General features: G+C 43.0%; 1 protein-coding gene across 1 annotated transcript; it reads right to left on the minus strand.

The window, feature by feature from the left end:
- Positions 1-656: 656 nt before the first annotated feature.
- Positions 657-46,297, minus strand: HAPLN1 (hyaluronan and proteoglycan link protein 1). Its single transcript, XM_065406698.1, has 5 exons — positions 46,201-46,297; positions 45,182-45,184; positions 26,266-26,634; positions 11,291-11,593; positions 657-946 (listed from the first exon to the last, which is right to left on the minus strand). The coding sequence occupies exons 1-5, from the start codon at positions 46,295-46,297 to the stop codon at positions 657-659; spliced, it is 1,062 nt and encodes a 353-aa protein (XP_065262770.1).
- Positions 46,298-72,089: the final 25,792 nt, after the last annotated feature.

Here is a 72,089-nt window from a genome sequence, read left to right on the forward strand (position 1 = left end):
AAACACAATTGAAATGTTCAGGAGATCTAGTTGTGCTTTTTGCTATGCATTGGCTCACGTATGAGCTTATTTTTCTGAAAGGCAAGATTTTAAATGGTAAAATAAGTCCTATTTTGTGGACTGTTTGAGTTGCTGTTTTCATCAAACTGTATATATTATATTGTCCCCCTGTGAAAATATTTTTGTTTTTTTTTATTTTGCAAAACCTCACTGAACCCGCTAAGAAAAAATTACCGTATTTCAAAACTGCAGATCTAATTTTTTTTTGTAGTGCATCTCAAAATGGTACAAATGTGTAAAATTTGTGCTTGTAAAAGCTTCTGCTTTGAGTAGCCTTACATTCCTTAATTTAGTCCTAGCAATTGTCAAGCTATTGCATGCCCCATTCATGAAAAATATATTTCGTTGGGATGGTGTGGCTTAAAGAGTTTGGCTCTAAAGCTTCCTTACCTAGAGCTTTCATTCAATTATATTAATTTAAAATATCTGTTGAATTAACAAAACAAAACCAAATTAAAGGGTTGGACTTATGAAAATGACTCTTTACAGTAAGTAAAAAAGGTTTATCAAGTTTTGGTAACTTGCATGAGTTCGTACTGAAAAGAAATCTTTCACATGTTCTTAATGAATTTAAAATTGTTGTGCTCTAGGTACTTTCAGTTGTACGCCCTGAAACAGTAGACACCATATAGCTTGTGTTTTTTATCTGGGAAGCCTACAAAGCGCACTGCTGCTTCATCAGGACTGCAGCGTCTTCTTGGCCTGGAGATTGGGTAGCGGACACTGCCATCAGCCAGCCAGCCGGCATCACAGCGATCATAACCTACAAGTTTCCAGGCAGCAAATATCTGGCCTACTTTAGCAATCTGGGATCCATCCTTGAGGCAGGCCTGCACAGCTTCATCATAGGTCAACTTGGTTGGGTGTATTAGGTAGTAAAAACGGCCTAATGGAAAGAGAGAAAGTAAGTTGTCAGCCACATGAAATGATTAAGAAATTCTATAAAAATAGTCTTCACTATAAAATCATACAAAAATGTAGAATATCAACAATCTGTCCGTTCTAGTGCTGGGAACTTGATTCAAACCCACTTCATTCTTTCAAAATTGGGACTTAATAGACTCAAATACATTAAGTTCACATTCTGGTTAGGGGGAGTCTGAAGGAACAGAGCAGGGGGAGGAAGACTGACATTTTCTGTTGAACCCTTTTTCCCCTGAACCCTTTCCCCCCCTCCACCCAATCTATAGGTTATCCTTGTATGCCAACTTGGCATTAGAGTGAGATGAGAGTGGAAGTTCTGTGCTGTGCTAGATACATTTCTATTCCTACTGCAAAGCACAGGGAGAAAATGTGGAGGAAAAGGTGTGTGCGCGTGGGGGGAAGTTCAGGAATTCAAAGTAGGCCCCCAGTCTTGCAACTGGATTCATACAAGCAAACCCATGTGTATACCCACATAGGACTACTGAAGTCCCAGAAAATAGCGGCTTATACATTTCAGACTATACAAGATTCATACATCTCTAGTTTATTCACGGGGATGAAACATTCGTTCAGTGCTTACATTATGATGGTTTTGCAATCTACATTGCAAATTAAATTAAACCCATCATGATGTTCCATTTTCTTGTCACAAACAGATTGGTATGTTTAGATCTGACCTGTGATAGTATTTAGGTAAAGGTGACTAGGCCTAACAGATGCAGTTTTATTAATTCATTACAGAAAGAATCATTCCTTGATATGGCAGACACAATGTTCCTGATGAAGTAGCAGGGGGTAGCCGTGTTAGTCTGTATCTACAAAAACAACAAGGAGTCTGGTGGCACCTTAAAGACTAACAGATAGTCTTTAAGGTGCCACCAGACTCCTTGTTGTTTCTGATGAAGTAGAAGCACCATTTCAAGTCTTGCTGTAAGAAGGCTGAAATAGTGCACAACTTCTGAGAAGCAAAGTTTGAGCTTGTAAGGAAGACTTATGACAGGCACGTTTTTGGTCTACTACAACAGTCAAAAACATTTACTGTTTCTTTTTAGGCTTCACAGAGTATGTTCTCACCATAGAATGCTATAACACTGATAGCGCTCTGAGGAAAACTGTCTCTGTCGGTAATACAAATATATGTCACTAGTAAAACTAAGGGGGGAATCTCTTTTGTTAAGTTGTAAGCAACAACAATATAAACATTAATTTCATCCATCAAAGAAAGGTATCACTTAAATTAATTGTATTCCTTTTATTCAATATCTTTAGGGTTATTTATCATTATTGGACTGACAGTTAAGCAACTGCTAGGTGGAACTGCAGTCAGCTGATAGGCTAACAATTCCCAAATAAGCATGGCAGGCTTTCAAACTGACGCATTTCCTGTGGACAATTTATATAAGAAATGAGGTAATTTTTGTATGGGGCCCTCTTGTTTTAATTCCAGAAGGAAATATTATGTTTCCTTATTAAAGAGTATGCCAGATTATTGTTGTTTTTCCCTCCTTGTGAGAACTATCTCTGCCCCCTTTCAAATGACTTTCTCAGGGGAAAGGATCTGTCCCTTTGGCGCCAACTACCCAAAAGGGCTTGTTGCCTAATTAAGGAGTGCCAGATTAGATGGAATATATATGGAAATTGGGAATAGCTCCATTTTTAGGCTTGCACCTTTTTATATTAGGACTTGTTTATATCAGAGCTCAAATCCTAACAAAGCAAAAACTTTTGTGGCCTGTTGAGTCACTAACAGAACTTTTCCTTTGTTTCATTTTTGTTTTCACAGATCTGTTGTAATTCACTGAGAGGTATCGCTAAGAACTTTCCAAATGGCATTTCAATAGAAGAGTAATGGTGATATTGGGTAATATATCTATTTAGAAAAGCACATGCTTTCTTATGTTTCAATGCAGTTGAAACCATTTTATAATATTTGCTAACGTAGAAGGTTTCTATGACTGGATACAGACTCTTCATAATCTGTCAAAGGTAGTTTGCTGTAGAGTGAATGGTCTTTCAGATTTGCCTGATGGGCTGCAAATCCCAGTTTATTAGCAGCTAGTCAAGCCATGTGTCAATGGAAAGGTAATTTCCCATGGATTTGCAATAAGGTTGTGCATTTGACCCATGGCCTCAGTAATATCAGCACTCTTAATATGCCCATTCCTTAAACAGGCCATTGCTAATAGTAAATGTGCATAAAAAGTTCATCTGTATCCAGACTATTTTGTTAAATTAAAAAATAACCAATAAACTCTGTGCACATCTGCTGGCCCCCTTGAGAAGAGGATTTCCAGGCAGTAAATAAAACATTGTTAAACTTTACAATGTGTACAGACAATATGTGAACAGCTACTTCAATTTGGTGTAATCTCATCCCCAAATATCAAGAGGATGTAAGTGTGAAGTGATGCCTGACCGTTCTTTGGCTAGAACTACATTTTTCTCTTTCTAATATGTAATCCATCACGATGTGGTAGTAGAAACTTTCATCTTGCACTTGTGAAAAAGCTGAGAACTTGTCTGTTAATTCCTTATTTTCCTCTTCCTTCACTCCCATTTTTTTGTTTGCTGTGCAATAGACATGAAATGCACACTAACAAAGAGGTACTACAGAAGGCCCTCTGTACCACTTAAACTCCAGGTTCAGAGAGGTGTTTGGGGGTGCAGGGGCATTCATTGGTGTAGAGGCTCTTGAATAGATCCTGAGCAATGGGGAAAACTTTGCCTTGTGATAGCTGTGAAACCACTTGTCTGTACAATTCCTTCACGTCATACTGACAATCCTGGTCATTGATCCTTACAGTCCTCTGAGTGTAACCTCTTGCAAGTTGCTTTGTTATACTTTTCCAATGGCAACCAGAGACCTTTTGTTTGCTCCAACTGCTTTAAAAGGAGTAGGATTCTGCTATAAGTAAAGTTGGTGGGGAGGAGGGAATGGAAGACATAATGGAGTATACAGACCAGTGGAAAAAAAGGTTGCCAATTTTAATTGGTCATATTCTTGGAAGTTTCATCACGTGACATAATCTTTAATTAAAGACTAATATTTAACTCCTGGAGACTCCAGGACAATTCTGCAGGGTTGGCAAACCTGTGTATAAGGTTCTTGCCTGGAGTAACTGAATAACTGAAGGCTAAAGCCAGATTGTTTTTGTCACTACACCACAGACGTAATAAGTGATTTAGGAAATTAAAAAAAAAAAAAAAAAAAACCCTCTCACAGTACTGCCAACCATAAGAGATCAAAAATCATGTTACAGCCTCAAAATCGAACTCCTCTCTACTCTTCTGCCTATGTATGTCACCTTGATCGATCGGTGCCTCCTGCTGCCCCCACAGCGTCCAGAACCAGAGGAGACATTCCAAAGGAGCAGGAAGTGTTGCTGCTGGGCTCTGTACCTAGCAGCAGCTTTTCCCTGAATTCCCCCTCCAGTGCAACCCTGCTCCCACATGGATGGCAGGGCTGGACTACGTCCTTCACCTTGAGGCATTCACAGACAGCACATACGACAGGTTATAAAAACCACCCTAAAACTGCTAGTCAAGATAAAATCACAAGTTGGCAATACTGCTTTTACTGTGACCCAACCCAACTAATCACATCATTGTGTGTTTGTGGAAAAGTAAACTGTTCTCCAGTGTCAGATGGCAATGTGACAGTAAAACATGGGAGTTTTACATATTCTTGGATGTATCCCGAAGGCTGCTGGCATTCGCACAATGTGTAGAGCCCATCATCTGCTCAACAGACTCAAGTTCAGAACGTTTTAATAGCCACGGTAAATTGTTGATCAAAGCCACTATTCTTCAGCGTTGTTAAAAGCCTCAGAAGTGAAACACTTCCTCACTCATTAAATGGTTGTTAAAAGTTGATAGTTACTTATTAGGTTTCGCATCTATTTTGCCCTATGTTGGGGAACTACAGTAACTTGACTTTATTCTGCCACTTTAGAAAAGGGACGTTCCTTCAAAGGTCCTCATTGCACCAGCTTTCAGCAGCGAGGCTGGTGATTAGCAAACTCCATTCCATAGGCTAATTAATTCACTGACTTTTTGAATCCAGTTTATTTTTAATATTATTGTTGTATCTTCTCATTTTCTTTGGTCTCTCACTCAGAGGAACAATGACTCATTACTTGGTGTCCTATTTTCCTGGAAGGGTAAAATGAGCAATACAAATATATAACCCAGAAAAGGTTTATGCATTGTGCATTTCTTTCATTAAATGGAAGATGGTGGCTTAACGTGTGATGTTTGTGGCCTCCAACATTGATATAACTGGCTTGCTGCTACACTGAATAAATTAAATGGGATTTTTTGTAAAAGTGCATTTTGTAACACAAGAGATTTGTGATTTTACTCTGTTAGAACAAATTTAAAAAATCAATTATATGGTGCTGTTCAGTGTGCAAAGCATGTAACAAAATGCATATTAATGAGCAGAACGTGTAAAGCAAACCCCACTCAGACTTCATCTATATTTTATAGAGGAAGCTAGTACTAACCCTCTACTCAGGTTGCTTTCCAGTATAAAGAATATGTGACTTTTTTTTTTCTGTTTTTTTGAGAAGCATTAAAACCATGATTATTTGCAGCAGGCCTTTGAAATTTGGCAGGAGCAACCTGTTAGTCTATATTTTCTTTTGTCTTATAAAATTCTGTTCAAGTTTAACTGATTTTCAAAGTATTAAAAATCACCATTTTCCTCCTCACATGCAGACTGTCAACAAGGCCAGCTCCAGGGTTTTTGCGGCCCCAAGTTGCGGGGAGGGGAGAAAAAAAAAAAAAAAAAAAGAAAGCCGCGTTCGGTGGCAGCTCCACTGCACCGCTTTCTTCTTCGGCGGCGGGTCCTTCCCTCTGAGAGGGACCGAGGGACCTGCCGCCAAAGAGCCCGACTTGCTGCCCCTTCCCCTTGGCCACCCCAAGCACTTGCTTGCTGAGCTGGTGCCTGGAGCCAGCCCTGACTGTCAAATCACTGAATGTTCTAAAGGACTGGGCATGAAGCAGCAGACACTGCACAGGGAATTTCCAGAAAAAACTGTAATAGGAGTAAGGGGAGATTGCTGGGCTGAGTTTCACCCAACCCTCCACCTCTTAGACCTACCCTGGAACCAACACAAGGGTCCAGCATCCCATTCAACCCACTCAAACTAATATAGTACCTAGACTAGAAAGGACTTTTACTATCTAGCAGTTCTCAAACTGGGTCAGAACTCCAAAGTGGATCATGACCCTATTTTAATGGGGTTGCTGGGGCTGGCATTAGACTTGCTGAAGCCAAAGCCTGAGTCCCACCTCCCAGGTACGAAGACGAGGGCTTCAGGCCTTGGTAGCAGGGCTCAGGGTTACAGGCCACCGGTCTGGGGCTGAAGGGCTTTGGCCTCCCCTCACCTGGGACGTTGGGGCTCGGGCAGGCTCAGACTTTAGTCCCACCTCCTGGTGTCATGTGGTAACTTTTGTTGTCAGAACAGGGTTGCAGTGTAATGAAATTTGAGAAACCCTGATTGGCAATAACTACTCTAGCTAAGGTTGCAGAATAGTTTCCATCCTAATCCTTATTTTCAGTAGCTCGTAACTTTCTAAAACATACCCTGAAAGAAAAAAATTTCAGCCCCGAAGATGTAGCTGCTTAAAAGTAACTTTTTCACTGGGGCATCTGAGTAAAAACAGTTTAGCTGTTTTTGAGTACAAGGACCAAGAAGAAAACATATTTCACTTTGTGAACTTTTATTAACATCTGGAACAGCTGGAGGTTGAAAGTGGAAAGAGGTATAACTCTCTCTGATATAAATTAGTTTTGATTTTGCCTCTAATAACCACTTACTACAGTATGCACACTGCATTTTCCACATTTCTTGCAAGACTGCTAAATTTAAAAAAAGGTGCAATGTGCACATGTTTGACTAACTTAACTAGGTAGTAAAAAGTATAGGGTCTGGGTCCAATTAAAGTTGCAGGGACACACAGACATCAGGAAATGCCAAGATTACAAGTACAATTTTAATGCTGCTCCCCTGTGCATATTCATTTCCAATAGTTTTTCTTAGTAGAAAGAAATTAATTGTAAACATACAAGAATGAAAAATATGTGTATTTAGGGAGGCAGAAAAATTATATATTGTATGCGATCATGTTACCTAGCTACATACATATATACGACCTGTAGTATCTGAGCACCTAATTAAAGACTGTTGTAATGTATATGTAAAAAGGAGCAGAGGTAAAGTTTTTGTGCACATCTTTAACTTTGGTCTTTCTTGACCGTTGAGGGCTAACCATACAGCTTTAAAATTCTCTTAATGTAAGTTTATTGTTTAGATTTATAAAATGTTCCACTATGAGCTTTTGTAAATCATAGTCCTTCTTTTAACAGTGCTTGCCAAGCCAATTTGCAGCAGCCACATGAGTGAACTGCAGAGACCATCAAACCTGGTCAGAGGGCAGACAGTGATGTGAGACTTTGTCTGTCTTTGGCCACTACCACATGTGCGGGTCTCTTATTGGTCCAAGGTGTGATGACTGCCTACACACTAGCCCTGGCCCGTTCATAATTGGTTTGGAAGGGCTCACTAGTGTGGTGGCAAATCAAAGCTGGGTATGCGTATGGTCAGGTCAATTATAAGGGACAGTTTCTGGCATCCGCTGCAGCCCATTCTTCACAGCACTTTGACGTCACAGAGAAGTCTGGGCAGGGCAAATGGGCCCACAGTGGGGCCTTCGATGACAAGTGCGCTTTCGGGTGGTCGAAGGGGCCTGTGAACAGTGGAAGGCTTGGGTTTGCCCTGAGATTCTCAACTCTTCTGACTATGGCATCCTCACAATGCAGGTGTGGAAGAGTGCTGTTGCTTAACAGGGGGAGCCATGGTATTAGTGTGGGTTGAATCATTCCAGCTACCGTGCGATTGGTTGACTATAGTAGTATATCACCAACTTGACATGAGATGAACGGAGCCAGACTGGAGCACAGTATTCTGCTGCAGAGTAACAGAGGACTAAACTGGATGATGGGGGTTGATGGATCAGTGTTCTCATTGTGCAACCCGTCAGTTCCCAGTTCACAATGGGGACAATGATGATCCAACCAGAGGACTGCATTCAATGTCCTTTCTAGGGCTGAATCTCAGTCACTTGTCAGCCAACATTCCTGATGCAGTTCCACCCCACAATGTTCGAGCCATCGGGCTAGCCCTAAGAATATTACAAGTCAACACTGAGGGCTTGTCAGCAGCCAAATGCAGTATGAGCATAAACCATGGTCAGACATTATTAGGACTTGCATAAGGTGTGAGTTTTACTTTGCCTATATAACTACAAATCACAAGCCTGTATTTATACAATCTAATAAAATATGTTTTGAGAGTGAAATGGGTATAGATGGATTGAACAGTGGTCAGGTCCTATAAAAGGCATCAATAAGAGATCATAACAGGTAATTTCATAAAAATGGAATTTTTACCTATCCCCTAGAACTGGAAGGGACCTTGAGTCCAGCCCCCTGCCTTTACTAGCAAGACCAAGTACTGATTTTTGCCCCAGATTCCTAAGTGGGCCCCCTCAAGGATTAAACTCACAACCCTGGGTTTAGCAGGCCAATGCTCAAACCACTGAGCTATCCCTCCCACCTCATCATAAAAAAGTCCTGAAACTAATTTTATAGTGTGTTGTGTTGTTAAAGAGCATGAGAGAGCTTTACTGCAACATCTTCCCTTAAGAATATATGCTACAAAGCCGCAATCTTTAATGCTTTATGAAGTGTACATATAGTTTTAGAGTTATATGATTCACTCAATCCAGCATGGAGCTGACCTAGCATCTCCAGACTTTAAGTTGTTACATTCAGATTTGCACTTAAAGCAGTACTAAGGTACTTCCATTTCATGATTTAATTTAATGTCCATATTTAACATCCTCTTCAGGAGAGAACTGAGTTTTGTCAAAGATTTACTAACTTTGGCAGATAATGCATTTAAAAATTAGACCTTTTGGGGGTTAAGAAAGTGACGCAAACACAGAATTAAGTATCTGTGCTTAAAGCAAGAAATGTGTTTAATCTTGTGTGTTCTAAGACAAACACATTTCATGGTGGATGTACCATATGTGAATATGTAAAGAAGTGCACTCATCTTATGCTGCTGGGCTAAAAGAGAAACATCTGCTTTCCAAGACAGATAAAAATTACTCACAAGCAAGAGGCCCTAACCTGGTCACAGAAGGCTGGCTGTGGAGATGCTAAGGAGGGAAGCTGTCTTTGCTTGTGGTCTGTGATGGCCCTGATCCTTGGTTGTAGCAATCTTTTTGAGCAATGCTACGAAGTTCTCAGACTAACCCTTCAGCTATAGCAAGCAGTGACCACCGCTTCCTATTCAGCTGCACCCATACTAATATCTACCGAAGATTAGACTGCTCCAAATCCAAGGCTTGCAGTCATGAAACTGCAGTTTAGAGCAACCCAAGATCAGAGCAGGTAGCCTACAAAACTATATAGGAAGGGAGCAAAGGCAGTGTAGAAAGGTGTGACGAAAGAGCCTAAATTATTAGTCACAAAAGCCAGGAATTAACAAGATTGCTATTAGAATCATAGAACTGGAAGGGACCTGGAGAGGTCTTCTAGTCCAGTCCCCTGCACTCAAGGCAGGACTATGTATTATCTAGGCCATTCCTGATGGGCACTTGTCTAACTGCTCTTAAAAATCTCCAGTGACAGAAATTCCACAACCACCCTAGGCAGTTTATTCCAGTGCTTGATGGTTAGGATTTTTTTTCCTAATGTCCAACCTAAACTGCCGTTGCTACAATTTAAGCCCATTTCTTCTTGTCCTATCCTCAAAGGTTAAGGAGAACAAGTTTTCTCCCTCCTCCTTGTAACAACCTTTTTGTACTTGAAAACTGTTATCATCCCCCCCTCAGTCTTCTCTTTTTCAGACTAAACAAACCCAATTTTTTCAATCTTCCCTCATAGGTCATGTTTTCTAGACCTTTAATCATTTTTGTTGCTCTTCTCTGGACTTTCTCTAATTTGTCCATCTTTCCTGAAATGTGGTGCCCAGAACTGGACACAATACTCCGGCTGAGGCTTAATCAACGCAGAGTAGAGCAGAAGAATTACTTCTCATGTCTTGCTTACAACACTCCTGCTGATACATCCCAGAATGATGTTTGCTTTTTTGACAACAGTGTTATACTGTTGATTCATATTTAGCTTGTGATCCACTATGACCCTCAGATGCCTTTCTACAGTTCTCCTTCCTAGGCAGCCATTTCCCATTTTGTATGTGTGCAACTGATTGTTCCTTCTTAAGTGGAGTACTTTGCATTTATCCTTATTGCATTTTATCCTATTTACTTCAGACCATCTCTCCAGTTTGTCCAGATCATTTTGAATTTTAATCCTATCCTCCAAGGCACTTGCAACCCCTCCCAAGTTGGTATCATCCACAAACTTTATAAGTGTACTCTCTATGCCACTACCTTAATCACTGATGAAGATATTGAACAGAACCAGACCCAGAACCGATCTCTGTGGGACCCCACTCATTATGACCTTCCAGCTTGACTGTGAACCACTGATAACTACTCTCTGGGAACTGTTTGCCAACCAGTTCTGCACCCACCTTAGAGTAGCGCCATCTAGGTTGTATTTCCCTAGTTTGTTTATGAGAAGGTCATACTAGACAGTATCAAAAGCCTTACTAAAGTCAAGATATACCATTTCTACAGCTTTCTCCCTATCCACAAGGCTTGTTACCCTGTCAAATATGGTACGCCCTTGTTAGGCGACGGTTACCATACAAAATGGAACTGTCTGATACTTTATTAGAGAGTATAAAGTGGCATTAAAGTTACGTAGGAACAGTGAATTCCTAATCACAATTGTTCCTTGTGGGTTTTTACCTTTTGGTAGTTTTTTAACTTGTAATATATCCTCACTATTTACTTAAGGGGGCAACTCAATGAAAGGAAACACTGATTTCTCCATTGCTTTAACTTAAATAAACTAGGCAGTGTATCAATATGGAACATACCTACACAAATTTCTAGGAATGAAAACAGAGACACATGAATGTGCTGCCAGTATTCATTCTGAACTATTGCTTTTAAAAATGAAGACATGAAAACGTGGCAAAATTTGTCTTTTTTTCACTCCAGACTCATTTCCTCATAAATTCAATGATAACAGTTTCCAAAACTAACATGCACTTTGACAAATCAAACATCTCTTGCTGCTTTTCAGTACCTTTGGAGTTAGTTTCTTTTCTGAAGCACAGAAATGGCCTTCTTAAAGGTAGAAGTGATTCAAAACTCTTACCATTGAAGTTTGATGTAAAACAGAAAACATCATATCTGCTTTTATCTTTATCCCAGAACCCATAATTCCTGACTCCAGGCACTGTGTTCTTTCCTCCGCAGGGCTCTCTGGGTTTGGTGATAGGGTACTGAACTGATCCATCATTGAGCCAGCCTGCATTACACCAATCCAGCCCCGACCTCCACGCCTCATACAATTGGTCAAAGGAGGCGATAACAGAATCTTGGTCCAGACAAGCTTGCTGAGCCTCGTGGAAGTTTAGGTTGTAGCGACCCAGACGTGGAAAGTAAGGGAATACAACACCTATATCAGAAAGGAAGAAAGAAGGCTATTAGCTGTTTAACTATATAAAAAACACAACAGAGAGAAATATCATTTACTGGTATCAAAAGGACAAATTTAAGGTTAACTATGTGAGATGCCAAAATAATACAACTGCAACTGGTGGTTTTATTTCTAGGAAAATTCTCTGTCAGCAAGTCAGCTGTTTGGTCAGAGAACATTGTCTGACTATCTCCTGACATGTCAGGCTTCCTTGTCTGATAGCCTCACACTCTTTCCTGCTGGAACCTGACCAATTCTGTCTCCTGCTCTCAGCTGCAGCCTTTGTACTGACACCAGAACCTCACCCTTGCACATTCTGACAGCATTCTGTTCTGGGGACCTTACTACCAACCACATGCAGACAAACTGCAGGTAGGTCAGAGGAAGGCAGCAGCAGTGGTTAAGGGACTGGGGGTTTTTAGAAGGAAAATGTCAAAGTAAGCAAGGAAAATCAAGGGATTATATTTAGTGGGTTTAGTTTAAGGGAACATCTAAAAGAATGGTCAGCCGATCCTGTTAAATGGCTGTAGTGTGGCTTTTAGCCACAGCCCCTCCATGGAGGCAGCACAGAGAGGCATTTCCCTCTCTCTGCTACTACACCTTAGAAGGGGATGCAGCACATGCTCTCCTGCACAGCCAGACAGTTCTGCTAGCCACTGTGGAGGATTTGGGACGCCACCTTCTCCCTGTCCCCTTTTGGGTGGCTAACAGCACAGTGGGCATAGCCAGAGGGCATTCAGAGAAGTGCGGGCAGAGATTGTGGCTGGCCCAAGTGCAGGGAACACAAGGTTGTGGGATGTTTCCTCACAACACATGAGGACCAATCTGCTTAGCCTTTGAAGAGGGATACAACACAGATAACTTTTGTTTAAAAAGAAGATGCATCTAAGTAGAGACAGATGAACCTAGGGAAGTTTTAGAATTGTCTGAACAGCAATATTTAATGATACTCATTCACCCCACTCTACCCTGTAGCTTTTCCCTCGGCACTTTTGTTTGTTTGTTTGTTTGTTTACATGGTGCCCTTCAATCAAAAAAAATCACAGCTGGACACAGGAGAGACATGGCAAACAACATCTCAGAAGAGATCTTCCCAGCTGGCTCTGATAAAATTCAGCAAAGAGCAGAGCTAGAACTGAAGCAAAAGCATCCCAGATTTTGTTAGGGTTTCAAAACCTAACTCTGATCTGAATTTGGCAGACAAAGTTAGTCCAGGCTCTATAAGGTGAAACAAAATACCTGATCCAAACAAGATCCAGAGCTGAAGTTTTCTGCTCAGCTGTAGAACAGAGTAGAGTAGGGTGGGGAGAACGTGGGGGATGAAATGAAGCATTAGGAGAAGAGCCAAAAGGCACCAAGATTAACTAGAAATCTACCTTTCTTTTTATTCTCTCCCTATTCATGAACTCTAGTTGCTAATTTTCTTCTCCTTCGCAAGCCTCTTCTGTTTAGGAAGCTTCAATTATTAGCTATTCTGAACTATAAACTATGAAAATAAAGGTAATACATATGTTATTAACTATGATATCTTAAATAATAAGGTATACATATTCTACATGTTTAAATTCATTCTGGATCTCTTTTTCCACTTGGTCTTGTTATTAATTTTACTCTAGGGATGCCCAAGGAATGAACTACTGAGGGTAATACTGGCAATTTACCAGAAACAAGGATTGTATCTATTCTGCATATAAATGTCAACAGTCCAAGTCAGGTCCACAAGTAGGCATGAAAAAAAAGCCTCATTTCCAGAGGGGCTGAGCACTCAGACCATCCCGTGACTATTGCTGAAGTGATTTTAGGACCTTTAGGTAATGTGTGCTGCTGTAAAACATAATTTTATTTAAGTGGCTAACTATGGATTTAGATGCTTAATATTTCCACTCGCATTTAATAATTTTGGCTATGTTTTAACACATAAATATGCACACAACTGTAATATTAGCTTGTGGGTGTATCTTCCTCAACAGATTAGAAGTTGCTTTTTGTTAGAGTTCATCTACAATAAAAACCTGCAATTGATTAAACTGACTTCCCTCTGCAGCTACAGGGAGAGGCTGGCTAAGGGTGATTTACATGACAGTTTAGGCTGGATTTGTCCCATGATCCATGCTTTGTGTAGCTCCATTTTACCCTGTATTTAATTGTTATCTACTGCTGCTGTGCCCTCTTTCCCTATAGCTTTTAATGTTGAATTAATAGGGATGACCTGTATTACGAATCTCTCTACTGCTGCAGCTACTCTTACTACGCTTTTGTGCACTAGTTAGTTACCCAGCATCTTTAGCTTCAGTTCTTGTCACCAATCTCTATACGACAATCCATTACATACATTTTTGGATGGAGCAAAAGACCATCCTGAAGGTTACATTTTTCTACAGCTGGAAATGGAATCAAAAACTCCTGACTTATAGGACTATAACATCTCCTCTCCATAACAGTAATAAATTCAATTTAGGATTTGGGGAAAGAGAAGGCAGTTCCTTGTGTATTTGTCTTTTTCTGCCTATGGATACCTCTTTGGGCTCTTTAAATACCATGTAAATCTGATGCTGGTAAGAGACTGGCATGTCCCTACCAAATGTAGAGGTCATGATAATTCTCATCTTTAGCCTTGCCCCCGATTCACTAAGAAAAACTGCATTGTGATTTCCCTTCCCCCCTCCTCTTTTCCATGTCACCATGTCAAATGTAACTCCAAGACAAAAAACATGGTGACCACACTATCTATGCCGCCAGTTGCTTCTACCACCCAACCAAGGGATTTGTTTTTGTAGGAAGCTTATTTGCAACAGTCTACCTTAATCCTCTAGGAGTTCATAATGCCAATTTGTAGGAACATTGATATGACTTGTGGAAGGTCAGGGCCCCAAATCTGTACCTATACTGACCTCAGTGGTGCAACTCTTCAGTTTGGTGAAGCAGGTTAGAAATCTGTTTCTATGTTTACAATACTAGCGAGAGACAAGCTTACAAACTTTCTCTCACCAACACAAGTTGGTGTAGTAAAAGCTATTACCTCATCCACCTTCTCTTTCTAATATCCTGGGAGCGACACAGCTACAACAACACCGTTTATAGTACTATCAATATAGCACCTTTCATAAGTACTCAATTCACTTAAATATACACTCTCAAAGAACAGCTTTTCTTCGCTCTACATCTGAAGAAGAACATCAAGAAGAACCAAGGCTACTTCAGGGCACTGTTGAAGATATTTGTAATTGAATGACAGACCCACAATTGCACTTGTTCTATGATTCTGTACTTATTAAATCAGAGTCCTGAGAACTGGTGATTGTAACGGAAATTAGAATGAATCCACAAACTTAGCATGACAACTATTTGAAGTAATGCACATTTCAATAAACACACCTGTGTTTGTTTGAATGATCACATCCTAGTGCACAAACACAGGCTTTGGCTTTTACTACAAGCTTAGTCAAATAAATATTTAGAAAGAGAAAAAGGGAAAAGGAACACAGTTGGGCTCAGTTCCTTAAAAGTATCCCGGCATCTAATTCCCATTTATTTTAATGGGAGTTAGGTGCCTAAATACCTTTGAGGATTGGACTTTAGTGCTGAGTTTCTCCCCATAAAATTCACCCCTTTTGTGTAGAAGTACTGTCGCTCACATGACATGCACGTTCACTGACTAATTTGTGACACTACAGTACAGAACTGTATTTCCTGCAATACTGCTGCCTATGGTGAGCTTAGGAAAGTGCTGAATCACTTACTGATTCTCAGGGGGGCGGGGGCTGTAATTAGCTAGGGATGAGCAATATCAAATTCACCCAATAATATGAATATTGGTACTATTCAGACAGATCTTTGGCTCGTGAACATTCACAATGTACATTCAAACCCCTATTAAACTCAGTGCATTGAAGACCACTGACCACAACACTCAACTGGTGACTACATTCCTCCATCCTTCTTTAATCTCATCTTCCATCTGGGGTCTCGAGATACCAGTAGAAGGAAGCCTATTACTTTTACTCTTTATTCTGGCTCAGAAATGCTTTCTTTACACATGTATTAAGGGATGGGATTTTTGATCAAGCTTATGGGAGCTGGATGCCCAAATCCCATTGAAAATCAGTGGGAATTAGGTGCCTAAGGAACTTTTGCAAAATCCCACCTTAAATGGACAGGCCTGTTTGAGATGTGGGAAGGCCAATTATATTTGTGCTTCTAATGTAATACAATATTTCTAAATACAAACCCAGTATTAGCCTTCTGTGTCATGCTCCTAGTGTAAAGAAGGGCAGTTTACACTAGTCACCCTTAAAACCATCACAAGTGTGCCTTACATAATAAAGTAACCTTAAATAGGACTGTTATGACAGCAGTTAATAGGAGTAGTGGATCTACTGAGATACCATTATATGCATTCAGTAAGCTTGTACGGGTGACCATTTACAGACAGAAGTAGACAACACAAAATTCTGTTAGCCCAGATGGGGGTGGGAGTGTGGAGAGGCTGTCCATAGCCAGAGTAAAGAAATAGTCTTCCTTTAGTTCTAGTCTAAACAGAAAAGCAAGGCTTCCCGTAGCCAGAGTCAACACAGATACAGTAAAGCTCCCTATATACTGTACTGCAGGGAGCAATCTTACACTGGCAGGGGGATACACTAGATGGCTTAAGCAGCATTTTCCACTTCATGTTTTTATAATTCAGAGTGAACACAGAAACTCCTTCTCTCTCCTTCAGAATCCAGCTCCGTCTCCCAGTCTGCTATACTTTTTGGGGTGCTGGGTTTTCTCACACTGCTCCAGGGATCCCAGATGATCTAGCCATCATTGGGCAGCCAGTTCATCAAGTGGCTCCACTCTCCTGTAATCCTGGCAGGTTTTGTAGGAGAGTGTGTGCCAGATCCTTTCACCTCAGCAACGAAATGTATGGAATTCTTTATTTGACTTGCATAACAGCTCAGCAGAGATGCAAAGTGGGACTTGTTTGGTTAATAGGCAGAAGCTTTATGAATTGCATGAAAGGGAATTCATTGGAAGCTATGCTAAACTTTTCTTTTGGAAGTAGTCTAGATCGCATATAATATAAACCATATTTCAATTTCAATGGGTATTAAAAGCCAGACTCTTCTGAATACATTTCCAGTGTGATGTATGGAGATTTAGCAATGCCAGTGGTTCCCAAACATGTTCCGCCATTGTGCAGGGAAAGCCCTTGGTGGGCCAGGCTGGTTTGTGTACCTGCCGCGTCCGCAGGTTCGGTCGATCGCGGCTCCCAGTAGCCGCGGTTCGCTGCTCCAGGCCAATGGGAGCTGCTAGAAGCGGCGCGGGCCAAGGGACGTACTGGCTGCTGCTTCCAGCAGCTCCCATTGGCCTGGAGCAGCGAACCGTGGCTTCTGGGAGCCGTGATCGACCGAACCTGCGGACACGGCAGATGCACAAACCGGCCCGGCCCACCAGGGGCTTTCCCTGCACAAGAGGCGGAACAAGTTTGGGAACTACTGAGCTATGCTATTCCATTTATTTCAAAAGCAGTTACTCATAGCGTTTAAGGCCAGAGGAGACCACCAGATCATCTAGTTTTCCTCCTGAATATCACAGGCCACCAATATCACACAGTACACGCACACTAAACCCAGCAACTAAAATTAGACCAAAGCATTACAGCCTGCAAGATATTAAACTATTACGTGTCACAAGCAGAGAATAGGAGGGATCGAAGTGCACCAGTATCCGAGGCATTTGCAACGTCAAGGAATTGATTAAGTGACATATACCCAGATAATCTCAACAAGAAATCTGCACCCACATGCTTCAGAAAAATGCTAAAAAATCCCAAGGTTACTGCCAAGCTGACCTGGAGGAAAATTCCTTCTTGACCCCACATATGATGATCAATTTTAGACCTTGAGCACGTGAGCAAGAACCAGCCAGCTACACACCTGAGAGAGAGAATGCTTGGTACCACATCAGTGCCCTGAACCACCCCATCCAGTGTCCCATCTCCAGCCACGGACATGCCTCGTGCTTCAGAGGAAGGAGACAAAAAAAGGCCCCAAATGCTCTGGAGGGATGGAGGGAGAATCCCTTCCTGACTCCTGAAGGTAGGGTGACCAGATAGAAAGTGTGAAAAAACCGGGACGGGGGTGGGGTGGTAATAGGCGCCTATATAAGAAAAAGCCCCGAATATCTGGACTGTCCCTATAAAATCGGAACATGTGGTCACCCTACCTGCAGGTGACCGGCTGAAGTTCTGAAGCGTGAAATTTAGGAATGTAGCATATAAAGCAGAAGGGACTCCCAAAGCTCGCAAGCCCTGCTTCCCACCATGAGAAGAAACCTCTTCATACAATCCCAATCATACATTTGTCCAGCTTTCGCTTAAAATTAATTAAGTTGTTTGCCCCAACAATTCCCGTTAGGAGGCTGTTCCAGACCTCACCCTTCTGATGATTAAAACCTTCTTCTAATTTGTTCATGGGCAGTTTAATGCCTATTTGTTCTTGGGCCATCTTTGTCCATTAGCTTAAATAGCTCTTCACCTTCCCTGGTGTCTACACTGCAGATGTATTTATAGCGTAATCATATCACCTCTCAGCCTTAATTTTGCTAGACTAAACAAGCCAAGCTCTTCCAGTCTCCTCTTATAAGATAGGACCCCCTTTCCCCTGATCATCCTAGCAGCAGTTCTCTGCCCCTGTTCCAATATGAATTCATATTTCTTGAACATTACTCCTGCGGGAATTCTGTGCTAAAAAAATAAAAACCCTGAGCACATTTTAAAATTCTGCAAATTTTATTTGTTATTTATTAATTAATAAATAAATGTGGAGGCTCCAGCATGGCAGTGGGGAGCACAGGCCACTGGCTGAATGGAGGTGGGAGATCACTCAGCAGCCCTCCCTCTCCTGCCTCAGGACATGGACCCAGCGGTGAGTCTGCACCTGACCCTGACATAGTGCAAGGGCTGGGCCTGCCCCAGAAACAACCCAGGGCCCTGCCCCTCTGCGCCAGGCACACCAGGTGTGGGCAGGCAGGCTCAGCCTGGCAAGAGCCAAGTGTGGAGTGGCTGGGGGCGGGGGAGAGAGAGAACCAGGTGTGGGGTGAAAAAGTTCTGGGTGGGGCAATCTGGGGGCAGGCGGCTTAGTAGGAGGGTCCATGTGTGTGTGTGGGGAAGGAGCTGGATGCACAGGGGCTCGTTGGGAGAGGTTGAGGGGCAATGGAACTCTGCAGGGGGATCCGGGTGAAGCTAATTGGGGCTCAGCTGGGGGGGGCAGGTGCAGCTGGCTGGGGCTCAATGGGATGGGGGTTCAGGTGTGGGGGACTTGTCAGGGTGGTTCAGGTGCATAGGGGATGGGGCTCATCGGGGTTGGGGCTTGAGGGGGGGGGCTCAGTGGAGGTGTGGTCTGGGTGCAGGGTGCGGGGGTCCAGCTGCAGGGTGCTGGGGCTTGGCAGGACGGTCTGGATGTAGGGCAGTGGAGTTCAGCAGCTGGGTAGTCTGGGTGCAGGTGTAGGGATCTGGATGCAGGGGGTGAGGCTCGGCATGGTGGGGGTTTCGGTATGGGGAACTCGGTGGGGAGTTCTGGGTACGGGGGGTGAGCTCAGCGGGGGGCCCAGTGGGGGGGGGGTTGGGTGCAGGGGGGTGAGGCTCAGCAGGGGGGTCTGGGTATGGAGGGGTCCAGATGCACAGTAGTTGGGTGGATGGGGGAGCAGCTCACCATATAGTGACACCTCCTTCTGCAGCTGAGGAGTGATGGGGGCAGGAAGCAGGGGGAGGAAGCTTCCTGCAGCCAGGGGAGGTTTCTGGGGGAGGGTCTCCCCCAGCCCTGGCCACTTCATGCTGGGGAAGTGTGCTCCTCCCCTACTCCCAGCACAGCCTGGACTAGCAGCTGAGCCCAACACAGGATAGAATCCACCAGCTGGGGCATCCCCAGCCAGATGTGGGGGGTGGAGCTTGATGGAGTGGGAGTTCAAGTGTGGGGGATTCTGTGCAGGGGTGGGAGTTCTGGGTGCGGGGGTGAGGCTTAGCAGTGGGGTTTGGATATGGGGATTCTGGATGTACAGGGGTCGGGGAGACAAAGAGTGGGTCTGACCTGGCCCCACATGAGTCTGACCTGGCCCCCACATGGGTCTAAGCATGAGTATCCCCAACCCTCCCCTCCCCCCACGGTAATTTACCTCTCTACTGGCCACTCTGTGTGCCCAAAAGGATGCACCCGCGCTGCTGAGGACGGGTGCATGACTACTCCTGCGGCTTCCCTTTGCTTCCCCGTCAAAAAGTAATTTTTCTGTGGGGAAGCAAAGAAATCTGTGGGGGACATGAATTCTGCGCAGTGACACAGAATTCCCCCAGTAGTAGAGCATGGATGATCAAAAGCAGTTGTCTGATTGACTATATATATTCATGCACAGTAGTGAAACTCTAATTAGCAATAATAATAACAATGCATATATTTCTTTGCAGTAGCTCTCATGATGTGATAGGTGCTGTCTAGAAATACAAAAAGGGATGGGCCAGAGAAGGGGAACAACAAAAGGGATTTTCTGTGCCAACCCAACAAAATTCACTACAGAGAGACAAAGTGGGTGAGGTAATATCTTTTTATTGAACCAACTGGGTCCAATAAAAGATTACACCTACCTTGTGTGTCTAATATACTGGAACCAACACGGCTACAGCTACACTGCAAACAAGATTCACTATAGGCAGCATCACAGAAGTGGATTTTTAATATTATTTTAAAGTAGTTTGTGGGTGTGTGACTTTAAAAGTATACCATACAGAATAATATTTATTCCAATTACAGATCCACTGTCAGCTAGACATAAATTAAGAGGAAAATATTAAAATACTACTGTTAGTACAGGGTGCCAGAGTAGAGTAATGAAAATGTGAAGAGCTCAACTGGACATTATTACATCAACATTAAAACATAGCTAGGGCCCTACCAAATTCACGGCCGTGAAAAACGCGTCACAGACCAAAATATCTGGTCTCCTCCATGAAAGCTGGTCTTTTGTGTCCTTTTACCTTATACTATAGGGTAAAAGTATACAAAAGTACACAGTGTTTCTAAAAGTGGGGTCCTGACCCAAAAGGGACTGCAAGGGTATTGGGCGGAGGGGGGGAAGAGGTGGAGGAGGGAGTCACAATATTGCCACCCTTACTTCTGCGCTGCCTTCAGAGCTGGGCAGCTGGAGAGTTTGGTGTATTGCCAACCTTACTTCTGTGCTGCTACTGATCACTGCACTGCTCTCTGGCCACTCAAATCTGAAGGCAGCACAGATGCAAGGGTGCTATACTACGGACCCCTCCCCCCCAACACAACACACACACACACAATAGCCTTGTGTGCCCCCCTCCCCTTGGGTTGGGACCTCCCAGTTTGAGAAATGCTGATTTAAGGGCTTTACATGTTTATATTTTGCTGTTTTAAAATACATATTTATGCTTTGTTACAACACCATGACATTTAAGATTTAAATATATGAAACCATGAAATTCAAGATTTTTAAAACGCTGTGACCATGAAATTTACAAAAATGGACCATGAATTTGGTAGGACCCTAAATATAGGGGAAGAGCTGACTCTTAGAGCCATCTGGTTTTTGCTTATAAGGAATGTAATAATACCTAGCTTTTATACAGTGCTATTTGTCAGTCGGTCTCAAAGTACTTTTACAAAGGAAGTAAGGCTCATTATCTCTATTTTACAGATGGGTAAACTGAGGCACAGAGCAGTGAAGTGACTTCCTCAAGGTCGGCCAGCAGGCCAGTGACTGAGCCAGGAATATGACCCAAGCCTCCTGAGTTCCAGACCCTGTGCTCCACCTGACTACACTGCTCCTGAGAGCAGGCAGAAAATATTAATAACATTTAATAAAGTGGAGTCAATTGACTTAAGTGCCGTTCTAAGTGATACTGAAATGCTATCCATCCATTCTTGGGTATATTCAGTTTTGTCCTGTTAAAATGAAATAGAATAATATATAGTACAGCAAGCTGTTTAAAAATGTATATCAATTATTAAAAGAATTTATTTACATTGCTATTTGAAAGCTAGGATTGAAATATTGTCCAATTACTATGGATAGTTTATTTAATTATGTTTCCAGGAGTCCAGTATGTCTACAGGAACAAAAACACTAATCTGAACTGAAATAGAGGACAAGGTCGCTGACATGATAAATACACCTTCACCTAGCCAAAGCTTTAGTGTTTTGTACAGTGAACTAACACTGAAGTGATCAGCTTTTTTGTACTGCCAGGGGCATTCCTGGAAATAAATGTTTTGTCTCTCTGCCAGTTAGCATCCTTGGGCTAGCATCGAAGGACACTGCACTACTGATGTGGAGCCTTCCGACTCTGAGGCCATGTCTACACTACCCACCGGATCGGCGGGTAGTAATCGATCTATCAGGGATTGAGATGCGATAAATCGATCCCCGAATCGACGCCCGTACTCCATCTCGGCAGGAGGAGTAAGCGGAGTCGACGAGGGAGCCTCGGCGGTCGACTTGCCACCGTGAGGATGGCCAGGTAAGTCGAACTAAGATACTTCGACTTCAGCTACGCGAATAGCGTAGCTGAAGTTGCGTATCTTAGCTCGATCCCCCCCACCCCTCCCCAGTTTAGACCAGCCCTATGATTGACCTTACTATTTGTAGCAGCTGTTGAATGTTAGGGTAGCAAAGGATGGGCTGATACCCTTTTATTTCCCCCCAAGAAACTGATTTGCTGTGAAGAGATCTCTTTTGCATTGTACACGTACATACAACTGCAATCAAAGCCTGCACTGTGAAAAATGCAGATGAGCTGAGAAATGAGTATGGAGGGATGCAAAGGGACAGTATGAGGATTACAACACATTAAATATATGCTCACTTGAAAAGTAAGTGTGTTTAATCAAACTTAATCTTCTTAGGAGAAACTATTGTCATTTTCATAACAAACTGAAAGTGTATCTTGGTTATTAAGCGGCTATGTTTGGTAGATCAATAACTATTTTTTTTTATATATTGAAAACTTCCAAATATTGATCTAGTTAATTCAGAAAGTCCACAGCTCTGTGTACATGTACAAGCGTTTTTATGTACAGGTATGATTGTAGAATCCTTACTCACACAAGAACTCCCATTCATTTATCTAAGTGATGACTTCATGCACGCCTCTTACAGTGGTTGTTAGTGAGCTGGAACCCTTTTCAGTTTAAATAACAGGGAACTAGTCAACTTTCAATTCAAAGGAGCTACACTGATTTGCACCAGCTGATTTCAAATTTGTACTATGATGAAGAATACTTTTTAAGGACAGATAATTAGGGGTGAAATCTTACCCCCACTCTGGCCCCTTTACATTCGGTAAAAGGACTGGAGTGGTGTAAAGAGGTCCTAAAAACTCCATATCCATCTAAGAAAGAATTCTCCCCAGTGATGGCACTGCAAAAGACAGCTGTAAAGCTGTCCTTCGAGGACCTTTTGCTAGCCATGCTAGCCAAGGGACACACTTGATACGGGCAGGATGACCAGATAACAAGTGTGAAAAATCAAGATACTTTTTTTTCCGGGGGAATAGTTGCGTATATAAGACAAAGCCCCCAATATCAGGACAGTTCTGATAATATCGGGATGTCTGGTCACCCTAAATATGAGGTGGAGGGTGATTGGGGCATGTTGGGGGGGGGTCAAACCGCAGCAGGCAATGATTCTGGGCAGCATTTAGAGTAATCACCTTTGTTGGATGGAAATAAGGGGAAACCATGTGAAAATAAGGGATAATGCTTTATTTTAAAGGGACGTTTTAGGGAAACACCATTTCCCATAGCATATCATATATTTTTCTCTCAAGTGTACATTTCTACTGCCCTCAAGTATACAATGCAATTATCATAAGTGTCAATTCAGTGTTCAACATGGTACTTAGTATCAGTTTTAATACCTCTCAATACATCTTAAAACAAGGGCGATATGGTCACCCTAGCAGTACTATGGCCTATACAGCAGCCCAGGAAGGGCCCTCATGGTTGTGTAAGGGAAGGGGAGAGCACAACTATCTTTTGAAACTACCATAACCCCTCTTCCTCATGGGCTGTGAGCCTCTAAGAGGCTCAACACAGAATCTCACCCTAGGTATCAGTCAGTCAGGATTTGACTTTCTTTGATCAATAGTACATTATAAACTGAACCTGATATATCACTTCAGTGATTCATGTCATAATCAGAACTGCTGCACTGAGCAGCTAATACAATATTTCCTTGTACAAAGATGTGACTGAGTATATGGATGCCACTGGCAAAAGGATAATATAAAGCCAAATGCCTTTTGCCTCCTACTCATTTTTTCTCTCCACTCAAAAATGAGTTTTAGTTGACTTAACCTGTATACAAGTTTAATTTTCTCTAACAAAGAGTTACATTCTTCTGTGAAACTGAAGAGATAGAGACTAATAATAATGATGGGGTGAAAAAATGTAAGTTGAATACTTTTGCCTTTCACAATGGCATGGAAGCTATGTGGGTTTCTCTGTATTGACAAATGGAATGCACCAGGAGTTGACAAATGAACATGGAGAACTAAGGCAAGGCCATTTAACATATCTGGCTTCAACAGAGAGATAGTCTTACTAGCAAATAAAATAAATACCAAAGCATACAATAGACCATTGTGAAGGTCAAGGATTCACATCCTTCACTGATTTGCAGGTGCACAAGTCAGATATTTTTCTAAACAGTGTCAGGAGATAACTTGGCATCTGTAAGGGTCTTCTCTCAGACACACACCTGGTGGCATGTATGGACAGCAGGGAGGCATCCACAAAAACAGACACAGTGCTCTTGAATGTAATTTTTCAATTCACTACGCAAATCAGTATTGAATACCTTGGAAAAAACAGGGTCAAGTCTGATCTCATTTACACCAGTGAAAAATCTGATGCAATTCCATTGATTTACCAATATATATGAGATCAGAATTTGCTGTCCTTTATTTATAGCGCAAAAAACCTTAAGGCCCATTTCACAGATCTTTCTATTTTATTGGTATGTTAAACTCACTGTTTGCAAGAGCCCCATTGAGGGAAATAACTACTGACTACATGTAACAGATGCTTTTGCAGATCACTTGCAAATGTATTTTATAGCAGTATTTAATTCTAGAGCTGGGAAAAAATATTCAACTTTACCAATATTTAATGACAATTTTGGCATTTCTTAGGAAACTACTGAAACATATTCCCTCTTCACGTCCTTTTGGTTAAGTGAATGGCAGAAAGCTTTATAAAATATGACTTTACTCTGTCTATGGTAGTAATTCATAATGCTGTCTGTAAAGTCATAGGGCCAAATTTAAGGAGTTTCAAGCACAGATCTTAGTCAACTTCTGCTTCCTCTGATACGGGGATGGGCTGGGGGCTAAACTGGCTCCATCCTCACATAAACAAGGCTGGTCTAATTTTAATGGCTATCACAGTCTAGTAGCCCAAGATTCCCAGAATACAATGCACTCCAGACACTTCCCATAATGCTTCTATCACTCATGCTATGATTTGGTTTGATATGGTGGTGTTAGCAATCTGGCAGCTGTTTTTTCTGTCCCCAAAGTACTCTGCCCATCCCACATTGCAGGCATGGCTCAGTAACTCAGAAGAACTTAATAAAATAAGTATGAAACCAAATGGTTGTAGCTGACATACCGTGTAGTGTTGTTCCAGCAAAATTACCAGCTGAAGATAAGCACAATTTACAGAATTCTGTGCAAGATCCATTCAAATTTCATTCATTGAAAGCTCCTGAGTGTTTGAAGTTTTGGAATTCTGGAATTAATTCTATATTTCATGTTAGCATGAATATATGTGGCCAGAAATCATACATTAAAGAAGACATAAGGTCCTATGCAAAGGAAGAGGGTTAAAATGAATTGAACTACAAAAAATACAGTATGACCAGTGCTTTTTCCTAAAGAGGGTGCCCTACAAAAGCATAGAGCAGTTCTTTAAGTAAATAAAGTCCTTGCTTTTACTGACACAGGAACACAGCTTTAAATGTAGTAGTGGTGGGTAAGTGGATGGGAGCGGGTGGAGTTCATATGTTTAGATCTTAAAACAATCACGGCTTGATACTCTGCAGACTAGGAACAAACAATCTCTTTTTTTTTTAAATAAATTATTTAAGAGAAAAATCTACTTCAGAATACACTGTACATTAGCTATTAGAGCAGCCTATAGGCAAAAGAAGGCAGTAATAGCTAGCAAACCAATTCTGCCACCCCCATTCATGTGTAATACCTTACTCCTCAATAGTCCCAGATAAATCAGTGTTTAATGGTACTAAGCAATGTGAGTATGGGTGGCAGAATATGACCCTATGTGATCAATCCACTTTTTTGATTGACTATTATTCAATCTGAATATCCGTACTGAAATTTTATAATAACCATAACCATCACTTCCTGAGTAGATTTCTAATGATCATAGACATATCATTAGGGTATACAGTAGTTCATATTGAAAAACTGATTACAATATATATTAAAATAATAAATGTAACTTCTAAATAGAATAAGTATAAAATCTCTTTTCCATATTGCCATTGCAGTTACCATTATGTTCCTCCATATTTACTTGGAAAAGGATGTGCTTGTTAATGCTCCACAAATCTGTAATGCAAATGCCACCTACCTTGTAAATCCAGAGATACCACTGCTATGTCATCCTCTAATCCTTCAATCACCTCACATTTGTATCTCCCATAATCCTCCAGTTTTATATCTGTGATTACAAGAGAAGCATCATTTTCACTGCCTTTTTTCAGAAACACCCTGCCCTGGTAGTTTCCATAACTCTTCTGGTGGAGTCCCATTGCGACAAAGATGTCCACTTCCTTGAGGTAATCTGAGGTGAGTTTGGTCCACTTGACACGAATTTTGTGGGTTCCTGAGCCAGCTGATGTATGGTCACGGTAAAATTTACACGGTAGTGTGATATTGCCACCCCTGTGTGAGAAGACTTTAGTTTGTTCTGCTTCCACAAGTAGACGGGGTCCATTTTCTGATAGAATTTGAACAAAACAAAACAAAACAAATTAATAAATAAAAAGAACCATTACTCTGCATTCTAGCTTTTACAAAATGGGATACATGATATATGCAATAGTAAACATTAGCTATTTGATACAATTAGTTCTGCATGATCACTCTCCTACAGCTGTGTTGCACTATACTGCAGGTATTTAGTACCAGGCTTACTATACTAGTTTTATCCTTGATAATAAATCTCTGCAATTTGAAATGAGAAGGTACCTCTAATGTAGTCCTTGCGTCATTGATGAATAGGCTACTAATACATAATTGATAAATTAACATTAGTAAGTTATTGATTTCATCTACTTACAAAGGGCCAGACTGTGACCCAGCTAATGCATGAAGGATGGAGTGCAAGGCTACATTTTAGCAGGTAACAATTCAAAAGGTAGAGCAGTTTGTGGGCTCACTACTTTCCTTCCAACACTGGTGGTCAGGGAGTGGGCAGGCAGGAGGGAGGATTAAGGAGAGACAATCAGCACAGCTGAGCTGGCACCCTGCGGGAAGTAACCTATGCCAAGTATAGGAGTGGGGCAGATTACTTTCCCTTGAATAAAGAAAGGAACCAGCATGTGTGCTCAGGGAGGCAAAGAACAAAAGACTTGTCATCAGTGGTCAGCACAGAGTTAATCTCCCATGACTCCAAAGAGTCAGAGATCCTTTATGCTGTACAAATCACAACCTTATGTCTTTGCTCAATGTAACCCTGGACACAACAATGTTTTTCCAGAACACTCAATGCCCATCCATCAATAATCCATCATGCACAAGTGTGGTCACTCACAATGGATCATTCTCTTAAAACGTGTGATCCTTTGGGGGCCAGATTATAGAACCCTTATTCATACTGGTGAGCACTTACTCATGTGAATAGTCCCACTAAAAATAATGGGGACTACATATGGGTAAGAGCGCTCAACTAGTGTGAGGAAGAACTCCACAATATGACCCTTGATTTGCATACTACTTTGATGTCGCCATGACCTTGCAGTCAGTGAAGATTTTTGACAGGGTAGAATAAGATTATTCATTTGAGGCTTGTTTTGGCCCAAACTGTACTACGGATGAGCATTTTAAAAAATAATAATACAGCAGGCACCAGTACATGAAAGGATGACCAATTTTCTCCTCATATTTTATTGTAGCCCTGGAGTTAGGGTTAAATTCAGTTGACTGAGTTCCCCCAGAGTTTGGAAGCTTATCCAAATTTATTTGAAACTTTTGTCAACTTCTTTTCAAATGCCTTTCTTTATGCTATCACCTGCCTTCTTTCAAGCCAATGAAATCCCTCCTGCCCCTCTCTTCATGCATGCATGCATACGTCATCAACTCCTCCTTTTTCCCTCTACCCCAGATTCCCTGCTCCAAGCTCCATTTTGCCTTCAGCAGGCCACAATTGCTGGTACTCTGACAGATCATCATGTTTAGCATAGTCATCTGAATCAGCTGTTCTCTTCAAATCTTGCGTGCTCTTCCCCCGGGTCCAAGCTGCGATTGGGGCTAGGACAGGTTGGCCTGTGGCCTGGGACTCAGAGCAGCTGAGGCTGGTGTTCGTGCTGCCCAGTGCTCTGTGGCTGCAGGTGCTGGGGACCGCGCCAGCTGCCTGGTGCTCCGGGGCTGGGGGCACTTGAGGCTGCGGTGGGGAGCTTGGGGCTCTGGTGGGGGAGGGGAGTGACCTCGGGCAGAAGGGGCGAGGCTGGGGTCTAGCCTTCCCCAACGGGTGGTTCACACAGTGCCTATGTTAATTGCATAGTTCCAAAGCCCATTGAAGTCAATGGTAGTTTTCTATTCACTTCAGTGGGCTTTGGATCAAGCAAGCCCTTAGGACCAAAAGCCTAGAGACACATGCAAAAGTGTAAACACAATTATTATGACTGGATGTACAAAAGGGAATAGTCATGCAGTCCAGGTAGGCAAAGAAGCCCTGAAGGAAGAAAGGAGTAAGATTGGACTTTGAGAAGCAGGAGAAAAGACTTTGAAAGTGTAAGTCTGAGGTCTTTTTTTGCAGACATATTAGGACAGCAGCAGCCATGAGCCAAGAAGCAGAAAGTCACATCCTCACATTCCATCTAAAGTGCATTAGAACAATGAAATATGAGACTGTTAAGAAGGTGCTCCTGTGCTAATAGTACCCACCACCACTAGATAAGAAAACAGACCTTAGGATGTTTTTAAAAAAACTTAGTTTGACAGTATTCTGTCTGGCAAGGAATCACTTATCAACAGTTGTGTTTGTGAAATCTCTACTTTATTGTTTTGCCTTTATGGTCCCTACTTCTCTATGGTTTATCTGTATGGTTTCTGCCTGGTCCTTTGATTGTTTCTGTCTGTTGCATAACTAATTTTGCAAGATTTAAATCAACTAAGATGGTGGGGTATGCTTGGTTAAATAATTGTTTTGCAATATGTTAGAATTGGCCAAATAATTATTTTGTAATACTTCAGTAAAATGATGGGTTAAGGTATAGCTAAGCAGGACTTAAGTTTCACTATATAAACTGGGCTCCAAAAGGAAGTTCTTTAGAACCAACTCCAGGACACAACCCAAGATCAGAGCTGCCAGACCTCAACACTCTGCCAACCATATCATGCAAAAGCTGGAGTCCCAGATGACTTGAACCTGACTGGCCACTAAGAAAAGTTCATCTGCCTTATTGGGAGTGGTGAGCATTGTATGCTTAGTGTATGCATTCTGTTTTGGTGATTGTTAATAAATAGAGGTTTAGGATATTACTGTGTAAGGCTCTTTCACTGATAAAAGACCCCGCAAACCCGTAGAAGGTTATGCCCTGAGCCCTAGGAATTGGGTAAGGGTGGGTGCCTAAATTAAGAGGGTTACGCCTTGCGCCCTGGGAACTGGGTAAAGGTGGATATCCTAGAGTAGGGGTAGTCAATTATTTTTTGTCAAAGTCAAAATTTCTTAGTCGTGATATAATCAAGACTCCAAAGAAAATAATAAAATAATGATAATAAATAATAATAATAATAACATGTAAATAAAAAATTTTGGGGGTCCATTCAAAATCATCTGGCGGTCTGGATTCGGCCCATAGTCTGCCTATTGACTACCCCTGCCCTAGAGTGAGTGGGTAAAAAATGGATCAGAAGAGATAAGTTCTGAATGACAAACATACTGTGGTCCACACCTCACCCATCCAGTTGTCAAATTGTGCAGTGCAAGCACTCAATTTGTGCCTGCCATTGCAGTGACTGCAGGAGCCACACAATAATGTCAATATTTTTGGACGCATCTCTAGGCTTTTGATTGTTTGAAAAAAAATCTGTTGGGTAAATGATACATTCATTCCCCAATAATGGGCAGCATACATTTGACTCCCATATGTACTGCATGTTGGGTACATGAAACTTAGCAAAAGACATTTAAACACATCAGGAAATGCTGCCTTTTATTGTAACATCATTTGCATATCTATTCACATTCAGAAGGTATAATCACAGAGACAAACTCATACAGCAACTTACTACAGATTTAAGAGTAAGATATACGCCATCCCAAATACTTTAGTTTTTAGTCAGAAGGGAATGTGTCCTCCCCCCGCCCCTCCCAAAAAATACTATTATATGTGCAGAATGCCTATGTAACCAGTGTTGGCAGCTATTTCAATTTCCTCCTGACTAACATGAGTTTGGCTGAGTTGTAACCAGTCTCATTATAATGAGAGATGTTCCATCCCTCTTATTCTACCTGGGGGAACCCCCCCTTCTGATTGGCTGGTCTTCCCCACTCCCCCACCTCCTGAGGAAGAGCCACCAATCAGGGCTGCTGCAGGAGGCAGGCAGAATTCTTTCCACCTCCTCTCAGGATAGAGAAGTTTTTGGATAAAGGATGGGGAGAGAGAGCAGATGACACCATTCTCACAGGAGGTGAGGACGGAGCAGAAAAAGTCCTTCAGCTCAGGTGGTTCTGCTAACTCCTCCCCCTACTCTCCTGTGAAAAATGTTTGTGGGCTGCTCTTTCCTCCGCTCCTGTGTCCATCTTGGCAACACCAGTCCTGGCAAGAGGAAAAGGAGCAGGCCAGTGGAGAATCCCTGGAGCTACTCTGCCTCCCCCTTAGGCCTGGGAAAGGAGAGAACTGAACCCCACAGTAGTTCCCTGTGTGCAGGCCTGGGAGAGGAGGGTGACAAACCCCAATAACTGCTGGAGGAGCAGAGTTGGGTTGTGGAAAAGACAGATGTGGGGATTGTGGGGGAGGAATGGCTGTGCAGTCTGCAGGGGGTGCATAATGAATTGCGGGGCTTAGGGACAGGCAGATGTGTGGCTAGGGAGGGCACAGGTTAAATGAATTAAAGTGTTGAATTTTGAGGAGAAGCCAGAAGCTCCATACCATCAGGCAGCCAGTGAGAGCTCCTGCGGCAGGGGCCAAAATCACCTTACTCAGTAAATCGGAGGGAATTAGCAACACTAATTGTCTCTCTCGAAGACACACAGAGATTGGGCAGGAGGGAGTTCACAAATCAAAAGAGAAACCAAAAACACGAGATGATCTTTTTTAAAAAACAAACAAAAAAACAAACAAAATACTCATGATTTTTTGGGTTCTGACTCATGATTTTTGAACTTTTGGAGCTGGCAATATTGTGTAACCTTCTGGTGAGTGTATGTTGCGGCCCTTCCCCGCCCCCACCTGACTCGGAGACCACCTGACTATTAAAGCCCAGCTTTAGCTCAAGGTGTAGCAGCTCAGGCTTTTAACTCTGGAGGTCCCCACTGTGTCAGCCAAGATGGTGGTCGTCACATTCGTATGTTGTTATGTTTATTTTCCTTTGTCTAGTTGCAGAGCTTTTATTGCACAATTCATGTTCTGGGTTAGATTCAGCGCAGAGAATCAGAAATCACCACTTCCTGTGCCACCAAAGCCTGTTGCACTAGAGAATCCAGCTCTGGAGGAAGGCAGGCAATCTTTCCAGCACCAGGCTCTGTTACACAGTGGGTAGGCAGCTTCAGTCTGGAGCCCTGGCAGTGGAAGTTATGGAAGGTAATACATCTAGGAACAAAGAATGCAGGTTTTACCTATAGGATGGAAGACTCGGTCTTAGAAAGCAGAGAAGGACAGAATCATCGGAGATAACCACCTCAGCATGACCTCTCAATAAAACGCTGTGGCTACAAGGGCTAATGAGATCCTTGGCTGTATAAAAAGAGGAATATCAAGCAGAAGTAGGGAAGTGTTGGAGAACAGCTAAGCCCTAGGTCTGAACTGAAAAATTATCCCTCAAAACGCAACAAGTGAAAGTGCTCACAAAGTTTGCTAAACTTTGAGCAAGGAAAGTCCCCTGAAAACCCATGTTTGGAAAAGATAAGAATATGACACTGGAGACATTGGAGTATGTTGTTCTTCATAACTTTCCTATCCAAATAAGAAAAATAAAAGTTATTTTAATTTTCCACCTTACAGAAGTGATCTTGTGTTATGCTCATACAAAGCACATGGGATCTTTATAGAGGAAGGTAAATACACAGCATTTATTGAGAATACCACAGTTAGCATACGCTTTTTAGACACACACACACACACACACACACACACACACACACACACACACACACACACACACACACACACACACACACACACACACACACACACAGTCCTGCCAGTGATGTTCATAGTTACCAGTCTGTTGTAGCTCAAGTCAATCTAATGGCCAGTTAGATTGAGCACGAGTGTGGAGCTGGGTTCTGTCAGTCGCGATCCGATGCTCCGAGGCTTTGCAGGACTGAACCCAGAGTTCCATGGCAAAACACCCCAGCTTTATAGTTGTAAATTTCCATTTGAGTCCATGCATTTTGCAATGTCATCCTGTAATTATTAGTCCTTAAGTGGTGTTATCATTTGATGGTTATTGTCCGGCTTCCCATCGTTATCTTCTATTTGTTGTCTCGCCTTCGGGGGTGCCTGCCTCACCTCTGAGGTCGTCAATGCTGCTAACATGTTTAACATCGGATACAATGGATGTTTTCTGATTGTCTGCTGGTTTTTCCAAGTCTCTCACTTCTTCTTGACCATCTGGACATTTGTGATGGCTTTCACACCTTATCTTTTCCTGATGCATGCATTCCTCATTCACACAAACAATCTCTTACAGAAACCTTCAAAGGTATACAGACAGCAGTATTGTATATTCAGCAGAATACATTGTAAATCAAGCCTTGCTAAATCTTATAACTAAAACAATTCACATTGGGGCTTCAGGCCCTCAACATTCCTCTAATCTTCTTAACATAGATACAATAGAGAATCCTGTCTCTTACTTCCTAATGTGTAATACATATAGGAAACCATAGTAGTTTTTTAACTTATTCTAAAACAAAAGGGTGACCATCATCACTCATAAGGATTGTTCTGGTCTGTCATTCCTTTCTGCTATTCAAAAGGGGTGGCTGACAGGATGAAATCAAATCATACATTAATTCTCATAGTACATTATAAAATCCAGCTCCTACACTTGTCCCTGTACACAGCATTGTTAAAATAGCTACTAGATTATTATTTGCGATATTGTTGTAATCCCAGAATATGAGACAGACACAGTGGGTGAGGTAATATCTTTTATTGGACCAACTTCTGCTGATGAAAGAGACAAGCTTTCAAGAGCCACAGAACTCTTCTTCAGCATATTACCTCACCCACCTTGTCTCACTAGAATATTGTGTCCAGTTCTGGTGTCTGCATTTGAGCTGGATGAATTTTTTTTGCTGAAACTCTATTTTTTGCCATAAAAAAAAAATCGGATGTTTTGCAAACTTATGTCAAATTTACTGAATTGTTTCAGTCAAAAACATACGCTACAAAAAAAAATTGAAAACAAATAAAAAAAAGTTCAGAATGAAATGTTTTGATTATTCTGTTCAAAGTGACTTTTTGTTTACAAATAGACTCATTTTTTTTTAAAGGGTAAAAACAACGAAACAGTTTTGGTTCACTGAAAAAATTGAAAATATTCTGTTTTGGGCCAACCCAAAACAATTTCCCCCCAATATTTCAGAACAGCCAGCAAACTGAAAGATCAGTTATTCACCCAGCTCTAGTCCACACTTCAAGAAGGATGTGGAAAAACTGCAGAGAGTTCAGAGGAGAGCCACAAAAAAAGATCCAGGTGGTGTGCAGAGTAGGAAAGAGACAGAGAGTGTATGAATTGAGTGTATTCAGGCTGACCAGCACATTAGGGAAAACAATAGACATATAGGGCTGGATGTGTCCTTGAGAGTTCACCTAGTTCAGCCCCGCATGCTGAGGCAAGATCAAGTTTACCTAGATGATCCCTAAGAGGTGTTTGTCTAACCTGTTCTTAAAATCTTAAGTATCCTTATAGTTAGAATGTTTTTCCTAATATCTAACCTAAATATCCCTTGCTGCAGATTAAGCCTATTCTTCTTCTCCTACCATCCGTGGACATAAAGAACAATTGATCACCATCCTCTTTATGACAGCCTTTAACATATCTGAAGACTGTTCTCAGGTCTCCCTTCAGTCTTCTTTTCTCAAGACTAAACAATTAAACTAAAAAAAGGGAAAAGCTGTGTGGCAGCAGAAACATCCATTAAAGAATTTATAACTGTTATATCACATGTCCTACTGCACGTGTGATTAACTGGAAACTCAAATTCATGCTGCTTTAAATGATATATAGCTAAATGGTTGTTGAGCTGGGACTATTTATCTCCTTTTGAGATAAAATAAGCAATACACATGGACACATGAGAGCCCTCTACAAAGGGGTAACGGTGATGAAGGGGCTGGATAACCTCTAGACACTCCTTGTGACTTGCAGAGAGATAAGATAAAGTTAATATCCTGGCAGCTACTCTTATAGTTTGCTATATGATCAAAACTAGGTTGAAAGAAATTTGCTGGGCAGATTTTTCAATGGAGTAATTCAGGCACTGGCCATGCCAAAGGGATAAAACATTTTGCCTCATAAGGTAAGCAGCAGTTTATTCTAGAAGTTCAATACATTAGATAACAGAAATAGGAATAGGAATAAATCAGCATTTCCTTCATTTTAGAATGACCCAGAAGGAGACTCTCACAGCTCTAAAATTCCTAAAATCTGCAGAACAACTTACTGGAGCCGTCTCAAATCAGTTCCTGTAAGAGGAATATTTAAAAGAAGAAATTCCTTTCTATCAAAAGAGTAGGTTGCAATAGCTCAATGTGTTAAAGAAATTAATTTGTTCAATTGGATTATGGTTTTAAAGTTTCTTAAGAGAAAAACAAAACATTTAACAGTACTTTGGCTTGTGAGCTATCGTTTGCTTTGTCAGACATCTGTTTTTCTATCAGTTGGACTACACTGAACAATCGGTAATAGTTTTATTTTCGCCTCCTCCTTTAGGATTTTCCTTCTGCCTCTGTGCTCTCTCCTAGAGTAGGGAACTGCCCCTTTTTAGCTGAGTCATACTCTTTCTTATAACAAATAAACGAGGAAGGGGCCAGCAAATGCAATAGTGGATGTCACATGGGCTTGAGGAATATGCACTGATATCGTTCCCTCTAATGAGTGTGAATCCTGCTTTTTCAGATGAAGGAATTCTGGCCACAAAAGCTCATGAGAAAAGGGAAAAAGTAGAAACAGCTTGCAAAGAACCTGGTATATCCAGGTACTGGCTGCCAGAGGGAAAGGAGTTGCTGCTGCACCTATCCTCAAGCTCATGTTGGCTGGCCTCTTGCTGTTCCATCTTGGAACCAAGCGGTCAGAGCTGTTGTGAAGGTTGATCTGCTCAGTTGAACATTGCCTGTTGGAACTATGTAGAGCAGCAGCACCCAAATTCTGCCCACTCCCCCCCCCCAAATTAACTGTATTTCAAAATGTATATTGGTCGAGCAAAGGGGCTATTGACAAGTGCACAGGAAGGGGCATCAGAGGAAACATGCCTCTTAGGATACCTCTACACAGAGCTGGAGGTACCACTTACAAGTGGTAGCTCTGATTGAGCTAGCAGGTTAAAAATAGAAGTGCAGCAGCGGCGGTGCTAGCAGCAGGATGGGCTAGTTGCCCCTCCTATGATCCCATCTGAAACCCTAGGTAAGAAATTACACCTCCTGCTCTAGCGTGCAAATTGCCTCACTGTCTCCCTTGTCTGACCTGAATAGCTCTGTGTAGCTCGAAAGATGCCTCTTTCAGCAACAGATAAAATATATTACCTCACCCACCTTGTCTCTGCCATACAAGTAGCACTCTTGTTCCCATCATTGCTATCACTATGCATACACCTCCCCCCTTGACTTCAATAGGATTCCCAGGCGGATTACTAGCAGACTGATTTATTAACACACTGCTTGACCTCTCAGTTTAGTTGCACCTGCTGGTTTATTGACTATATTAGCTCAAATTCTGCTCTCAATGCACATTAATAGCTTTCAGTGGTTCTCACTGGCTTCTACACATGAGAACAGAATTTAGCCCATTATGACTAATGGCATATCAGCTTTGGGAAATTATCAGAATATTGCAGACCAGAAGGCAAGAGTCTGGACAGTGTGTAGACACCATTCATGCTGCTAGCTGTGGCCCTTGTCAAATGGTCTTTGTCAGATTTTATCCATCAAAAATTATTCAGAATCTAATGGTTGTAATGCCACTCAACATGGTAAGTAAGCATAGGCCAGAGTTGAAGGGAAGAACTTACAGTCCAACTACAAAATATGTGAATAGTGGAAGAAAACCACAATTTAAAGAATTTTTCCTTCAGCTATACTGAGTGTGTTTTGCCAGGTAGATTATTTTACTGCCTACATGATCTATAGTTTCAGCTTCCGGGTACTATTTTGCTCCCAATGGTAGAACATCCATGGAGTTATTAGCTTGATTTGATTGCTGCTTTCAACAGCTTTGCTATTCTGTTATATGATTTGAGCATAACCTTAGTCTTAAAATATTATCACTTGCTCCTCAGATAGGGCAACAAAGTGGGCCATATTGCATTTATTCAAGGATTCAGTAGTCATTACAAAGGTAACACTAATCAGCCATTATATCTAGGGAATATTGGTACTAATAAGACTACATGAGAGTATCTGAAGTGAAGAATCTGTGGTAGTGACAAATTTTTAACACTAAACATGAAGAATTATGCATGGAAACTTTTTTTCTCCTGTGTTTTTGTTTTGTTTTTTGGCAAAACACCTCTCTAAATTTGTTGTCCGGCCAACACAAGCTTTTTTGTACTTATTTGGCTGAAACACCAACTACACTTCATTTGTATCAAGAGAGAGCAAAATGCATAAGTGTCAAAGTTGTATTCTTCCAGCTCGAAATTTGTCAGGAAAATTATTTCCCACACATTATTTTTGTAAGTATTAATGCCAGATATGAGCCTCTGACGCACATTATCTCATCATCTAGTCATAGAGATGCCAGATAAATCTGGGTTGAAAGTTCACATAAAACTATTCCAATCAACAATGCTATGGCACTCTGTACCTCAGAGTAGCACCCGGGAACGCCCATATTCACCACTGTCATATAATTAGGATATGTTTTGTACAAAGTTTGCCTTGTGAGGTATCGTTTTAAAAGTCTTGATCTGGTGAACATTAATATCCTATTGAATTGTAAAAAGAACAGGAGTACTTGTGGCACCTTAGAGACTAACAAATTTATTTGAGCATAAGCTTTCGTGGGCTACATCCCACTTCTTTGGATGCATAGAATGGAACATATATTGAGGAGATATATATACACTCATGCTCATGCTCTCTGTATGTGTGTGTATATATATCTCCTCAATATATGTTCCATTCTATGCATCCAAAGAAGTGGGATGTAGCCCACGAAAGCTTATGCTCAAATAAATTTGTTAGTCTCTAAGGTGCCACAAGTACTCCTGTTCTTTTTGTGGATACAGACAAACACGGCTGCTACTCTGAAACCTATTGAATTGTATATGCTATCATTGTATGTGGAGTTATGAAGTTTTGCTTATGTGTGTGTTACTGAAATATGTTGTGAGGTTCGGAACACACACAACCCGCCTTTCAGGTACAACAATGGAGTAGCCAGACAGCGGTTAATGGCTCATCAATGCCCCTCAAGGAAAGAATCCACTATCTTGGGCTGCCCTTGAGCATAGACTGACAACTTGGCCAAATTAGGTGATGGATCTGTTATCTGGATAAATATGCACTAGGGGTTTAAGATCAGATGGCCCTTTAGTGATGACTTGTATTCAAGTATTATATAGTGAACTATTAGTTTGCATCAGATTGCCCATAATTTAGATTATTTTAAACTTTTTTGGTAATATGAAAAGAAAGCAGATAAGTATTCAGTTCAATTAAATGCAGCAAACGCAAGAAAAATGAGGTAGGAGCATAGAAGGATTAATAGAGATATTCTTCTTGCTATTGATCTGTGTTGAGATTTTCTTGTCTGAGTAAGGACTGCTGGGAAACAGTTGGCCATGGGAGGGCAGAGCTAGGCCTGAGAGATTTGCTGCAGAGAGCCTACATTGGGGCCATAGAGACCACTGCAGAATCAGGGTTCTTCTCCCCACCCCCTTCCTCCCAGACAAAAGAGCAAAGCACTCCAGGTCAGTATGGTAATTCTGAAAGTTGCCAGTATCAGATGCCTTGTATTGTGGCTCTGGCTGCCGACAGCCCCTCACTAGCTGAGCACCTTATTTTGAGGAAGGGGGAGCTCTGGGTGCAGAGGACCTCTCCATACATAGAAATTTTGCCTATTCTTGGTTGATTAATATGTCTTTCTTTTTCAAAAGACATCAAATTTGCAAGTTTGCTGCTTACATTGTGGTGTACACAACAGAAAACTTGCTACTGTACATGTAGAGGGTGTACTCTTTATATAAAGGGTAGAGAAATTATGCTTAACATTAACTTTAAATCACAACTGTTCAAGAAAAAGCTACAGCCTGGGCCTAGCCAAACAAGTCCCATGTATTCTCTCCCCAGGGCTTTCTTGTTTGTTTTTTAAATCTTGGACAAATTGGATGCATATGTTAAAGCTTCCTATCACCCTTAAGGAATTAAGTTGGCAGTTAGTGCATTAGCTGAGTCAACTTTGTTTATTGCACAGTTGCAACTTACAGGAGGAGTATTTCTTCTCTCTAGTAGGTATCCTGGGTCTTTGAATTATTACACAGCAAGTGGCACTTTGAATGGGTTCAAAAGATACCCAAAAGTGAGTGTTGGGGGAAATCATAATTTTCCTTATTTGCAGTTTCTCAGAGTCCCTATGGGTTTGTCTTTGCACAAAAATTATACTGCTTTAACTATGCCAGTATAGTTAAATCTGTACAGTCCTCCCAGTGTGGAGATGGTTACACCAGTATAGGGGTGCTTATACTGCTATAGCTTGTTTCTGTAAATGTAGGCCTAGTCTACACACAGTTTTATACCAATTTAACTATGTTGGTTACAGATCTGATTTTTTCCCCCAAGAGCATTCAATTGGTATAATCCCTAGTGTGGACACAGGTGTACCAGTATAAACGTGACTATGCCAGTTTAGCTTACTCTCCTAGGCTAGGTCTACACTACCCGCCTGAATCGGCGGGTAGAAATCGATCTCTTGGGGATCGACTTATCGCGTCTCGTCAGGACGCGACAATCGATCCCCGAATCGACGCGCTTACTCCACCAGCAGAGGTGGGAGTAAGCGCCGTCGACTGGGAGCCGCGGCAGTCGATTTTGCCACCGTCCTCACAACAGGGTAAGTCGGATCTGATACGTCGAATTCAGCTACGCTATTCGCGTAGCTGAATTTGCATATCTTAAATCGACCCCCCCCCCGTAGTGTAGATGTAGCCCTATATTTCCATTATCTTTATTCCAGTATAGTTAATAGCAGTACGGTTTTGTGTGTAGACCAGGGATCAGCAACCTTTCAGAAGTGGTGTGCCGAGTCTTCATTTATTCACTCTAATTTAAGGTTTCGCGTGCCAGTAATACATTTTAACGTTTTTAGAAGGTCTCTTTCTATAAGTCTATAATATATAACTAAGCTATTGTTGTACATAAAGTAAATAAGGTTTTTAAAATGTTTAAGAAGCTTCATTTAAAATTAAATTAATATGCAGAGCCCCCCCAGACCAGTGGCCAGGACCCTGGCAGTGTGACAAGAAGCTTCATTTAAAATTAAATTAATACGCAGAGCCCCCCCAAACCAGTGGCCAGGACCCAGGCAGTGTGAGTGCCACTGAAAATCAGCTCATGTGCCGCCTTTGGCACGCGTGCCATAGATTGCCTACTCCTGGTGTAGACAAACCCATAGGAGAATAAGCTATACTAGTATAAGGCACACTAATACACATAGACATATATCCAGTTATTAGGAAGAAACAGGAAATAGTAATGGAGGATTCAATTATTAGAAATATAGATAGTTGGGTTTGTGATGACCAGGAGAACTTCATGGTGAATTGCCTACGAGGTGCGAAGGTTGTGGACCTCTCGAGATAGAATTATGTGCAGTCCTGGGAAGAAGCCAGAGGTTGTGGTACATGCAGGTACCAATGATACAGGGACAGGTAGGAGAGAAGTCATGGAGGCCAAATTTAGGCTCTTAGGTAAGAGATTGCAGTCCAGGATCTCCATCGTACATTCTTTGAAATGGTACCAGTTCCACATGCAGTTAGACAGGCAGAACTGCCAGGTTTCAATGTGTGGATGAGACAATGGTGTTTGGATTAGAGATTTAGATTTACTAGGAACTGGGCTCCACCAAATCAAAATGGAACCAGATTGCTGGCATGTAAAATTTAATAGGTTATAGAGGAGTTGTTAAACTAAGGGCTGGGGGAAAAGCCAGCAGGTGCCAAGTAGCATATGGTTCAGAAAGATACATCCCTTGGAGAAGGAATTATTAAAGGGGATACTCTATAGCCTAGTAAAGAGAAGAGGATAAATTAATAAAGCACAGGTAGGAACAAAAGAGAAACAAACAAAAAAAGTCCCATTCAATTACATTACATGAAGACAGACAACTAAATATTGACAAATTTTATAAGCGCTTATATAAAAATGCAAGAAGTCTAAATATTAAAATGGGTGAACTTGAGTACCTGGTATTAAATGATTATATTGATATAACAGGCATCACAGAAACTTAGTGAAATGATGATAATTCAATGGGACATAGTAACATCATGGTACAAAATATATAGGAATGACAGAGTAGGTCATGCTTGTGCAGGAATGGTATATATGTGAAAGAAAGCATGGAGTCAAATATAGTGAAAGTCTTAAATGAATCAAACTGCACCATAGAATCTCTATGGATAGAAATTCCATGCTTGAATAATAAGAGTATAGCAGTAGGAATATACACTGACCACCTGATCAGGATGGTGATGGTGACTGAAATGGGGATTAGAGAGTCTACACAAACAGAAACCTCAATAACAACGGGGGATTTCAACTTTCCCCATATTGACTGGGTACATGTCACCTCAGGATGCAGAGATAAAATTTCTAGACTCTATTAATTACTGCTTCTCGGAGCAGCTGGCCCTGGAACCCACAAGGGGAGAGGCAATTGTTGATTTAGTCCTAAATGGCACACAGAATCTGATCCAAGAGGTGAATATAGCTGAACCACTCAGTAACAGCAACCATAATGTAATTAAATTTAACATCCTTGAAGGAGGGAAATACAAAGAAACCCACTACACTAGTACTTAACTTCAGAAAGGGAACTGCACAAAAATGAGACTAGTTAAACTGAAATTAAAAGGAACAATCACAAGAATGAAATCCCTGCAAACAGCATAGAAACTTTTTAAAAACTATCATAATAGAGGCTCAAATTATATGTAAACCCCAAATAAAAAAATGGTAAGAGGACCAATAGAATGCCACCAGGGCAAAACAGAGTACAAGAGGCCATTTGAGACAAAAAAAATCCTTTAAAAACTGGAAGTCAAATCCTACTGAGGAAAATAGAAAGGAGCATAAACTCTGGCAAGTCAAGTATAATTAGGCAGGCCAAAAAATAATTTGAAGAGCAACTAGCTAAAGACACAAGAACTAAACAGCAAAAAAATATTTAAGTACAACAGAAGCAGAAAGCCTGCCAAACAATCAGTGTGGCCACTGGGCGATCGAGGTGCTAAAGGAGCACTTAAGGAAGACAAGGCTATTGTGGAGAAGCTACATGAATTCTTTGCATCGGTCTTCACTGCAGAGGATTTAATTTGAGGGAGATTCCCACACCTGAGCCTTTTTTTTAGGTGACTAATCTGATGAACTGTCCCAGACTGAAGTGCCAATAGAGGAGGTTTTAGAACAAATTGATAAATTAAACAGTAATAAGTCACCAGGGCCAGATGGTATTCACCCAAGACTTCTGCAATTTCATATTGAGTTCCTTCGGAACTACTGTGGTATGTAACCTATCGCTTAAATCAGCCTCTGTACCAGATGACTGGCAGATAGCTAACATGACACAAATTTTTAAAAAAGGTTCCAGAGGTGATCCTGGCAATAATAAGCCAGTAAACCTAACTTCAGTACCAGGCAAATTGGTTGAAACTATAGTAAAGTACAGAATTATCAGACATGTAGATGAATACAATACACTGGGGAAGAGTCAACACAGCTTTTGTAAAGGGAAATCATGCCTCGCCAATTTATAAGAATTCTTTGAGGGGTCAACAGACAGGTGGACAAGGATGATCCAGTGGACTTAGTATACTTGGACTTTCAGAAAACTTTTGATAAGGTCCCTCATTAATCGTTCTTAAGCAAACTAAGCAGTCATGGGAGAAGAGGGAAGGTCCTCTCATGGATTAGTAACTGGTTAAAAGACAGGAAACAAAGGGTAGGAATAAACCTAGGAATAAACGGTCAGTTTTCACAGTGGAGAGAGGTAAATAGCAGGGTCGACCCAAGAGCTATACTGGGACCAGTGCTGTTCAACATGATCTGGAAAAAGGGGTAAACAGTGAGGTGGAAAAATTTGTAGATGATACAAAAGAAAGGACGTCCAAAGCAGACTGTGAAGAGTTACAAAGGGATCTCACAAAACTGGGTAGCTCAAGAAATTCGCAAGGCCAGCTTTTCTGATGAATAGGGTGCCATGAACCAGAATCCATAGAACTTCTGTGGTTTTTGCAGTTTTTCGTAGAGCAAACCACATTTAATACTTTAATACTTGGTTTGGGAAACCCCGGAGAGTGATGTTGTGCTTTGGAACCTTTATAAACTGAAGGAACTTCTCAAATTCAGAATCAAGAACCCAGTCCTGCAAGATGCTGAGTGACTTCCCCTCTCAGTAGGAGATGAAAGGGGCTCGGCACCTTACAGGATTGGATTGGAAGCCTGCTAAAGTTGTGGGTGTGCAGACCAGGCCTAGAAAACACTGTCTGTGCCTTGTGTCTGTTAATGAAAAAATATTGGGACAGCAAATCATTTAAGAATTTTAATTAAACTGAAAAATTTTCAATACCATTTATTTTCTGACCTCAAAATCTCTGCTAATCCTTGCTTAAATTGAAATATTAACTCAACTTGCTCATTCTTCATTGTAGAATTCAGAAGTAATGTTACTGGTGGTGAAAGGTGCCAGATCAACAGCCTTGGAGACTGGAGTCTGCTGTCAATGAAGCAGGTAGTACCTGGGTAGCAGTACAACATATTTCCCTACGCTGACTTGCTTCTGAGTCGCAGACCTTTCATGGAGGATCATCTCAAAAGGTAAATTCTCTCTTTTACCAGTTTAATGTGAGGCCTCTAGGATGAAGCAATCAACAATGGGGCTAATTAGTGACATTGTGGTGGCATTTTTGTAATGGAGTCATCTGCCTATTAGGAAATAAACTGATAACTCAATGAATAGGCCATGCTCAGTTATCTGAATTGTGTGATTTTTGGTCACTAATGAGCTGGGACAGAGCTGAACCAAAGACCTACAGGAGAAGAGATGCTCTCTCTAAGGCTATCTCTATAGTGTGTATATTCTATTAGCAGCTTCCTACAATACCGGGCCAAATTCTGCTCTCAGTTATACTAGTATAAATCAGGAGTAGATCCACTGAAGTCAATCAAGTTACACTGAAAACATTGTAATTGAGAGAAGAGTCTGGCCCACTATCTTTTGAGATATCTAGCTACGTAGTCGATACAGTAACTATTAACATCAGTATCGCAGCTCTCGATTGGCTAGATATGATGCAGTTGCTTGGATTTCCCCATCCTGACTGGGACTTCAATCAGAGTTAGCTGGCTGAACCCACAAAAGACAGAAGGACTGATTCAGATCTCAGCTACGCCAGTGTAAATCCAAAGTAACTCCACTGAAGTAAATGGAGTTATTCTGGATTTTCACCAGCATAACTGAGAGCAGAATTGGCCCAGACATTATGCTGATTGGCTGGGGGAAGCAACAAGAAGAAATAGCAGAGATTATTTCTCGCCCTTTGATTGTAGGAGTATGCCTGACTTTTGTAACTAAAAGTTCACAGCTGAGGGATCCTGTTAAACATTCTGTGCAGTTTCTGGTTCTCAGACAGCAGCAGTGGCCAAGAGCACTTTTCTTCATCCACAGTCAGCTGGAAGGTTGCAACCTTTCCTTTTCAATGTGGACCCTGCTACTGTTATCCAGAACTTTGTAATCTCTAGACTGGAGTACTCCTGTGCATCGCTCCCTATGATGACAGTACCTGTAAACCTCTCAGAGACTTCAGCTGTGCTGAAGAATGCTGCTGCCTCCTTTATTTAGTGGTGCTTTTTGCATGTAGCATTTTACCCATGTGCTCCAGAGCCTGAACTGACTTCCATCTCGTTTTTAGGTCTGCAGTGTAGTTGTCTCTCTCATCAACAGAAATTGGTCCAATAAAAGATATTATCTCCCCCACCTTCTCTGTGCTCTATACTCACCATTCAGTTCAGATGATATGCAACAGCTAAATAAAGTTGTGTACATCCGCAAGTGGGGTTAGGGCATTTTCAGTGGATGACCCTCAACTGTGAAATTCACTCTCCCACTTGGTCTTAGAGAGCATGAATCAGCTGAACTTCAGGGCTCGTAATAAAGCTGGACTATAATAATTACTCAGGCTTTATTCTGAGGAGGTGAGTTGAGAGCAGAAGAGCTCAGATTTTGTGGGTGGGGAAGAGGTTTAGCAGATGTTTTGCCAGTTTTGAACTATTAGGCTATATCCTTTCATAGACTGAGTTGATTGTATGCAGAGAGACTGACAATAAGTGAATTGTACAGCTTGAAAAATAAACTCAAAGTAGTAGGTGAATAAGCAATTTTTAGAGGTGAAATTTAGGTACAGCTGCCTTTGGTTTTGTTTAAAGGTTTGCTTCAGCACTAAGGGTGATCGTCTAAAAATATTAAAAAGTCCAGTGCTATGAAGCATTGAAGTGTTATGATGAGAAAGGAAGACTTATACATTAATTAGACACCAATGTCAAATATAAAATTCACTTTTGGGAATGAATGTTCACTGTCTCACAGTACCATTATGTCTTCAGTTTGATTTGCATATTTCTTTGACCTTCATAGCATGAATTTCTTTACAGTGAAACCAGCTCTCAGTGATTCTTATTTGACCTTGAAGATATAAGGGCCTGGTCCTAATAGGTGCAGAGCACTTACAAATCCCTGGAAAGTCATTGGGAGTTCCAAGTGCTCTGCACCTCTCGGTATCAAGCCTTAACTTGATATTTTACTTTTATAAGGAAGCTCAAATAACATAATTTGATGAGTAGTAAGAAAAAGGCACCAAACTTTTTTTTTTCTCTCTCTCTCCCTCACACACACATACACAGAGCAGTAAAACACCACGTTTCTTAATTATGCAAAATTTATATGTTAGAGCTATTATCTCAGCCAGTACAAATGAGGGAAGGCAAATCTCTGCCTGTCCTTATGGCATAAATGTCCTGGCTTTCCTCATACAGGATGACCCTCAACAACTGAAGCTGGGACTGAAAAAACATCTGCATTGTGCTGCAGACTCAAATCCTGATACAGCTCTAAGCTTTAGGATTCGAATGAACCCAACAAGATTATGCAGAGGGGCAGCATAACTCTACACATTAATTAGAGCTATGTGGAAGGACATATTTATTTTGGGGTAAGCTACTTTTTCTGATATTTGTGTTGCCTGATTCTGATTTCATTTCACTGTCTTTCTAAGTAACAATCAGCCATTATCATAATCTGTGATGTGAAGATTTGGTATGAGCCAGCCTTAAATCAAATTTATGCCATAATAAAGTAAAGGTATTTAAATCTGCTGCAGTTGCTAATTACTTTAGACTGCATTCTATTTTTTAAAAAATATTCTGGCTTTTACTCACAAATTATTGCAATTATTGACTAACTGCTGTTAAAAGTAAGCAATGCAACTTTCATTTTCCGAATTTCTTTAAGAGTATAATAATGCAATAGAACAGAAGAAAAAGAGCTCAATATTAACAGTGTAAAAAAAAAAACAGTCAGTGCAGCAGGACTGAACATTAAGGAACATTAAGCACAACAATATCTCTGAGGACTATTAATGTATTGGTAATTTCTGTTGCATATATCTGTATTTCCTTACCTTGGATGTGAATAATTCTGTCATGCTCCAGAGTGTAGTTGCCAGTATGTTCAGCCCAGCAGATAGAAATCAGCACCAGAAAAAGTAGACTCTTCATTTTTTATAGCCAAAAGAATCTTCTTCACTGTGAGAGCATCACATACAAAAAGGCTTGTGAATTTTTGAAGTCTTTAGTGTTGCACTGCACAACTTGTTACAGCCTGATCATGGTATAATGAGTCTATAAAATATTTAACCCTCTCTGCTGAAAAAGTTACAGTAGCTAGTATTTTAGACATAAAGACTGAAGCTTTTCTCATTAGAGTTACCTATATCCCGTTAAATGAAACTAGAAATCAAATAATATTTAACTCTATCTATGCAGAAGTGCAAATATGAACATATACAAGTACACATAAACATACACAAAATAAACTACTTGGAAGACCAAAGGTAAGCAATAACTGTGCTTCTAAAAATGTTTTAGTGTACTTTTGGTTTTCCAAAACTACTCCATATTGGTCTATTAATGCAAGTAACAATGATCTAATCTATAACCATATACTGTATAATACAAACAAATAAAAATGAATCCTTAGCAAGTAAATAGTATTTTCATGGCTTTTGGCATTTTAGTCCAGGCTGCAAGTTATCTTAGCAAACTGGGTGTTAAGTTTACTTGATCCAAACAGAAAAGATGACAGAATATTTGTCAGACAGATCACAAAAGGTATATTTTATTTCAGATGCACTTACCATTTTAAAGGGTGCCTAAGTATACAGTGAAATGTTGGGAACCATGAACAAAGTAGGTTAGAGTTCTATAGGCTACCACTGCAGTTGCCCTGATTGATTTTTCATTCATTTCTACCTAGAATGCTGACGCACTAACTTAGTGTGCCAGGTAGGGTCTCTGCAGTCAGCAGAGCTGAGCGCTGCAGGGAAAATCTCTGCCAGCCTCAGAGTAATAATTAGGCAAATGAAGACCTGAAATAGATAACAAGGCATAAAATACAAGAGGTCTTCTGCAGAGGGTTTAAGCTGATGTACTCTTCAGAGCAATCACTATTATAACACTGGATTCTCTAAATAGAGGAACATATTCTCAAACTTCGCCTTTCAAGAGACTAGGATTTTTTTTAATAAACTTCAAATAATGAGAATGTTATGAAACACAACTACGTATGACATACTTAGTATATTCTTACTGAATATAGCTTACTAATAGAGAAAGCACATTTTATGATCTTGTTTTCTTTTATCAGAGCTAGACATGAGTCTGACCTCAAACCCCAGATCCAAACACCCCCAAACTTAGGGGGGTGCTCACAGTCAGAACCCAGATCAAAATCTGCACTCTGCAAACAGTCTCTATCCCTATAATACACTAGCCCCTGGATGTAAATAAACTACTCATGAACATGAAGATGTTTCGAATCCAGATCCAAATGTGATTTGAGCCTATCTCTAGTCATAAGCTTACAAGCACAAATAGAGCAATTGTGCTGCTATTTTTTCCCCATAATAGACCTTTCATGTCAGCACTGCTGCAGAATGCTGGGGACAAGAACAAGGGCAGAATATTAACAAACAGGGGTCCAACTGTCCATGGACACTTACCTTTGATAAAGATGAATCTTAGTGTTATCATGGATTCTAGAGTGAGATGACTTTAAAGTCTGATTTTTGCTTTCTTTAACAATGTTTGATGCATTGGTTCAGTGATCTCTTGGATAGCCTTTGCTGGAGTGGTTCTTATGTTTCCTGGATGAATTTTTAAAGATGCTTTTCTCTAGTGAAACCCATACGAAACACAGACAGCAATGTTATGCCACCTGCCCTGCCAATTGGTGACTCCCAATGTACTGACAACATTCCCTCTGATACGTACTGGGGTGAAACTGGCCCATTCTGTCAGCAGACATTGTACAAGTTTACCACAATAGCTCTACCAAGACATGTCAGCTAACCCACTATGGGCTTTTCTTAAGCAGAAAGTACCAGTCATACAAAATTGCATGCTTGTGGACTAAGCCAGGATTTTAATGCATGTCTTCAGAGCCAGTCTTCCCCCACCCACACAAAATAATGCTGCCAGCTATTCCGAGCTGGGAAATGGCCCATAAGGGGCTGTTGCAGCCAGAACATAAATTAGAGAAACCCTGAGGCTAACCTAGTGTATTTTGAGAACTAGTCACTCTCCTGAACAGGCTGTTACCAGGAGCACAAATATGGCTCACATTTCCATTGATGTGCTTGGTGCAGGAGCAAAGAATCAGAAGTATCAGGCCTAGATGTCCAGTAACATCAATCACTTCTCAAATTCCCCCTCTTATTCTCCCATCAGATTGCATACCACAGTCATACATATTTTTTTCCCATGACTCTTCTCCATAATTTTTTTGGTCAGGCAGGCTTTGCACAACCGGTCCTAGTGGCAGAGTGCAAGGCTAGGCCTGCATACCTCAGTGGTAAGGAGCATCTTTCTCCCTCTGATACACAATCTGACTGAATATATAGTTAACTTCTACAACAAAGCTTCAAACTCATGAGATTACTGAAGGTGTTGGAATTTTTCTCATAACCACATGAGAAACTGCAGGCGAGGAGGCAACTCAGGAATTAGAAGCTGAACTGCCTGCAGTCCCTACTTCTAGCCACTAGAAGCTGCATGCTCTTATCCTTCTCCAGCTTCATTATTGTGCAATAAAACTGGGGGCAATGTGATGATCCCAGTACAACCCAAGGAAGTGAAGTACGATGGGTGGGGAATTCCCCCCCCCCCCCTACATTGTTGTGTTTATTTCAGGTTCAATTTGCACTCTGAAACATGTGCACACTAATGGGTGTCAAGATCTTTAGATTTAAGAGTTCAAAATGCAAGAGTCACACAACAGGCCCAAAATGTGATTTAAAACAAACAAACACAACCAAAACCCCTCATGTATTTTATACTAATCCCTTGATTTTTTATATGTTGAGGAAGGCAGTGCTGCATCAGCTTTCTTAATGGAAATAATTTACAATGGGTCATTACAAGGGTTTTCCCAAATTATTATGTTTATAGGGGCTAGCCAACAAATGGTCACTATACATGCCTGGGCACGTGCACCCACACACACACACTCGTGCATGCACACACACACACACATACACACACAGAGTTAGGATCTGTGTGTGTGTGTGTGCTTTCCATGCCTCTGATCAGGTTTATCTCCTGTTATGGTTACCATCCCTGCCAGGCTGACTTTGCCTTTGTAATGCACCAGAATTACACCAGATAGTAGGGGGACTTTAAGATAGGTCCTGGGGGAGAAAATATCAAGGTGTCTTCTCTAAAGATTCATCCTTCTCTCCTGAAAAAAATCACCCAGCATCCTAATCTTGGGTCTGGCTGAGCTGTGATCAATTCAGGACTAAGTTGCAGCAGGACAAAAGTGGCTATATCCTTAGGGCTGTCGGGCGACTGTTCGACCTTCAGCATAAATTAGAGCTGCCTCAAGACTTCTCTAGTTTATCACCACCTACAATGGCCTTCAAGGTGCTGTTGTGGATATTAAGAATTTCTGAATCAAGGTGCATTCTGACCTCGCCCTTTCCTTCTCCTGGAACATCCCCTATGTCTGGAGCTGTGATTTTGGAGGGGACACGGAGCTGGAGAATTGCAAAACAGACTTATCAGGGCCAGTGATTTGACACTCAGTATTTTGTAGGTTTTCTAGGAGCTATTAGCCAAAGCAATTTGCATCTTCCATGCTAGCCTCAGAAAAAATAACCCATCTGAGTTTCTGCTTCTGCAGCAGTCCAGGAAGACTCCAGGGGTGAGATGATGGGTGTGAATATTTTGATATTAAAATGAATACAACTATTGGCAGTCAGTGAATGTTGGGAGAAAATGATAATGGTTTTCTGGGCTCAAGAAGTTTGCACTGGTTTAGATTGTTGCAGTTTACATAATCTACTATTTTACTAGATAGGGATGCAAAGAAGCTGAGCATTTACTTTTAAAAATTATTTTTAGAGGCTCTCAGACCTTAGTGTAATGGTCAAGAACTAGACAACAAATTAATTTTTAGGGCTTGCTTTGCATTCAGTTTATAAATTCTCTCAATTTGCTCCCCCTTGGTGCAGTAGGAAATCATGATGCTCATCAACTAGAGTACATTTTGTTATATTTAAGTGGCCATTACTAATCTAGATTACTACTAGCAAGTGTAGAATGCTAAAAAGCATTATTAATTATATTTTTGGTAGCATAGTCTAAAAATCAGTAACATATCTTGATTCAGCAATTCCACCATTTATGTAAGAAATATTGTTTTGAAGATGTATTCAAACATTGTAATGTATAAAATGCAATGTTAACTAGTTATTTTCATAGGTTTAATTTTTTTCTGAAGAGATTATGATGTGCTATTCCAAATTATTTTTTCCTTAGTGAGTGAAGAAAGTTATCATGTTATTGCAGGAAGCCTGGCACACAATCATTTTACAAGGCAGTTCTCTGTCTCCATCTCTCATGATCACACCAGTGATTCTGTGTCTGCACTACCACTCTGCCTGTATTAGACTGCAAAATCGAGGTAGAATAGCTTAAATGGCAAATCTTTTCCCTAGTTATGGACAGGAGGGGAACCTCTGTGCTTGCGTCTCACCTCACTTGTGTGATGACAGGTGGGATTAGTGCACGATCACCGCTGCCTCAGACTCTGTGGAACCATCTCTATAGGCCTGAGGCTGCTCATCTGGGGACGGAGAGGGGTAGGGAGGTATGCAAGGAGGACATTCATCTCCACCCAGAATCCCATAGGAACCTCACAGCAGCAGCAGCAGCAGAACTCCCATTTCATTACGTGTGTATAGGTGTGCCTGGGGGCTAGGTGGGCGCCAGAAGGAGGCAGTGGCAGAAGAAGGAATTGTGGGAACTGCACTACTAGGAACTGGAGGAAAGCTGAAGCTCCTGGAGCTAATACAGAGGCACAGGGTCTCTGAACGGATGTCCTGACCTGATGTGGATTCCCCAGGGTTTGGGTCAGACCTCCTTTAGCAAAAATTGAATGAAACTCAGCCAGAGAATTTGGTATATTTCTAACTTCTTGCCTGATACTGCCCTCTCATTGCTAGCTAAGTCAGCCTAGATCCAATCTTCATTGCATCAAAAATAGACATAGAAATTCCTCGCCATGAGAACACCTCGCTGTGCAGCAGAGTTCAGGCTGGTCAGGATCAGCAGGCTGCCCACCACTCTGAACAGTTCCAGTGGATGGGATTTTGCTGATGCTATGGCAAAGGAAAAGAATGATTGATTTGCCTCTCATAGCCACAGAATAGGAATGTAAAAATGTTCTAATCTATGATGTGCTCAGTCTGAATCAAAACAAGTTTTCTGCTGGATTCTCCCTTGCCACTTCATTAGTCATAGATAATTTGTAAACTTGTGAGGATGTGGGACATGTAAGTGCCAGACTGCCAGTGTTTGTGGATAACAAGTTGCCATAATAGTCCTCTAACTATAGACAGAATAGCTCAATGAAAATACAGAATGACTCCTCAGAGATAGCTGAAACCCCCTTTACCTCTATTGGTCCTCCAGCAAGAAGGCAGATAAATTGCTTTCAGGGTGAGGGAAATATATGAAGCATCTCTGCAGTGACTTAGGATAGGTGAGTTTTATCTTGAACACACAGGGACCCATATTTGACCATCAGCTGAAACTGGAAGCCCACACTTAGCGTAGATTAGAACTGACTTTTTATTTTTTAATGACTGACCTATTTGGAGGCTGTTGAGTTTTTTTCTTCCAGTTGTGGACTTTACAACAATGATTCATGCATTCACAACCTTGAAGACAGATTACTAATATTTTGGGACCATCCTGGAAAATAATATCTCAGACTCCAGCTAATACAAAATGGTACACCGTGAATATACAAGGGTTTCATGCATGAAAATCAAGGCGGATCACACTGAGAGCTACAGGGGCTGCCTGTAATTCAGACATTGTAATTCAAGATCTACATTTAGTACATAAAGCCTTAACCTTAAACAATATTGGCTCAATCTATATGTGTCATTGTTTGGTGTCTCATCTCTCGTTAGGGCACTTGTCCTCAGCAAATTGGAACCGATGACAGACCCGTATTATATTTTTGAGCAGAAAGGAGCCAGGGCCTTAAGAAGTGGTCCTCCTTCTAATATGACATGATATAACAGTAATTTGTGTATTATTCATATATTTGAGAGAAGCACAGTCAAATATGACAGGGAGCCAGGAACTCTTGTGTTTTCAACCTGGTGCTAACATTGATTCAGTATATGCTTATGCTGTGATTTAATTGCTGCTGTATTTGGACACCTAGAGCCTTGGATAGGTATCTTTTTACTAAAAAAATATCTTTGGGCAAGTTGCTTAGGCCAAAATGTTGACACTTGTGCTAAAAGTGCAACACCTAAACACATATTTAGGCAACTGAATGAGTGGCCTCATTTGAAAAGGTGCCGAGCAACTACTGAAGTCAATGGAATATGTGAGTGTTCAGCAACATTGAAAATCAGACCACTTATTTAGGCATCTAGATATAGATTTAGGGGGAGATTTTCAAAGTCACAAAGACAGTTAGATGTCCATGGCCCACTAAAAGCCAATGGGAGCTGGGTGCCTAGCTTCCAAAATCTCCTCCCGAGTTGACTAATTTTAGTTATCTGTGTTGCAAAATATTAGATTCATAGCACAATAGGGCTAGAAGGAACCGCAAGGGTCATCTAGTCCAACGCTCTGCCAAGATGCAGGATTGTCATTAATCTCTGTGTCCCAGGTTTCTTGTCTGGCCAATGTGGCTGAATGTTTCAAAAGCTTGTGCCTAAAATTAGGCATTTAGATTTATATTTAGGTTCTTAGCAGAAGGGCCTAATTTCCAGAAGTGCTGAGCACCCACAGCACCCACTGAAATCCAGTGTGAACTATGGGTTTTCCAACACCTCCAGGCTTCAGGCCACTCAGTTAAGAACCTAAATATGAATTTACCCATCTACGTTTGAAAGTTTGAGCTGACAATAAATTACTTTCACCTACTGGAGGAGGAGGATTGTGAGGATTAATTCATGAATGATCGCAAAGAGCCTTGAAGAGAGTAAGCAGTATATAAGTGCTAAGCATTTTCATTGGTACCTTTTCCTCAGTTGGGTAGTTTCATTACCATAGTTTGTACTATTTGTATATATTATTTATGATATTGTCAGACACCCAAGAACCTTAGGGCATGGGATGCCTTTATAAATAGTCATTTAATATTTATTTTAAATTTAAAATTAAGGACTAGATGAGAAAGAGGAATAATAAAGAAGAACTGTGTTGCCATAGTCAATGGCTTATATTTGTATAGCATCTCTATTATTACCAATTACACTTTTAAAAGCACAAGTCATAATTCTGGCACTGTTTCTCATTAAAATGAAGCATTCATTTGACAGCCCTGGGCATGTTTTATGTGTTTAGCAAGAAAGAATTCCTGTATAGCTTGCTGATTTCTCCCTGTGTCATTAAGTAATAGCATTCTCATCTTGTCTCCCTAGGGTTCATCTTGTACGAACATCCTTGTCTTCCAATGGCATGACAAAGAATAAAGGGGAGGAGGGACAAAGAAGAAGAAGAAAGGATAAAAGAGTATGACAGGAAATATGATGAGGAAGCAGCTCTTCCTTTTTGATTCAAATGCTATTACTGTTTGTATGCCAACATTTTGGTACATTTGTTTTTATAAGTCAATTTTCATTACACAATGATCACTATATTTTTTCCCTTCAGCTATGTATCTTCATATAAGAAGAAAATGTATGGCCTGAGTATGCTCTTATTTGCACTAGTGTAAATCAGAAGTAACCCCATTGTAGACACTGGAGATATACTGATGTCAAGCTGGTGTAAGCGCAAAGAGAATAGGATTCTTTCATTTACACTGTTACTATTGCATATGCAAGTGTCATGAAAGTGCAACTAGAGTAGGCATCATAACATAATCCCTCCAGATGCTCTGCTCAGGGAATTCCTCAATGAGCTCAGCAGGAGTTCCATAGTAGAGTAGAGGTATGATCGGACAGGCTCATGATATGCACTGTGACAATGCATATATTGATGCCATAGGCAGGTATATCTGCAAGAGACTTCCAGTGCCTGCACATTGGCTGGGATTTTCAAAGGGGCCTAAGGAAGTTAGGTCCCTAACTCCCATTGAAAGTTGATGGAAGCTGGTGCCTGATTCCCTCACATCCCTTAGAAACTGCCAGGGTCTGATGTATTAAAGCATTGGCTGGGTTCTTTGTGGGCTTACATTACAACCCACTGTATTTACATGCTCATAACTTTTGAACAAATTCTCCCTTTGGACTTGGTTATTCTCGGTCCAACTTTCCAGTCCAAACTTCCATTCTTCTTCTAAGCTGAATGGTCAATTTTTGTTGGGAAGTTTACTTATAAACCATTGACTGTTTCTGAATTGTCTGACAGTGAAAAATCAGATTCTTCTTCTGCTGTGAAAAAGATGTAAAGGTTTAGTTTTTATGCCTGGTGGGAGGGCACTCATCCAAAGCAGGAGAAGGAAAGGGAGGAGACTAAGGATTTGATCCAAAGCTCCCTAAAGTGAATGGAAAGATTCCCATTGACTTCACTGGCTTTGGATCAGGCCCTATGGGAGTGTTTCACAAAATGTGAGTCAGGACTCCAAATGGGGTTGTGCCTTCAGCAGATGGGGTCATGGTGATCCCTAGTCTATGAAGGATGCCATTTTGCTCTTCATAGCATGATCTCGCATGTATGGTGTGTGTGTGAGAGGTCATGATGCATGGAGGATGGCATTTTGCTCTACAAAATGGCATCCTCCATGTGGCGTGACCCTGTCCATATGGTCCGTGCACTGTCATACTATGTGTAGGATGCCATTTTGCTCTTCAAAATGGTGTCATCCATGCTGTCTGAGGTCCTGGTAGGAAATACTTAGTTAAAATGGGGTCGTGTCAGCAAAAGTTTGAGAACCCCTGTATGGGTAGGGAGGATGTGGGACTGATGGCAAAGGAGGGAGAAAAGAAACTCAGCTCACATCACTCAATGTACTGTGTTCATCTTAAGGGTTCTAAGGATTAAAGCAGATGTGTAACTGCTTAACTATAGACCTTATACCTAGATCGCACTGAGCCTTGTTAGGTGCAAGAACCAAGGTGGCAAGGGAAAGGTCACTATAAGCCACCTTTCTGGTTTCCTGATCCTTGGCTTGAATGGGGGCTGAACTGACCTAACGGCTGCTCTAACTTACACAGGCTAGAGCATCCTTTCAGGACCTCTCCTCTGGCTGGTGAGCATGTGCATAGAGTGTAATATGGTTCCACCCCTCAAACCTCCTGTGATGCTTTCACCCACATACAAACACTCCAGCTTCCCTCCTCCCTTTCCCAACTGAGCAGGGGGAGAGCAGGTGGCAAAGACTTACAAGTTTTACAAGGCCCAGATCTTGCATAGTTTCCATCAGGAAAAAGGGCTATTCATAGCTGGGAAAAATAATTTTCCATATTTAAAAAAACACTTTTCTCTGCTGCAAAATAAAACAGAAGTTTCCTTTCTGGAGACATGCCAGAAATCTATGCACTCTGGAGGAATTAGTGACAAGCGGGAATATACACACACTATATATACACATGCGTAAAGACGTGCTGCCAGACATACTGAAGAATAGTAGCTCATAGTAAGAAATTATTTCAAAGACAGCTCAGTCTTCTAAAGAAATAGTAACGGTAATACAATAATCTGCTGCAAAACATATTTTAAAAGTGCATATTTCTTTAAACTTCTGCACATGTTGCTAGGGCAAATTTCTATTGAATTGTCACTTAAATAAACATTTTAATTTGAAAAACAAAAGTGTGTTCATGAAACATCTGCTTCTTACTGCCATGATACATAGTTTCATTTGGACATACCTCAATAAGAATTATATGTGTATATCTGAATGAAAGCCACATGTGGATTAACTGTAAAACACAATCTGATGTTCTTTCAACAGTATTTTTTCACTGAAACTACAATAAAATATACTTTCTACTGAGATCTGTTACTATAAAGGGAAGAAAGGATGGTCCCGAGGCTATGTCATGAGCCTAAAACTTGGGAAAATTGTGTTCCTGCTCTGCTACAGACTTGCTCTCCTTTAGACTTTCTGTGAGACTTTGGGCAAGTCACTTAGTTTCTCTGGGCCTCAGTTGAGAACCTATAAAATGGGGATAACAGCGCTTTCCTACCTCCTGGGGTGTTATGAGGATAAATAGATTAAAATCTGTGAGGTTCTCCAAAACTGTGTTAATGGGGGAGGGGGATATAAGTAACTAAGATAGATGAAAGGGAAGGGGACTTTTCCAGATCAATTATAACTAAAACCAGCAGATTTTGTTTTTCCTGAGGCACCATCAGTGTGTGTGTGTGTCTGTGTGTGTATGTATACATATATTTCTTCAGAAAAAACATTTTCTTTAATTTTTAATATGTTCTCATCAGAATGTAGGGAGATGGATACTGAGAAATATTCTGGAAAACATGAGTCATATAATTGTTTAGTTAACTTTTCTTTAGATAAATTATGTTGGAAACAAATAAAGAACATTGCTGAGAACATGGATTTCTGACAAATAGTCTTCATTTGCCTAAAAGTAAAAAAAAATCCTTTCAAAGTCTATTGCTAAACTTTGTTTCTTCAGTATTGTGTACGCATTAATATTTTAACAGTGCCAACAGCATAAACATCTCATGAGAATATCATGAAATCATCATAGTATGGCCTGAAAACAATTCTGTGATCTTATTGAATATTTCTTGTAAAATAAATATCAGACTCATGGAATTACTATAAAAATAAAACTTAGCTGACTTACAGATATGGTAACAAGCAGGTAACTTCCACAGACTCTCCAGTCAGTCAGAATCTGCAAAGATTCAGGTGATCAGGCTATGATATCGCAAACTGTGAATTACTAGCTCAGATATTATAGATGTAGCCAGATAGCAATTATAATTCTGTAGTTTGATATAGTTAACTCAAGGTAAAGGCCTTGATTACAGTATGATAATTAATCCTCACTAAAAGCAGAAACTTTCTCTGTCTCTCCTTTTGTTGCAGTCCCAAACTCTTCTGACTGTCATAAATAAGACATGTTCCAAGATGCATAATCAGGTTGCGTATTACTCCATATCCTATTTCAAAACATGATCTTATCCAGGATTCAGACTCATTGGTTAAAAAGTAACAAACGCATTGGGTATTCTGTGTAAGCTTTCCTAAAACACTTGCAATCTTTCAGGTGATGTTTACTCTTTGTTCAATGAAATTTGAAACACTTTTACCTGTGCTTGGATTACCGACATATGTTGGAATACACATGATGCTATCATTTACAAGCCTTTTAAAAGATGCAGAAACATTGCTTTCTCTTAGGCCTGGTCTACACTAGGAGTTTATGTCGAATTTAGCAGTGTTACATCGAATTAACTCTGCACTCATCCACACAACGAAGCTATTTAGTTCGACATAGAGGGCTCTTAAATTCGACTTCTGTACTCCTCCCCAACGAGGGGAGTAGTGCTAAATTCGACATGGCCATGTCGAATTAGGCTAGGTGTGGATGGAAATCGACAGTAATAGCTCCGGGAGCTATCCCACAGTGCACCACTCTGTTAACGCTCTGGACAGCAGTCCGAGCTCGGATGCTCTGACCAGCCACACAGGAAAAGCCCCGGGAAAATTTGAATTCCTTTTCCTGTCTGGCCAGTTTGAATCTCATTTCCTGTTTGGACATCGTGGCGAGCTCAGCAGCACTGGCAACGATGCAGAGCTCTCCATCAGAGATGGCCATGCAATCTCAGAATAGAAAGAGGGCCCCAGCATGGACTGATCAGGAAGTCGTGGATCTGATCGCTGTGTGGGGCGATGAGTCCGTGCTTTCCGAGCTGCGATCGAAAACACGGAATGCAAAGATCTACGAGAAGATCTCAAAAGCCATGGCAGAGAGAGGATACAGCCGGGATGCAACGCAGTGCCGCGTGAAAATCAAGGAGCTGAGACAAGGCTACCAGAAGACCAAAGAGGCAAACGGACGCTCCGGATCCCAGCCCCAGACATCCCGTTTCTACGAGGCACTGCATTCCATCCTAGGTGCGGCCGCCACCACTACCCCACCACTGACCGTGGACTCTGAGGATGGGATATTGTCGACGGCCGGTTCCTCGGAGATGTTAGCGGACGGGGAAGATGAGGAAGGAGATGAGGAGGACGAGGCAGTCGACAGCGCTTACAATGCTGATTTCCCCGACAGCCAGGATCTCTTCATCACCCTTACAGAGATCCCCTACCAACCGTCCCCAGGCGTTAACCCGGACCCAAAATCAGGGGAAGGATCAGTCGGTAAGTGTTTTAAACATGTAAACATTTATTTTGAACAGAACAGGAATATTAACAATATTAACAATGGGTTTTTCATGATTAGTTTGCCCTAGGCGATTAACGTTTCAGTCCTTGGCAGTGCAACTACTGCAAAAAAATCTAACAATGTCCGGTTTATCATGATTGGTTTGCCCTAGGCGCTCTACTGTTTAGTCCTTGCCAGTGCAGCTACAGTAAAATCCGGTCTATATGTCCGGGGATAGAGCTGAAATCCTCATGGGACATCTCCATGAAGCTCTCCTGGAGGTAATTGGAAAGCCTTTGCATGAGGTTCCTTGGGAGAGCGGCCTTATTGTGTCCTCCGTAGTATGAAACGTTTCCGCGCCAGGAGATAAGCAAGTACTCGGGGATCATTGCCTTGCAGAGCATGGCGGCATACGGCCCTGGTCTTTGCAGGCTTTCCCGAAGCATTCTTTCTTTCTCGGTCTCTGAAATCCTCATCAGAGTGATGTCGCTCATGGTGACCTGCTTTGAATTAGGTAGGGGAATGTTAGTATTGGGACTGCTTGCCTGTTCCTTTACAGAACTGTAACCAGCGGTTTACAGCCATGCGGTGGAGGCGGGAGAGGGGCAGCATACAGGGATCTTTCCCTGGGACAGCCGCGAGGGGGTGGGACAGGGGCAGAGTTCATGCTTGCCGGATTGCTGGCAGCAGGAACTGGCCAACGCTAGGAGCATTGCTTTGAACGTGAAAGGAGGCCAGTGCTATTATTAAAGTTTTAAGCAGCCACAAGTCTATGGCTTACCATGTCAGCCTGCTACCAAAATTCCACTGTCCTGCCCCGCTTGTGTGATCTGCACTGCAAGACCCCAGGCACTGAAAGCGAAGGCCGAAAATTCGACCTTGTCCTGAGTGCGCATGTGATAGGTGCTGTGCATGGTCTTCTTCACAGAAAAAGACTATGTTCTTTGTTCCCAACAAAATTTATCTTTCTGAGGAATTCACTCCCTTTTTCCCATCCCACAGCTGCGACTGTCTCCCGACCTACCCTGGCATCACACTCCCAGAGGCTAGCGCAGATTAGACGTAGAAAGAAGAGGACATGGGACGACATGTTCTCTGAACTTATGGGCTGCTCCCGAGCCCAGGCAGCCCAGCAGACCGAGTGGAGGGAGAACTTGTCCCAAATCCATCGATCACACATTGAACGGGAGGAGAGGTGGCGGCAGGAAGACCAGCAGGTGACTCAAACGCTGCTTGGACTAATGAGGGAGCAAACGGACATGCTCCGGCGCCTTGTGGATGTTCTGCAGGACCGGAAGCAGGAGGACTTGTGTAAACGCCCTCCCCCACCACAAAGTCCCATACCCCACTCACCCAAAGTCCCAAGAAGGAGGGGCGGCAGAGTCCGTGAAAACTCTCACTCCACCCCTGCAGACTGCTCAAGTAGCAGAAGGCTGTCATTCCCCAAAATTTGATAAGTCCTTTCCTTCCCGCCTCACCCAAGCCCCCGTCCCAGTTTCATCCCCCAGTTTCATGTGTAGTTGCTAATAAAAAATACGTTTCTGTTAATTACTGTTTCCATCATGTTCTTTTAGAGGAGAGTCTGTTTGAAGGGGGGGAAGGGGGTTGGTAATTGGACAGGACAGTCACCTTTACCAGGGTACAGAAGCGGGGGCAGGTTCAGCAGCAGGGCACACACACATTGCAGTCACTAGTTACCCTGGTCAGTCTTGGAGGTGGTTTTCATGTTCTCGGGGGGGGGGGCGGAGGGGGGCTATTTGACTTTGTGGCGCGGGTGGGTGGTTAGAGATCTTATGCAGCGGTCCTTATCCTCGATCACAGAGCCACGAAGCAGGGGATCTGTAACCGTCCTCCCGCTGCCACAAAGTCACATAGCCCCCACACACAGAGTCCCGAACAGGAGGGGTGGCAGGCTCCGTTGAAACAACCAGTCCACCAGTGTGGACCGCTCTAGGAGCAGGAGCCTGTCATTCCTCGAGTTTAGAAGCGTCCTTTGCATCACTACACTACACCCGCTCCCCACCACAGGCTGCGTCCCAGTTTCAACACTTTACCGCGAAAACAGTAATAAAGAAAACGGTGTTCATTAACAAATTTCCAGTGATTTTATTTTTAAATGTGTGTTGGAAGGGGGGGAACGGGGTGAACGGGGTATGTGACTGGAGAGGATAGTGAACATTCACTGGGTAAAGAAACGGGGGCAGATTCAGCTTCTCTGTAAACAAACTTCATAGTCACAGGTTACCCTGCTCACTCAGGAACCTAGCTTTCAAAGCCTCCCGGATGCACAGCGCGTCCCGCTGTGCTCTTCTAATCGCCCGGCTGTCTGGCTGGGCGCAATCAGCAGCCAGGCTATTTGCCTCAACCTACCACCCCACCATAAAGGTCTCCCCCTTGCTCTCACACAGATTGTGGAGCACACAGCAAGCTGCAATAACAATGGGGATATTGGTTTCACTGAGATCAGAGCGAGTCAATAAGCTTCTCCATCTCCCCTTGAGACGTCCAAAAGCACACTCCACCACCATTCTGCACTTGCTCAGCCGGTAGTTGAAGAGTTATTTTTCACTGTCCAGGGCGCCTGTATAGGGCTTCATGAGCCAGGGCATTAGCGGGTAGGCTGGGTCCCCGAGGATCACTGTAGGCATCTCCACATCCCCAACAGTTATTTTGTGGTCCGAGAAGTAAATACCTTCCTGCAGCCATCTAAACAGACCAGAGTTCCTGAAAACACGAGCGTCATGAACCTTGCCCAGCCATCCGACGTTGATGTTTGTAAAACGTCCCCTATGGTCCACCAGTGCTTGCAGCACCATTGAAAAGTAGCCTTTTTGGTTAATGTACTGGCTGGCCTGGTGGTCCGGTCCCAGGATAGGGATGTGAGTTCCATCTATAGCCCCACCGCAGTTTGGGAATCCCATCGCGGCGAAGCCATCTATGATGACCTGCACGTTTCCCAGGGCCACTACCTTTGACAGCAGTACCTCAACGATTGCGTTGGCTACTTGCATCACAACAACCCCCACGGTAGATTTGCCCACGCCAAAGTGGTTCGCGACTGACCGGTAGCTGTCTGGTGTTGCAAGCTTCCAGAGGGCTATGGCCACTCGCTTCTGGACACTCAGGGCTGCTCGCATCCGGGTGTCCTTGCGCTTCAGGGCAGGGGACAGCAACTCACAAAGTTCCAGGAAAGTCCCCTTCCGCATGCGAAAGTTTCGCAGCCACTGTGATTCATCCCAGACCTGCAGCACTATGCGGTCCCACCAGTCCGTGCTTGTTTCCCGGGCCCAGAATCGCCGTTCCATAGCATCAACATGACCCATTGCCACCATGATGTCCTCGGCGTGGGGTCCCGTGCTTTGTGACAGGTCTGTGCCACTCTCAGACTTCAGGTCCTCACCGCGCTGCCGTAGCCTCCTCGCCCGATTTCTCAGCATCTGCCTCTGGGAAAGGTGGATGATAAGGTGCGAGGTGTTGACAATGGCCATAACTGCAGCGATGGTCGCAGCGGGCTCCATGCTCGCAGTGCTGTGGCGTCCGCGCTGTCAATCACCAGAAAAGTGCGCGAACTGATTGCCCGCCGGCGCTTTCAGGGAGGGAGGGCGGGAGTGACGGTTGGATGACGACAGTTACCCAAAACCACCCTCGACCACTCAATGCCAGAAGGCATTGGGGGCTCGACCCAGAATTCCAATGGGCAGCGGGGACTGCGGGAACTGTGGGATAGCTGCCCACAGTGCACCGCTTCCAATGTCGACGCTTCCCCCGTTAGTGTGGACTCACAAAGTCGAATTACTGTCCTTAGTGTGGATACACACGTTCGACTTTGTAATATCAATTCCACATATTCGATTTAAGTAAAATCGAACTACTCTCGTAGTGTAGACATACCCTTAGAATTAGTCTCCTGAAAGCATACATCAACAGTTTAAGGCTGGCTTACAAACCTTTGTAACTCTACTAAATAGACTAGATACTGGAGGTGGGAGTGTTGTTATTCCTGAGTAAAACAAGTAAATATCTGCAAGATATAAATGAACGCAGGCACATGTGGCTGGCCTAATGGCTTGGCTCTTGCAGTGAGCAGCCTTATGGAATATTTGCTTGAATTATGCTCAAAACATGATGATGCACCTTACATTGCTTCTGAGAACATGACTAATGATATGCATAGAACAGCATAGGGTTGCCAACCTTCTAATCACACAAAACCGAACACTCTTGATCCCCCCCTCCTCCAAGACCCCGCCCCTGCCATGAGTCCCCACCTCCCACTCACTCCATCTCCCCTCCCTCCGTCGATCGCTCTCCCCCACCCTCATTCATTTTCATGGGGATGGGGCAGGGCGTTGGGCTGTGGGAGGGGGTGCAGGCTCTGGCTGGGAGTGTGGGCTCTGGGGTGAGGCCAGGGATGAGGGGTTTAGGATGCAGGAGGGGGCTCAGAGCTGGGACAGGGGGTTGGGGTGCGGGAGGGGGTGTGGACTCTGGGAGAGAGTTTGGGTGCAGAGGGGGCTCAGGGCTGGGGCAGGGGGTTAAGTTGCGGGGGGAGGTGAGGGCTCCAGCTAGGGGTGCGGGTTCTGGGGTGGGGCTTGGGATGAGGTGGTTGAGGTGCAGGAGGGGACTCTGGGCTGGGGCCGAGGGTTCACAGGGTGGGAGGGGGCTCCGGGCTGGGACAGGGGTTTGGATGTAAGAGGGGTGAGGATTCTGAGAGGGAGTTAGGGTGCAGAAGCGGGTTCGGGGTGCGGACTCCAACCAGCAGCGCTTACCTCAGGTGGCTCCCAGATGCGGCCGTCATGTCCAGCTCCTAGGCAGAGGGGCCAGGGGGCTCTGCGCACTGCCCGCGCCCACAGGCGCCGCCCCCACAGTTCCCATTGGCTACAGTTCCTGGCCAGTGGGACCTGCAGAGCCGGAGCTGAGGGCAGGGGCAGCTCATGGAGTCCCTATGGCCACCCCTGTGACTAGGAGACAGACATGCCAGCTGCTTCCGGGAGCCGCGCAGAGCCAGGACAAGCAGGGAGCCTGCCTTAGCCTCACTGCTCTGCCGTCCAGACTTTTAGCGGCCCAGTCAGCAGTGCTGACTGGAGCCACCAGGGTCCTTTTCTACCGGGCATTTCGGTCAAAAACTGGATGCCTGGCAATCCTAGAACTGCAATACAATATCTTCATAAACTCTCTGTATTCCTAGCTATAGATATGCACAATAGCTTTAATGATTTGGGGCTGTAGGATGGTTTTAAAAGGAAAGGAAAACAGCAGCCCAAAGTGACAGGGTGGGAAGCTTACCACTACCAGACTACTCAAACTAACTTGACATCCTTTGTCATTGCCTTGAAAAGGCAGATAACACAGCATGTCTTAGGTCAAGGAAAAGAGAGAAATACTGTGAAAGTTCCGTCTCATCAAACCTTTCCCCCCACCTCCCCACATACACTATTTTTATAGTGGATTAATATAATATTTATGGGTAATCTCTCAATGAATAGAAAAATGCAGAACTAAGGTTAATTAAAGAATTTGTAACCATTTGATAATGCCATAATAAGGGTATGTCTACACTACGAAATTAGGTCGAATTTATAGAAGTCGGTTTTATAGAAATTGGTTTTATACAGTCGATTGTGTGTGTCCCCACATAAAATGCTCTAAGTGCATTAAGTCGGCGGACCGTGTCCACAGTACCGAGGCTAGCGTCGAATTCCGGAGCGTTGCACTGTGAGTAGCTATCCCACAGTTCCCGCAGTCTCCGCCGCCCATTGGAATTCTGGGTTGAGATCCCAATGCCTGATGATGCAAAAACAGTGTCGCGGGGGGTTCTGGGTACATGTCGTCAGGCCCCTCCCCCTCCGTCAGAGCAATGGCAGACAATCGATTTGTGCCTTTTTACCTGGGTTACCTGTGCAGACAACATACCACGGCAAGCATGGAGCCCGCTCAGCTCAGCTCAACTCACCATCACCATATGTCATCTGGGTGCCAGCAGACATGGTACTGCATTGCTACACAGCAGCAGCTAATTGCCTTTTGGCAGTAGACGGTGCAGTATGACTGGTAGCTGTCATCGGCTATCTGGGTGCTGGCAGACGTGGGGCTGCATTGCTATACAGCAGCAGCTCCTTGCCTTTTGGCAGTAGATGGTGTATTACGACTGGTATCCATCGTCGTCGTATTCCTCAGTGAGTTCGATCAGAGGCACCTGGGCAGACATGTTTTGTCTCCTGGAGACTCAGTCCTGCCGGCAGTCCTATTGAACCGTCTTGACGATGATGGCTAGCAGTCGTAGTACAGCATCTTCTGCCAAGCACCCAGAAGATGCTGATGACTATCAGTCATGCTGCACCGTCTGCTGCCAGCTTAAGATGTAAAAAATAGATGGACCAGTTTTGTTCTGTATTCATTTGCTTCCCCCTCCCTCCGTGAAATCAACGGCCTGCTAAACCCAGGGTTTTGAGTTCAATCTTTGGGGGGGCCATTCTGTGTGACAGTTGTTTGTGTTTCTCCCTGATGCACAGCCACCTTTGTTGATTTTAATTCCCTGTACCTGTACGCCATGTCGCCACTCGCCCCTCCCTCCCTCCCTCCGTCAGACAATAGTTTTGCGCCTTTTTTCAGACCAGAGCCATAGCACTGGGATCATGGAGCCCGCTTAGATCACCGCGGCAATTATGAGCACTATGAACACCACGCGCATTGTCCTGGAGTATATGCAGAGCCAGAACAGGCCAAAGCAAAACCAGGTGAGGAGGCGATTGCAGCGCGGCGACGAGAATGATGAGGAAATTGACATGGACATAGACCTCTCACAAAGTACAGGCCCCAGCAATGTGCAAATCATGGTGTTACTGGGGCAGGTTCATGCCGTGGAACGCCGATTCTGGGCCCGGGAAACAAGCACAGACTGGTGGGACCGCATCATGTTGCAGGTGTGGGATGATTCCCAGTGGCTGCGAAACTTTCGCATGCGTAAGGGCACTTTCATGGAACTTTGTGACTTGCTTTCCCCTGCCCTGAAGCGCCAGAATACCAAGATGAGAGCAGCCCTCACAGTTGAGAAGCGAGTGGCGATAGACCTGTGGAAGCTTGCAACGCCAGACAGCTACCGGTCAGTTGGGAATCAATTTGGAGTGGGCAAATCTACTGTGGGGGCTGCTGTGATCCAAGTAGCCAACGCAATTAAAGACCTGCTGATATCAAGGGTAGTGACTCTGGGAAACGTGCAGGTCATAGTGGATGGCTTTGCTGCAATAGGATTCCCAAACTGTGGTGGGGCGATAGACGGAACCCATATCCCTATCTTGTCACCGGAGCACCAAGCCACCGAGTACATAAACCGCAAGGGGTACTTTTCAATGCTGCTGCAAGCCCTGGTGGATCACAAGGGACATTTCACTAACATCAACATGGGATGGCCGGGAAAGGTACATGATGCTCGCGTCTTCAGGAACTCTGGTCTGTTTCAAAAGCTGGAGGAAGGGACTTTCTTCCCGGACCAGAAAATAACCGTTGGGGATATTGAAATGCCTATCGTTATCCTTGGGGACCCAGCCTACCCCTTAATGCCATGGCTCATGAAGCCGTACACAGGCAGCCTGGACAGTAGTCAGGACCTGTTCAACTATAGGCTGAGCAAGTGCCGAATGATGGTGGAATGTGCATTTGGACGTTTAAAAGCGCACTGGCGCAGTTTACTGACTTGGATAGACCTCAGCGAAGCCAATATTCCAATTGTTATTGCTGCTTGCTGTGCGCTCCACAATATCTGTGAGAGTAAGGGGGAGACATTTATGGCGGGGTGGGAAGTTGAGGCAAATCACCTGGCCGCTGATTACGCGCAGCCAGACACCAGGGCGGTTAGAAGAGTACAGCAGGGCACGGTGCACATCAGAGAAGCTTTGAAAACGAGTTTTGTGACTGGCCAGGCTACGGTGTGAAACTTCTGTTTGTTTCTCCTTGATGAACCCTCCACTGCGCCCCCCCCCCCCCCCGGTTCACTCTACTTCCCTGTAAACTAACCACCCTCCCCTCCCCCCTTCAAGCACCACTTGCAGAGGCAATAAAGTCATTGTTACTTCACATTCATGCATTCTTTATTAATTCATCACACAACTAGGGGGATAACTGCCAAGGTAGCCAGGGAGGGGTGGGGGAGGAGGGAAGGAAAAGGACACACTGCAGTTTAAAACTTTAAAACTTTAACACTTATTGAAGGCCAGGCAATCATCTGGGATGGAGTGACTGGGTGGCCGGAGGCCCCCCCACCATGTTCTTGGGCGTCTGGGTGAGGAGGCTATGGAACTTGGGGAGGAGGGCTGTTGGTTACACAGGGGCTGTAGCGGTGGTCTCTGCTCCTGCTGCCTTTCCTGCAGCTCAACCATACGCTGGAGCATATCAGTTTGATGCTCCAGCAGCCGGAGCATCGAGTCTTGCTTTCTGTCAGCAAGCTGACGCCACCTATCCTCTTCAGCCCACAACTTGCTCTCTTCAGCCCGCGATTCAGCCCGCCACCTCTCCTCTCGTTCATATTGTGCTTTTTTGCACTCTGACATTGACTGCCTCCACGCATTCTGCTGTGCTCTGTCAGCGTGGGAGGATAGCTGGAGCTCCGAGAACATATCATCCCGAGTCCGCCGTTTTCTCCTTCTAATCTTCACTAGCCTCTGTGAAGCAGAAACATTTGCAGCTGGTGGAGGAGAAGGGAGAGGTGGTTTAAAAAGACACATTTTAGAGAACAATGGGTACACTCTTTCACGTTAAATTTTGCTGTTCACATTACACAGCACATGTGCTTTCGTTACAAGGTCGCATTTTTCCTCTTATATTGAGGGCCTGCCGGTTTGGTGTGAGAGATCACTCACGCAGTGCCAGGCAACAGATTTCGGCTTGCAGGCAGCCATGGTAAGCCACAGTCTTTTGGCTTTTTTAACCTTCTTAACATGTGGGAATGGTTTCAAACAGCAGCGCCCTCATTTCCCATACCAAGCACCCGTTGGGTTGGCCATTTAAAATGGGTTTGCAATGTAAAAGGAGGGGCTGCGGTTTCCGGGTTAACATGCAGCACAAACCCAACTACCCCCCCACCCACACCCCAATTCTCTGGGATGATCACTTCACCCCTCCCCCCTACCGCGTGGCTAACAGCAGGGAACATTTCTGTTCAGCCGAGAGGAACGGGCACCTCTGAATGTCCCCTTAATAAAATCACCCCATCTCAACCAGGTGACCGTGAATGATATCACTCTCCTGAGGATAACAAAGAGAGATAAGGAATGGATGTTGTCTGCATGCCAGCAAACACCGGGACCATACGCTGCCATGCTTTGTTATGCAATGATTCCAGACTATGTGCTACTGGCCTGGCGTGGTAAAGTGTCCTACCATGGCGGACGGGATAAGGCAGCCCTCCCCAGAAACCTTTTGCAAAGGCTTTGGGAGTACATGAAGGAGAGCTTTCTGGAGATGTCTCTGGAGGATTTCCGCTCCATCCCCATACACGTTAGCAGACTTTTCCAGTAGCTGTACTGGCCGCAATTGCCAGGGCAAATTAATCATTAATCATTAAACACGCTTGCTTTTAAACCATGTGTGATATTTACAAAGGTACACTCACCAGAGGTCCCTTGTGTGCCCTCAGGGTCTGGGAGCACGTGTTGGGTGAGTTCGGGGTTTACTGGTTCCAGGTCCAGGTCCAGGGTGATAAACATATCCTGGCTGTTGGGGAAACCGGTTTCTCCGCTTCCTTGCTGTGAGCTATCTTCATTGTCTTCATCATCATCTTCCTCGTACCCCGAACCTGCTTCCCTGTTGCGTGAGTCTCCATTGATGGAGTCAAAGCACCCAGTTGGGGTAGTGGTGGCTGCACCCCCTAGCATGGCATGCAGCTCCTCGAAGAAGCGGCATGTTTGCGGCTCTGCCCCGGACTTTCCGTTTGCCTCTCTGGCTTTGTGGTAGGCTTGCCTTAGCTCCTTAATTTTCACGCGGCACTGCTGTGCGTCCCTGTTATGGCCTCTGTCCTTTATGGCCTTTGAGACTTTTTCTAATATTTTGCCATTTCGTTTACTGCTACGGAGTTCAGCTAGCACTGATTCATCTCCCCATATGGCAAGCAGATCCCGTACCTCCCGTTCTGTCCATGCTGGAGCTCTTTTGCGATCCTGGGACTCCATCACGGTTACCTGTGCTGATGAGCTCTGCGTGGTCACCTGTGCTCTCCACGCTGGGCAAACAGGAAATGAAATTCAAAAGTTCGCGGGGCTTTTCCTGTCTACCTGGTCAGTGCATCTGAGTTGAGAGTGCTGTCCAGAGCGGTCACAATGAAGCACTGTGGGATAGCTCCCGGAGGCCAATAACGTCGAATTCCATCCACACTACCCCAAATCCGACCCGCAAAGGCCGATTTTAGCGCTAATCCCCTCGTCGGAGGTGGAGTAAAGAAACCGGTTTAAAGGGCCCTTTAAGTCGGAAAAAAGGGCTTCGTCGTGTGGACGTGTCCAGGCTTAATTCTATTTAACTCTGCTAAATTCGACCTAAACTCGTAGTGTAGACCAGGCCTAAGATACCTTGGTAAGTAAAACTCTCTAAATTGCTTAAACAAAATAGAATACAAAAACCATAGTTCACGTTGTCTGATACAAAAGCAAAGTTATAGCACCATTTAGCTTCAGTGTGAAATATTTTCAAGGTCACTGAAGTGTGGCTGGAAAATCTATATGCAGGAAACCCCTTGATTCTGTGTTACAAAAATAAGTGCCGCTATAATGATCCACCAGGAAATGGAATATGTGGGAAGCCACAGAAAGCGCAGAATGGAGGGGAAATCACCATCTGACAGAGAGACTGGGAGAACAATAGTTCAAAGCTGTGCTGTGAGTTGTGGTGTGTGGCTCCAAACTGATGATTTTTAGGATGGATGCCATGTGTAATTGGAGTTTCCTGAATAACAATGTCATTTATTTCACATGCCAGTAATATCTGCTGTCCTTGAGCTAAAGGTAGGTTAAGGATTGAAATGCTTATTGTTTTTTGGGTTACAAAGCTTTGTAGACTTCTGAAAAGGGTGGGTTTGCTATTCTCTGAATTGGAACCTCTGGTTGACCAAAAAAATGTATTGGTTTTAATTATGTCGGACAACTCCCTGGCCTACTGGGCAAGAGAAGAAATATAGAGTATGACAATTTGAGATGCAGCAGTAACAACTGACTGAAAATTAGTGGAGTTCTAGAAGGACACAAGTGGGATCTTGTGAGATCTCCAGTGGAAATGAATAGGAAACTTGAAGGACTCACCTACTCTGGGCTCCTGGGCCTCACTTGGCCAACCCTATTTTCAGTAGTCAGCACTGTAGTTGTTTCAGACAAAAAGTCAAATCTTTTGTTTGTGCTGAGATTTCCTCAGGAGTTGTGTCGGTTACTTTGGCTCCACTGCCATGGATTTATATGCGTACCCATGAGATAACCATACAGCGCTTATTGGTCATGCAAACAATAATTCCTCCCCCCTCCAATCAGGGGTGGCAGAGCCTGCCCAAAAGAGTGTAGGAGCTCCCACCACCTCCGTGGCCCTGCCCACACCCTGACCCGCCCCACCTCTTCTGCCCGAGACCCCGCCCCCAGCCAAGCCAGAAGCCACAGCGGGCCGGGAGTCAAGGACCCTCCACCTGCCCAAGGTCGGGGGGTTGAAAGCAGGCCCTGGCCCATGTCCCTGACCTGCGGGCCTCATGCCTTGTGCAACATAGGTAGGTCGACCTAACCCCAACTGTACAAGCAGCTATGGACCTTTTCCATTGACCTAGTTACCATCTCTCAAGGGGGTGGATTGACTACTGTGAAGGAAACACTCCTTCTGTCACTATAATTGTCTACGCTACAGCACTACAGCAGCTGTAGTGTCTCTAAGGCGTGTGGTACAGGTGGTGGGGTGGAACAGTTCTTTTCTGGTTGGCTGAGTGCCATTCAGATGGGGAAGAGCTTTTAAGGAACGAAGCAGCAGGGAGTGCAGGAGACTGTCGGTCTGAAGATCTCCTTATACGAATCCCCTTACATTGATGGAGGTGGGGAAGAACTCATGACATTCATGCCCAACAGTGCTTCCCATACAACAGACAGGAAGGTAGTACTCATTGTCATCAAGTGTCACCAGTGTGGTGTTCTGCTCTATCCAATGTTGATAACAGTCGGCTGCATGTGTGTGTTTCCTCTGCGTGCTGCCCCGGCTCTGCGCAGATAGCTGGCACAGCAGACCCCGAGAGAAACACCAAGGACCACAGACTCTGATAAGGTCTGAAGGTACCCGGCCAGGTTTATTGCCAAACGAAACATGGTCTCCAGCTCCCCGGATCAGATGTCTACAGTTCTGCTAGTACATATGTGCTCCCTGACAATGGACCGGCTCAGTCAGTGGCGGGATTTACCACTGCCCCCTAGGCCAAAGACAACCCCTCAGGGGTGCATTCTTATACACAGGTACAAACAAGTTACACCTCACTCCTGACGTATTGAGGTACAACCCCTCTACGTAGTAAGGTGCCGCCTATCACCTTGTACATGTTGGTTCAATCAAAACAACCCCATCCATCATATTACCCTTTTGTCCCGTGTTTAGGATGGGTCAGCCGGTCCCTTGTTATCTGTGTGGAATGTGCTAGTATCGGAGTGTTCTGGGACCATCCTGGCAGATGTTTATATCTCTAGTGTCCAGTACCTTTTAGGTATGCATTTTTGGAACATCAGCCCTCCCCTTGCCAGACTCTGAGCAGGGCCTGCCTCTTGCTCATAGCTTAACTTTCCTTTATGTTAAAGTCTTGACCATTACTTTAGTTCAGGCCTTAGGCCTCATACCAGGCCTCTGATACAAGGGTTTATGTTTCAGGGCCTCATCTAACTACTCATGTCTAATAAAGTCTAATCTACAGTAGAAAAGGTTTGTTGGTATAGCTTTACCAGTACGGGCTCAATTGACTCAAGATGCTGTTATACTGACAAAAAGTGCTTATGCCAGGATAGTTTATACCAGTTTGGCAAATGAAACAAGCTCTGCAAAAGAGTGCTTTTGCTAGTGTAGCACCCCCTCTCCATCCACTTACCTTCTTTAATGCCAATCTGCTTACAGGTTTTGAAGGACAGGCCTGGGTTCTTCTGGATCCCGCCACCCACTCAGCAGGGTGTATCTTCTTTATTTTTTCCTATGAATTTATTTGGCGGTGCCTCCACCCCCCTCGCTCCTTCCTGACAGGGTCACCAGGGCAGCTTGGGAGGAAAACTCTAACCCAGGGTAATCCCCACTTACTTGCCAGATAGTTGGAGACTTCCAAGAAATAACACAAACACATAAACACAATAATTCTATTAAACAGGAAACAAATATACATAACAGGGCAAAACACTATTTTTAGGGTCACCGGTGCCCACGCTGCTAATACCTGTGACTTTCCCCAGTCACCTGACTTGAGGTAGCAAATGTAAGATTAGTGTCCCATT

Source organism: Emys orbicularis, chromosome 6 (assembly GCF_028017835.1).
Source record: "Emys orbicularis isolate rEmyOrb1 chromosome 6, rEmyOrb1.hap1, whole genome shotgun sequence".
Taxonomy (NCBI): domain Eukaryota; kingdom Metazoa; phylum Chordata; order Testudines; family Emydidae; genus Emys; species Emys orbicularis.

Coding starts and splice junctions, on each gene's coding strand:
- HAPLN1 (XM_065406698.1), bottom strand. CDS start 46,297: ATGAAGAGTCTACTTTTTCTGGTGCTGATTTCTATCTGCTGGGCTGAA. Junction 11,594..26,265: donor GGTATCTCTGGATTTACAAG/GTAGGTGGCATT, acceptor TTTCTGATATAG/GTGTTGTATTCCCTTACTTT. Junction 947..11,290: donor TTTTACATCAAACTTCAATG/GTAAGAGTTTTG, acceptor TCTTTCCATTAG/GCCGTTTTTACTACCTAATA.